This window comes from Lathyrus oleraceus, chromosome 3 (assembly GCF_024323335.1).
Source record: "Lathyrus oleraceus cultivar Zhongwan6 chromosome 3, CAAS_Psat_ZW6_1.0, whole genome shotgun sequence".
NCBI lineage: Eukaryota > Viridiplantae > Streptophyta > Magnoliopsida > Fabales > Fabaceae > Lathyrus > Lathyrus oleraceus.
In genome coordinates, this window is record NC_066581.1 from 28,600,315 (window position 1) to 28,672,403 (window position 72,089).

Genomic DNA, 72,089 nt, shown 5'->3' on the forward strand with positions numbered 1-72,089 from the left:
CTTGTTGCCCAGAATCAATTCTTCAGATACGTTGATACGACTTTTAGCTTTCTTTGGGATTACTGGGGAATTAATTTCCTCAGTGTTCTGAGTGGCAGTTGCTTCTTGAGCTTTATCAGATCCTGCAAGAGTGATTTCTAAATCTGCAAAATTTTCAACTAGCTTTGACTTTTCAGGGTCAAGCTTATCGTCAAATCTGACATGAATTGATTCTTCCACAATTTTGGTTTCTGTATTGTATACTCTGTAGCCTTTAGGGCGTTCTGAGTATCCTAACATAATACCTTTCTGTGCTTTGGAATCAAACTTGTTCAGATGTTCTTTAGTGTTTAAAACAAAGCAAGAGCATCCAAATGGATGAAAGTATGAAATGTTTGGTTTCCTTCCTTTACACAGTTCATAGGGAGTCTTTTCCAGAATAGGTCTTATGGAGATTCTATTCTGAATGTAACACGCTGTATTTACAGCTTCGGCCCAAAAGTGCTTTGCCACATTAGTTTCATTGATCATAGTTCTGGCCATCTCTTGGAGTGTCCTATTCTTCCTCTCTATAACTCCATTTTGTTGTGGAGTTCTAGGGCAGGAGAAATCATGGGATATTCCATTAGAGTCAAATAATTCCTCAAAGGATTTATTTTCGAATTCCCCACCATGATCACTTCTGACTCTGATAATCTTAGAGTCAAATTCTTTTTGCACTTTGGAGCAGAAACTAGTGAATACAGAGTGAGACTCACTCTTGTGTTTTAGGAATTTCACCCATGTCCAGCGACTGTAATCATCAACAATGACTAGTCCATACTTCTTTCCATTGACTGATGCTGTTTTCACAGGACCAAATAAGTCAATGTGGAGAAGTTCTAGAGGCTTAGAGGTAGAAACAAAGTTTTTCTTTTTGAAGGATGTTTTTGAAAATTTTCCTTTTTGACATGCTTCACACAGAGCATCTGAAGAAAACTTCAGTTTAGGTAGGCCTCTGACTAACTCAAGTTTATTTAGCTGAGAAAGTTTCCTCATGCTAATGTGGCCCAAGCGTCTATGCCATACCCATTGCTCTTCGTGAACATACATCAGAATTTAACATTTTGTTCTTTTAAATCAGAAAGATTAATTTTATAAATGTTGTTTTTCCTCTTGCCTGTGAATAGGACAGAACCATTGTTTTGATTTATGGCTTTACATGTTTTTTGATTAAAGATCACGTCATAACCGTTATCACTTAATTGACTTATGGATAACAAATTATGCATTAATCCTTCCACGTAAAGGACATCAGATATAGAGGGAAGAGTACCATTACCAATAGTTCCGGAGCCTCTGATCCTTCCTTTCTGATTTCCTCCGAAGCCTACAAATCCAGCATCTTTAAGTTCCAGGCTTTGGAACATAGACTTTCTTCCCGTCATGTGTCGCGAGAAACCAGAGTCCAGGTACCATGACTGGTGTTTGAACTTTGCTGCATAGGATATCTGCAACATAAACAATCTTATCTTTTGGTACCCAGAGTCTCTTGGGTCCTTTCTGATTAGTTTTCCCAGAGTTTCTTATAACTTTGGGTTTTCTAGCATTTTCAAATTTTTGTTCTTGTGTGTGTGTGTGTAGTGATATGAAAATGGAGGTTTAAGTTGGTCACTAGTAGAAGTTTTAATTCTGTAGGATCATACCCAATTCCCTTTTTATTGTTTTGACTGACTCCATAAATAATGGATGCCATAACACTCCTTCCTATCCCATTTTTCAGAAATTCTTGAAAGGCTTCTTCGTATTTATAAATTATCGTATTTGAAGTCTGTGGAGCTTGAGATAACGCTTCTTCCAGTTCTAAACGAATTTTATTTGCTGCATCTCTTTGTAATGTTAAAGATCTGATTTCATCTTCTCGTTTTAGAATTGTCATCTTAAGTTTGCCACATTCTTCAAAAGTTTCTTCAAGACAGCCTTTTATATCTTTAAATTTTCGTTTTAATTTCTGATATGAGCTAAGAGTTTCTGACAAACATGATTCTAGATCAGATCGAGAGAGTTCAGAAAATACCTCTTCAGATTCTTCATCTGAACTGTTCCTAGATGTGGTAGCCATGAATGCCACATTGGCCTGTTCATCAGAGTCAGATTCTGATGAGTTAGATTCGCTATCATCCCAGGTGCCCATTAATCCTTTCTTTGTCCTGAAGGTATTTTTCTTGAAACTTTCTTTTCTGGAACTGTCTTTCTTTAGCTTGGGGCATTCATTCCTGTAGTGACCTGTTTCTTTACATTCATAACAAGTAATGTCTTTGTTAGTTTTACCTTTTGAGATTGATTCTGATCGATCCCCTCCGGGTCTTGGTCTTCTGAAGTTATTGTTCCTCTTTTTCCAGAGTTGTTTAACTCTTATGGTCAGGAGAGACAATTCTTCTTCATCATCAGAATCTTCCTGTTCAGATTCATCTGCATCTTCTATTTCGGCCTGGAAGGCTTTGTTCTTGTCAGATTTGCGCCTTTCAGATCTGGACTTTAAAGCTACAGACTTGTTCTTCTTCTGAGGCTCATCTTCCTCTAGCTCTATCTCATGACTTCTGAGTGAGCTGACAAGTTCTTCCAGACTGATGTTGTTCAGATCCTTTGAAAGCTTTAGGGCAGTGACCATGGGTCTCCACTTCTTTGGCAAGCTTCTGACTATCTTTTTGACGTGGTCTGCAGTCGTGTATCCTTTGTCTAGAACTTTGAGACCTGCAATAAGAGTTTGAAATCTAGAGAACATTACCTCTATGGCTTCGTCATCCTCCATTTTGAAAGCTTCATACTTCTGGATGAGAGCCAGAGCCTTTGTTTCTTTGACCTGAGTGTTTCCTTCGTGAGTCATCCTCAGAGAGTCGAGTATGTCTTTAGTTATCTCTCTGTTTGTAATCTTTTCATACTCGTTGTAAGATATAGCATTGAGAAGTATGTTTCTGGCCTTGTGATGATTTTTGAAAACTCGCTTCTGATCATCTGACATCTTACTTCTGGGAACTTCAACTCCATCCTCTGTGACAGGAGGTTTGTATCCATCTGTGACAATGTCCCAGAGATCAGCATCATAGCCTAGAAAGAAGCTCTCAATTCTATCTTTCCAGTAGTCGAATTTTTCTCCATCAAAGACAGGAGGCTTAGCATTGTAACTGTCTCTTTCATTTGTGTGGGCCATGGTTTTTCTCGTTCTGGATCTCTCTACACTGTTAAGTGTTTGATTAGAAAATCAATAACAGAGCCGAAGCTCTGATACCAATTGAAGGTGAGAAAAACAAGAAGGGGGGGGGGGGGGGTTTGAATTGTTTTTGGAAAATAAGCGCTTTTTCAGAATAAGACCACACAAGGATTTTATACTGGTTCGCTTATAACACAAAGCTACTCCAGTCCACCCGGCCAAGGTGATTTCGCCTTCAAAAAGGACTTAATCCACTAATCTTGAAAGATTGTTTACAACCAACGTCTAAGAGAAAGATCTCTTAGTCCTCTCAAGTATACAGACTGCGCAGAGTCACTTGAGGAATAAAAAAAAACAATAGATGAAAAGACTTGTAATCTAGAGTGCTTCTAGGATAAAGCAAATATTACAACAGTAAGACCAAAAGAATGTTTCACGTTCTAAGCAAAAGCTTCGTGAAGGATTGAGAGAGAGTAGAAAACGTTTATGTGCGTTGGTGTGTCTCTCAATTCTCTTTGCTATCCTTTATATAGAGGTGAAAGGACCGTTGAAATTGATGGCAGATAATTAGACTTGAATAGGAATTAATGCCATAACTTCTGTTGTTTCTTGCCAAAACAACTTTGTGTCCCTGAATAACTTCTTTCCAATAATAGTTCCTTTCCATTTAGATTTGAAGTTGACGTTACTCTTTCTGAATTAGGAATTCCATTATCAAAGTCTACGTGACTCTGTTAATCTGAGATCTTGCTATGTGGATTCAGAGCTTCTGATGTTTTGATCTCTTAGGGTTCTGATGATGTCCTCAGATGACGCTGAGAGCTTCTGGAATTCTGATATACCGTTGTTCAGAGTCAGAACTTCTAGAGCGTACTTCTTGTTCAGATGCCTCTGGTGTTTTGCTGTTTTGCTAAGAGTTAGAACTTCTTGAGCGCGTTTCTGCTTCAGATGCTTCTGATCTTCTGGTCATTTGTATCTGATATGATTCTGTATCTGATGACGCAATCAGATTCCTTTCTTTTTATTTAGATTCCTGCACACTTAGAAACTTTTTGTTAGAGTGCCATTTTTGGTTTCGTCCTTTGTTATCATCAAAATCTTGGAATCTGTTGTAGAACAATTTTTTTTCTTACATCCTCTTGCTCCAGATGTGTTGTTGGGGTTGTTCCACTAGTAGAGCTTTTGGTGGGGTTGTTCCCCAAGCAGAGTGTTGTTGGAAACTTCAGTTTTCCTCTCTTACAGCATTCTTTCCCCAGCATGGGTGCTTTCCTTCGGAAGATTCGGTGGTTGATGGGTTGATATCCCGGTACTTTATCTCTTTCCTCAGCACAATCGCTAGCAGAGTGGTTGATTTGATATACTTCATTTTGATATACCTCCCCATCAGAGCGTTTAGCCCTTCAGCAGAGCAGTGTTTTTTTTCTCCTCAACAGTTGTTGGTTTCCTTGTTGGAAGGTGTAGCATGTGGTGGTTGATCCCCAGCTCTCCTCTTCATCCCCAGTGAATTCCTCAGTGGATTCCCCAGTAGAAGCCACCAGTAGATTTGTGGTTTGGAGGACTATATCTATATGATTTCCCCAGAGTCCCTGCCATGGTTGGTATTCTCGACGGAGTTGCTGTTGTGGCAGTTTCGGCTTGTTGAAATCGCCTTTGATCCCCAGTAGGGCCGGTTGGTGATTTATCATCCTTGGACGGGGTTGATTTCCTGATTGCTTCTGATCCCCAGTAGAGTGGCTTGTTGCAGAATCTACTCGGGTGATCTATTTTTTCCTTCAGTGGGTGTATCCCGATGGAGTGGCTACTTGTGTTCTCCCCAAGAAGAGTTGCTTGTGCAGTAAATTCTACATGGATGATCTGTTCTCCCTTTGTGGGTTATTCCCCAACGGAGTTATGTGGAGTTGCTTTCATAGCAGTTCTCGCTTGTGCGATGAACTTTTGTTTCTCAGTTGATACTGAAGATTCCCCTGCGGAAATCTTGGGATTTCTCCTTTTCCTCAACAAATTGGTCTTTGTGGCAGTTTCTTGCTTGTTGTGACTTTCTGTGCCCTGGTTGGGTTGGTTGTTGATCCATTACTCAGAGATTTGTGGTTTCCTGATATCTGTGATCTTTTTGCCTCCCCGCAGATCTTTGCTTTTTAGCATATGGATCTCCTGCAAATTAGCTTTCCAATTGGATTTTCCCCTGGAAGTATGGTACCGGACGTTTGATTCCTGAACTTGTTTGTGTTAGACATGTCTGTTTTGTCAGCATTCGTCAAACATAAATTACGCATATTCATGCATACTCATAAATATTCAGATATTCATGTTGCATTTTTGCAATATATCTTTTGTTTGTTGTTCCCTGCTAATGGGTGGTATAGATCTCTTTATAGATCTCCCCAAGCAGATGTCGGGTATTTAAATCTCTCCATATAGAGTCATCCCCATAAGCAGAAAGTGTTTGTCTTTCCTTCTGCAGTTCCCCACTGAGATATATCCTCGTGGATGACGGTTGTTTCCGTTTCCTCCCAACACATATATTGGGATGGATGTTCCTATTGAGTTATATCCTCATAGGATGAGTTTTGATTCAGTCTGTCTTTTCGGATCGACCCCGACTTGGTTATTTGTCAGTTGTTTCTTGTGCTTCCCTGTGGAATAAATGAATGAATTACCCAGTAACCGGCAGTAATTCTTTTTATCCCTAGCGGAGTTTGGGCCTGTACCCTTATACCGGTAGTTGTAAGTCCAATGTTTCTTGCCTTCTTGGCGGAATTTGTGGTTATATACCTTTTATTCCTCGGCAAGAGTCGATTTGGTTTTCTACCCAGTAGTCGGTAGTTGTAAATCCTATTCCCCTGCTCTCCAGCAGTTTGTGGTTTGTTACAAACCCTATTTTGTTTCCCGTGCGGTTTTGTGATTCTTCATTCCCCACGTGGAGTTTGTTGGTTTTCTACCCAGTATTCGGTGGATGTGAACCCTAATTCTTTTATCCTCATCAGAGTTGATGGCTACTACCCCGATTTCGGTAGTTGTAAGTCCTATCTCTTTTCCCCTAGCAGAGGTAACCTTTTGTGGTTCGTTCTGATTGATGATTGGATTATGTTGTTGTGGTTTTATTCCCCAACGGAGTCTGTGCTTTCTTGTGGATAATTGCCGGATGCTAGCAATTTTGTCCTCAACCAGAGTTTTGGTTTTCTACCCCGTATTCGGTAGTTGTAAACCCTAATTTCTCCCCTTTGCAGAGTTAACCTTGTTGTTCATCCTAACCGATGATGGTTACTCCTTGTGGTTATCTTCATTCAGTATTCGATGTTGATATTCCCTTCCTTGCTTGTCGATAATTGTCGGTTACTAGCAATTTTATCCCCAGCAGTCTTCTGGATCATTGTCGTATGCTCACAATGTTATCCCCTTTGAAGTCGCCAGCAAAGTGCCTGGATAATTGCTGTTTATGCAATTCATCCCCAGCGGGTCATCTTTCCTTTACCCTTTTGTTGGTAATGTTGTTGTTCCCTTTGATTGGTCATCATTATATACCTAGTTGTGGTACCCGATGCCTTCCTTTTCGGTCGATTTATCCTTTATTAACCCTTATACCGGTTGTGGATAATCTTCCTTTCGAGTATGTTATCCACGTTCTGACGGTAATAGATAATATATCTCATGCACTCTTCAGTCGAAGCCTGTTGTGTTTCCCCAGTCGAGTAAGATTCATTTTTCCTTTGCGGAATCGAATATTTGTTTCTTGGATAATTGCCGGATGCTTGCAAATTATCCCCTGTGAGTTGTCTTTCGTTTACCCTGTTGTTGTGGTATCGATCGTCTCTCCTTTTGGTTGGTCACCTATCATATACCCAGTAACCGGTATCTCTGGTGTCTCTTCCTTTTCGAGTGTATTATTCACGTTCTGACGGTAATGAATGATATATCTCATGTGCTCTTTGGTTGGAGTCTTTTGTTGATTTTCCCCAGTAGAGTAAGATTCGTATTCTTTGTAGAATCGAATACCCATCCGTTCGGATGATGAGTGTCTTGGCATATATACCAATTCACGTTTTCGGTAGGTCACCTATTATATACCCAGTAACCGGTATCCCTGGTGTTTCCTTCCATGCGAGTGTATTATCTACGTTCTGACGGTAATAGATAATATATCTCATGCGAGTATTCTATCCACGTTCTGACGGTAATGGATATTATATCTCATGCGCTCTTTGGGTTTGTGTCCCCAGTTGAGTAAGATTCGTTTTCCCGTTGTGGATTCGAATGTCCATCCTGTAAGTCGATTTGCTTTTTCAAGCCCTCCTTTCGAATGATGAATGTTTTGGGATATATACCAATTCACGCTTTGGTCGGTCACCTATTATATACCCAGTAACCGGTATCCCTGGTGTTCCTTCCTTTCTGCTCCCTATTATGACTTTGGTCCCCTGTGGAGTCAGATCTTCCTGAGTTGATGTACCTTTCTCAGATCTTTCTCAAATGTTTGGTTGATTGATATCTCTCACCCTTATACCGGTCTTAGATATTCATTCTTCCTGGGTTTGTTACCCTTATACCGGTAACACCTCATTTCTTTGTTGCTTCTCCAGGAGAGTCTCTTTGTTAGACATTATCCAGTGGAGTTTTCCTGTGGTGATTTTTACCCTGTTGCTGTATTGGTGTTTTTCCAATGTATGCATCTTTTCCCCAGTCCGCGTCCGGATTTTTATCCGAAGTATCCTTTGTGGATAGTTTGAGTCAGCTTGTGTCTTTCCAATGGATGTGTTTCCTTGGGAATTCGTTTGTCCCCAGTTTGAGTCCTTCACTCCCCACTAAGGTCTCCGGTCCAGCGTGTTTTGAATTTTGAGGTGGGAAGGCATTCATTGAGCAATGAATGGTGGCCATTCTTGAGAATTTGGGCACCATAATCATTCACAAGAGTTCATATGAGCTATGATATCATTTTGAATCAAAACCCCAAGTGGTAGAGGCTTGAATTTCATCAGAACATAGCCAAGTCATCTGAAGGCCTAAAAAAGTCAACTGCCCAGTCAACTGTTGAATTTTGAGGTGGGAAGTGAATAGAAATACTTAATTCATGTTCAAACAAGTCTCATTTGACATTTCAAACATCAACATTGAAGAAAATAAAGTCAGGTCAAAACTTTCCAAAAATAGAAAGTGACCTATAATTCAAAATTGCCAAAAATGGAAAGGTTTTAACTTAACTTCAACTTCAAATTACATCATCAAGAAAGCTTCAAATGAAATTTTGTTGAACATGAACGTTGTAGATATTTCTCTCCCATTTCCAAAAAGTCTAAGATCATCCATTTCTCATGTGTGGTTAAGAAGATATAATCAAAACATGGCAAGGTATACATTGAACTTCAAATGTGCATAACTTCTCAACCAAGGCTCCAAATCAAGTGGCTCTTTTTTGTACATTCTTCTCTTGACTTCTACTTACCAAATCATGCATTACATTTCATGAATTATGATCACATGAACATGTGCCAATTCACTTGATTTTTGGAGGGAATTTTCAAAGTTTAAAATTGGTGTTTTGTTTAAGCATTCAATCACTTCCTATAGCTCCAAAATGATGTTTTAAGTGGAATTGGATCACAAACCCGTGCACTGTTCACCATGCACACCATGCATAGGGTGAAATGGCCATTTTGCATTTGCACCTTGTTTTCACTAATCCAATTGCCATAAGCTTAAACATGATTAGTAACTTGATTAGGAGGGAGTATATAAGACAAACCCTAACAGATTTTCACTAACAACACTTCATTTTTCAGATCTAGAAATTTTACACACTTTTTTCTCTCAAACGTTTCTCTCCAATTCTTCAACAATTTGCATTTCCTTTGGTTGATTCATGCTTCTGGAGAGTTCTTGAGCAAGATTGAAGAAAGATCCATAGCAATTGGTGTTGTTTTATGGAATACTCGAAGCTTTGAAGCATCCATGGCAGATAAGGATTCTTGCAAGATCGTGTGCAATTGAGCTGCAATTCCTCTTCCAATCATCCACACAAGTATTCTAGAGGAGATATTGAGCACTGCAAGGCTTGAACAACACCAATTCCAGCACTGTTCTACAAGAGGTCATAAAATCAACTCTCATAATCTTGCTTTTCATTGACATGATGTTATAGATCTTGTGATGCTGAGTAGTTTAGGCTTTGAATCAATGAATTTCGTACAAAATTGAGTGAGAACTGATTAATTGAAGTTTGATGCATGATTCTTAATCTCTTCGATCCGTGCTTGTTGTTATGTTTTATGTTGAAATGATTATGGATTGTGAATGTATGTTGCATGATGAATCCAATGATATGCTCATTTTGTGTCTCTGGACATTTTGATTTTTTCTGGAAATTGGATTGATGAAGATCTTCATGTGTTCTTCATGGCTGCATATTACCTGCGAATTTTCCTTTGAAACGCATAGGCCTTGCTGCGAATTTACCTGCCAGTTCATCATAGTTTCCTGCGGATTTCCATTGGCCATGCATGCACGTGTGTTTAGGGTTTATGCCAAACGCTGTCGTTTTAAGCTAGCGCGCCATCCATTTCAAATATTGCCTGGCTTCGATTTTGGCTGGTCACATTATTTCAAAATGCTTCACATATTATTTGTTTTCCCTCCATATTCATGTACATGCTTCATATGCATTTTTTTAATTTTTCTTCATCTTCATAAAATCATATTAAATTGAATATTGCTCCAAAAATTATGTGGTTTTTTGTATGATGTCACATTTTCTGTCTATTATTTTTTTGTTATTTTTCCATAAATTGTGCACGGCTGGAAATTATTTTGTGCTAGGGTATTTGATCATGTATGCTTCTTGTACCTTGCCTTGCCATATCTTTTGTGAAATGTTGAGTTTTAATCAAATGGATCTGAAAATTTGCATGTTGAAACTAGACTCTTTGATTGACATTTTGGTGTTGATTTGGTATTTTTACCATTTGTGGTTTCTGTTTTATGATCATGTGAATATAGGTGTGACAATTTGTGTCACACCTTTGCTTGTTCATCTTATGTGATGTGTTTGCCTTGCCAATTGATCTCTAAATGCTCTGATTTTTTGCATGATACATATTATGGATGTTGTGAATGAGCATGAATTTTCTTGGAATTATTTGGTTGATTTCTGATTTAATTGAGATTTTTCATTCTGGTTGGTCACATTGGTGCTTTGAATTTGCTTTGAACTTCAATTGATCATGAAATACTTTTACTATATGATATTGATGTGAGACCTTTTGGATTGTTTCAAGATGTGTTTGAAGTTGATTCATGTTAATTTTCAGCTTCTGTTTTAAATTTTTTCTCCATCTTTGACCCTAGGCTTTGACCTAGTGGTTTGCCTCTCATGTTTGAGCTTTGATTTCAGGTTGAACATCCAAGTTATATGGTTCATGATGCTCCATCATTTGAGCATTTGATGTCTACCTTTTTCTACTAACATTGTGTGTTTTGTAGGATTGTTAACTCATTTGAGTTTGACTTGTGGCTTATGCCTTTGCTTATTGGGTTTGACTGTTGATATTGATATTGTTTGATTGTCTGAGTTGTGTACTGATTTCTTTGATGTTTCCACAGGTACATAAGTTGCTTAAGTTCATTTTGAACTTGCTTTTGCTTGGTTGCTTAACCACTTAGGTATAATTTCTCTTCTTCATGTAGTCTGGAAGACTTACTTTTACTTGGTAGGCACCTGTCTGAAGTCCTCCTTAAGAGGCAATGCTTGTGTTAGTTTATCTTTGTGCCAAGCAGGAAAAGTCCTTTGATAAGGCAATTGGTAGATAAAAGAGATGTGTAATCCATCTCCTGCTATTCAGTGTGTCATCCCTTTGATCACATTACATGTTGATGCATTGTGGATATTAACCCAAGATCTATAGAGTCATTCACTTGTGGAGAGAGTTCCAACTTTCTGAACTCCCACACCTTCTATTATTCAAAGCTCTCCCAGGCCAGAGATAAGAGCTATGAGGTACATCCCTCATCTCCATTTCATCTGCTTCACCCTAACTCTCAATGTTAGGGTTAAGAGTTTATATTACCCTATTCCAGTTGGCTTTAAAGCCTAACCTTGTTTGAGCCTAATTGATTGTATATAGTGTGTGCTAATTGACTTGTTTGATTGCTTGATTGATTCATCTATGCATATGTGCTTATGTGTGCCTTTGTGCATTTATCATCATTAATTGTACATCATTGCATGATCATTGTTCATATCTTTGTGACATCTTTGTTTGTCCATTGAGGAATCAATTGTAAGTCCATTTATTGGCCATTGTTTCCTATGATTTGGAAGGAGTTGGGACTAAGACCATCTATTGGCATCCTATTTCCTTAGAGTCGAGTGTAAGACCATTTATTGGCAACTTGTTTCCTTTTGCTTATTGCATTTGTTTTGCTTGTTGTATGTGAGGAGTCAATTGTAAGTCCATTTATTAGCAGTTGTTTCCTATGATCACTCTTTGGAGATTGGTATAAGTCCATTAATTGGCATCTGATATCCATGTTTTGTTTTAGGAGATTGGTATAAGTCCATTAATTGGCATCTGATATCCATATTTTGTTTTAAGAGATTGGTATAAGTCCATTAATTGGCATCTGATATCCATGTTTTATTTTTGGAGATTGGTATAAGTCCATTGATTGGCATCTGATATCCATGTTTTGTTTTTGGAGATTGGTATAAGTCCATAGATTGGCATCTAATATCCATGTTTGGTTTTGCTTTAGGAGATTGGTGTAAATCCATCAGTTGGTATCCGGTATCCACCTTTGTTTGTGAGATTGGTGTAAGACCATTGATTGGCATCCGTTATCCATTAACTTTGTTTATCTGCTCATTGCCTATTCCAAAGGAATCACTTGGATCATATACATATGATCTCAAGAGGTGAACATCTGAGAAGTTTTACATCCCCTCACCCTTCCATCCTTTTGTTTCTTAAACCTCCATTTTGCATGTTGATCAACTTGAAACTATTGTGCAAACATTTTCATCTCTTTTCAAATTAGAAACCTAGGCTTTAAGCCTTTGACTTTTCAAACTTCATTTTCTTGATACTTCTTTGAATTGAATTATAATCATACTTTGACCATCTTTTGTGAATAAACTCTAATTGGTTAACTTCACTCATTCAATTGTTTTGTGGCTTTGTCCATTCTTGATAAGTTTTCATACATTAGTCATAGGTTTGATTTATCCTAGTTGGTTGATGTTAACCTCACCTTTTGTCCTTAGTGATTGAATTGTAAGACTTCCTTGCTTATTATAGGGTTAACCCCTCACTAGCAAGTTGAAGCTTTTCTCACGTGGTGGACTTGTTGTTTGTACAAGGTTGAGTTTTCTCCCGTGGATAACAAAAGACCTTAGGGCTTTTGTTTTAAAATGAACACACTCATATTTTGGAAATCGTTTAGCCGAACTACGGCGTTTTGATCCTTACCTTCCATGGAAAGGTACGTAGGCAACGGGTTCATCCGTTCAAACACAAAAATAATAACTTGTATATTCTTTTCTCATCCCTCCATCCATGTTTGCACAATAAATATTTTCATAACAAATAACATTTCATTCAACAAGTGTGAGAAGGGCTCCCTAGGAGTACCTAGGACGCTTTGGGTGCCTAACACCTTCCCATTGCGTAATTTACCCCTTACCCCGATCTCTGATCTTTTCATTAGTTTTCTATGTGTAAAACTTCTTAGGCTTTTGTTCGCTTTTTAGCCATTCCTTTGGATAAATAAAAGTGCGGTGGCGACTCGATTCCTTGTATGCTTTGCTTATGGTTTAATCAATAGACCATAGAGCGACGAATACACCGCTACAGTCTTCAAAATGAAGGACACAGAGTTAGACCACAGGGCAAGGGACCGGAACAAAACCTGTTTATGCATATGATGCATGCAATGTTTGTGCATATGATTTGTTTTTTTCTTATTTCAAAGGAACTTTAGAGTTTTATTTGCAAATTTTGGAAATATTAAGCATTTTATCACATATGGAAATATCTCATCAAATAATATCCGGGAAAAGAAGTACAACGTTGTTAATCATGTACAAGAGAAAAGGAGAATAATCATCCTATGGATCCCTAGAAACAATCATCTAAAGCTCGGGACATCGGAAGATAAGATGCGCGAAGCCTCTTCACCTCCCTCTCGTAGGCTGCCTCCATATCGGCCTTCTCTTTGGCGAGTCGATCATACCTCCTCTTCCAGAACTTAGAAGATTGAGGAAGTAGAGAAGTCCATACATCATCAGGGTCATCAATAACCTGATGCTCAAGAAACTCAATCAACGCATCCTTATGCTTAATCTGCTGAAGCAACTCTTCACGTTCACGGATCCAGGCACGTGAACGGTCTTCGTCTCTCAACTCCTCTACTCCTTGATCAGGGAGGGTTGAAGGCCCAGCCATAATCATAAGTGTAGGTCTCGGATACTCGTAAGGCATGAGATACTCAGACGCCCTCTTCCTAACCCAAACAGTGTAAGGCTCCAAAGCGATGCAATTCTTAGGACCCAACTCTTTCCTTCCATTCTTATGAATCTTGCGCCAAGCGCGGACCATCCTAGCTTTCAAGCCTTAGGGATCTTTACCATCCTGAAAGAATACTCCCTCTAACAGAATGTTATTGGGTTTATCTTTTAAGGGGAACCCAAGCTGACGACGTGCCAAAACAGGATTGTAGTTAATCCCACCACATGTACCAAGAAGAGGTACATTGAAGAATTCTCCACAAGAGTCAATAATCCGCACACCATCATACACATGGTTATACCAAAAGATATCATCATTAGTGAGAGACATAAGCCTCGTGGACCACCGTAGACATTCCTTGTTCTCCTTGAAAGCGACCGTCTGAGGTAAGTGAGAAATAAACCACTTATACAATAGAGGCAAACAACACACAATGGCGCCACCACCCTTTTCAGTCCTCATATGCAAAGAGAAGTAGGTATCGCCCAACAGAGTCGGAACGGGATTAAGAGTAGAGAAAATCCTAATAGCGTTCACATCCACAAACTTGTCGATGTTGGGGAATAACATTAGCCCATAGATGAGAAGTACAAATATGGCTTCAAAGGCATCCTCACTCATGGCCTTCCCATATATAGTAGCTTGAGAAATGAGGAACTCAAAAGGGAGACCTTGAATTCCACCTTTGGTAGTCATATGAGCACCAACCAGAGATTCATCTATGTGTAACATGTCAGCTATCTCTTGAGAAGTGGGAACCCTTTCCAAGCCACTGAATGGCAACTAATCCAGGATAGGTATACCCACAAGATAGGCATACTCCTCAAGTGTAGGCAAAAGCTGAAAATTCAGAAACGTGAAGCAACGGTACAAAGGATCGTAAAACTGCACCAATACACTCATCAATCCTTCATCCACCTGAGTAGTCAAAAGAGGAAGAAGCTTCCCGAAACGAGCTTTGAAACCCAAGGGATCTAATACATAAGATGTCAAATTCCTTAACTCTTTCAAGTCTGGTTGTCTGAAACCATACTTCTTTGTATTCCTTCTTTGTCTTTCCATGTCTGAAAATTTTGCAAATAGACCTCTTAAGTTCCTTGAAAATTTTCTTATTATTTATGATATGAATGCAAATGGGTGCATGAATGCATGAATGCAACAATCACACTCAAGGATCAAGCAAAGCACACCAAACAAAGGTCATGGGATGGATCATGTTATCCTTAATATCAATCATCCATTTTGGTGGATTATGGTTTACACCTTATCAACACCCAAGATCCAATGATATTAAGGATACCTGAACGGATCAACCATGAATCAAGGGTTTTTTGTAAGTCACGAGCATAGAGTTTAGGTTAAGAACCACCCAAAGGGAGTGTACTAAGTTTTAAACCTGCCAAACATGTTCTACAAAAGGTTCCCATAGTCATAATCCCATCTTTCGGATATTATCGGAGAAACGACTACTCGTATTCCAAGAATATTCTCAAGAGAGACTCTTATGAGTGTAGTATCGTGTAACAATCATATCAAATCTTACACTTGAACGACTTTCACACTACATCCTAAGAATAGGCCAAGATGGGCTTGGTAAACTAAGGTCCTTGGCTTCTAAGGTCTATATTGGAAAGAGTAATGTCTAACCACAACTACTTGGGTGACATTATTGATCCCAACATGACCTCCACCAAGTGAATGGGCTTGCAAGTCAACTTGCTAAGGAATAACTCCACACAAGTCGACAAGACTATGCCATTCTCCTATCCTAAGTGCACTCGAGTTCGGGTATAGAACTCATCTCACAAAGATCACCAAGCATACAAGGAATTAATATTCAAACAATTCAATCATTACATACAATACAGTAATCCCAAATTGCACAAAAATATGTCACACAAAAAAAAATATACAATACAATACAACAAATATGAAAAGTAGGCAAAACCCACTAGGCAAATTATTTATCCCCAGCAAAGTCGCCACTTTTCTGTAGTGGGGTATTCGTTACCATTAGAGATATTGACTAACTCCAAGGTAAATCATACAAGTCGAGTCGCCACCGCACTTCTATTTATCCAAAGGAATGGTTAGAAAGCGAACAAAAACCTAAAAGTTTTATCGAATCAAAAACTAGTAAAAATGTCAGAGATCTGGGTAAGGGGGTTGGTTATGCAATGGGAAGGTGTTAGGCACCCAAAGCATCCTAGGTACTTCTAGGGAGCCCTTTTCATATTTGTTGCAAAGGTTGTTGTTTTTTGTGAAAAATTATTTGTGCAGACATGATTGAAGGGATGAGAAAAGAGTGTACAAATTTCTTTACATTTTGTGTTTGAATGGATGAACCCATTGCCTACGTACCATCTTAAAAAAGATTAGGATCAAAACCTCGTAGTTCGGGGTAGAAAAATTCAAAATAAGTGAGTGGATTGATTGATCCAAAAACCTTAAGGTCTTTTGTTATCAAAGGGAGAAAACTCAACCTAAAACCACAAATCCACCATGTGAGGATATCTTCAACATGCTAGTGAGGGGTTAACCCTATAATAAGCATGGAAGACTCATTGTCCATCACTAAGGATAAAGGTGAGTATTATATCTACCTCAAGGATAACTCAAACCTAATAGCTAATGGTTATAAAAAAAGGTTTGATTAAGAAGGTGGCCATTGAAACCACAAAAAGTATTTGAATGAGTTATATTTACCAATTAAAAGTATTTACAAAAATATGGTTAAAGTGGATTAAAAGGTTCAATTCAGAATCAGTGTTATAAAAAATAAGTTTTGAAAATCAAAAGCATAAGGCTTAGGTTTCTAATGTTGAAAACAAAAGTTATTGTTTGCACAAAAAGTTTTGGCTTGGGTTAGAAAGGGGAAAAAACGGAAGGGTTAAATTCCTAAACATACAAGAGATAAGGGAAAAGAAAATAAAACCACATTAGGAGTTCCCCTCTTGAGATCATATTGATGATCCAAGTAGCTCCCATCCTTTGGAATAAGCAGTCACAAACAAATATCTCAAGCCATTAAGCACAGGTAATCGAAATAAACCTCCAGGTGGTATGCCGCAAATAAAGTGGAACACCAGGCCATCTATGCAAGAGTAATGTGAGCCCTCAGAAAAAAAAACTCAACAAACAGGTTAGAGGAAAAAAATAGGGTAATCAAGGGTTGCCCCTGTCATACCCCAATTTTGTCCGGGCATATATATTTTTTTTTCATACAATCGATTTCATTTTTATTTTTGCATCATATGCATAGCATGACATACATTGCATCATGAATAACACCTAAAATATCAGTCAGAATGAATTTATTGAAAATACAGACCAATCAGTTGAATCATTTCTCAAGAACAGGCAAAATCAGCAATCACTGTTTCAGTTATATCTTGACCCGCCTGAGCCTTTTAACCGATACAAAATTATTTCAGAATTTGAGGAAAGACTGTATTTTTTTAATAAGTATATTTTGTCCTGACAATTTTAGTGTGACCGGCTTAATTTTCTGAACAAAATTATACTCGATTTCTATTTTTAATCGATCACTATTTTGTTGGTTTAATTAGTTAATTAAAGTAGTTGAAATTTGTTTAAGTCAAATATTAATTAATTTCCTTTTTATGATATTATTTCTTAAATAAGTAATAAATGTATAAAAAATATATATTTTTTTACATTGGATCCTCCAATCCACTCCCAACGGTCTGCCAGACGTCTCACTCACATCTCCACTCATTTAGCTCCACCTCACTCTCCTAAACAGAAAATCCACTCTGCAAAATCCTCACAGACTCTCTCATAGAATTCCTCACCTTGCTCTCATTCACTCATTCTCCACGCCTCTCCTCACAAACCCAACCTCCTTCACCTTCACAAACCCTCAACGACCCAAATCCTCCGTCAACATCAAACATCCACCTGTGAATACCACCACCGTCAACACTTCCTCCAACCAACCCTTTTCCTCTTCATCTTCCCCACCAACAACTCCATCTCTCTCACCATGCAAATCAGCCACCACAAAACCTAACAACCAACAACTTCACCATCACACAACCTAAAAGCGTCCATCCCTGTTCGTCGCCGTTACGACACAACAATCAACATTTCAAGTCAGTCGTTCACCCTCCGCCTCTTTCCGTGATACGACTCCGCCGATTCACACCATCCCTCGACCAAATCGACACCGGCGAGAGTCGCCGGTCACATCGTGCCCAACGAACCCCTTCCGTCCCGTCGCTTCACATCGTCGACGTCCAAAAAACTTAGATCTACACCATAACCTCCGAAGTATCGTTGACCTTCTATAATTTGTTGAAAAACTTGCAGGTCCAACACCAGCGACGATTACGACTTACCTCCGTTGATAGCTTCAAAAGGATTTTTTTGATTTTGGAAACGATTTCGAATTGCGGTGTTTCTTCATCTTCCGAAACAACCACAAAGACAGTTTTTATTCTATCACTTTCAGCACAACATCGAAACCGTTTTGCCGACGGTAAGGCTTGGAAATTAACGTAATTGCTGCATCTTTTGTTCGAACGTGTTTGTATGAAACTATTTGATTATCATGTGTTATGGTGTTGTATGTACTGTTTAGATTCCAAGTTAAACACATTACGGTTGAGGTCTATTTTCGACCACATTCTTTTACTAGAAAATCATTATTCACTTTTTAATATCATATGATTGTTGGCACACCTGGCCCGATTGGATTCTTATTCCAGTGGCTCATCAAATAGCTGTTGTTCATGAGTAAACCATGTTTTAAAAGGTTAACCAAGAGTTGATTTTTGCTGATAATCGATTTTGATATTGGATTCGTTCTCCATTCATTTGAATTAGATCAGTTAAGCCCATTTTATCACATGACCTCCCCCTTTGTTGTAGTATATATTGAATATCTGTTTGTGATTTTTAAGTGGTAGGGGCATTTATGGTTGGCTATTGACACTGAGCATGTATTAGTATGCCAATACTGCACTCATTTGACACATCTATGTAACATATAATATTCTGAATCTTGGTTCACCCGTATAGCCATCGTTGGGATTTGCCTTGTTACATTTTGTACGCAGTGTTATTTTTTATTTCATCCCTGATATGTAAAAAATTCGATTACATTAATGGATTCGACAAATATATGTCGTTATGCCACCAAGTTCTCAATAAACCAATTGAACGATTTCACCGCGTTTAGAACTCGCATACGGCATTCTAATTTCATGGTTGTTATGTACAAACCGGTTGGAGCACATCGATCCAATTTTCGTAATTTAACATTATCACATGTTTCCATTTTTTTTTATTGATCAATTAATTTAAATATTGTTTGATTAATTACCATTAACTAATTTTAATTAACATGATTATTTGGTTTAAATAATTAATTTTGATAATTATTTTTAATTAAGTTAATTAATCGATCTAATCAAATTTTAATTAATTAATTTGGTTAATTAAATATTTATTGATTTTATTCAATGTCAATTCATCAACAACACAAACCAATTTCAAAAAACACAAATCATACAATTCTCGATTTAAAGTCGAGCCCATTTTCAAAATAAACCCCTTGTAAGTCGATTGCTTTTAAAGCATCGCCATCAACCTCACATAGCTTACTCTTGGACTTTCTTACAATGAAACCTACTTGGTTATTGATTAATCGAGTAGATGAAATAATACACTAAATAAAATTCATTTCATTCATAAACACAAATTCAAATCATTTTTCCAAACCATTCAATTTCAAAAGGATTTTCTCTCTTAAACGTAAACTTGGGATGAAAAAGATATAGGGAGCGTACGCTTCACTATTTCTCAATTACTCGAATAATTGGCGTACGCCATATTGCGCGAGTTCTTGTCACCCGATTAAACTTCAACCATCATATTAAACCACAATATTTCAAATCATTTCTACAAATTCCAAATCCTTGTCATTCCATATTTCAGATGAAAAGAGGATAGAAGGCGTTCGCCTCACTATCTTTCGATAATTCGAATAATTGGCATACGCCATATTGCTCGGATTTTCGTCATCAAATTAAAACCTTAATCATAAAAATCATATCTTCTAAACCAACTACAATTCCTAAACCTTTTTAATTTCCGACAATATAAGGATAGGAGGCGTACGCCTCACTATCTTTCGATTATTCGAATAATTGGCGTACGCCACATTGCTCGAATCTTCGTCATCAATTTAAAACATAATTTCAATTCACTTTTTATATCAAACACCGTTTCACAAACAACTTAAACTTCAATAGAGAATGGGAGGCGTACGCCTCATCATTCCTTGATTATTTGAATAATTGGCGTACGCCACATTGCTCAAATCATCGACTTTCCCAACATACCAAATCCAAACCTACCAATTCAAATACAAACTATTCTCGCAAATCAAATACAAACACCTAAAACATATCTTTTATAGTTTAAACCTCGGATGATAAGAGATAGGAGGCGTTCGCCTCGCCATCTCTCGATTATTTAAATAATTGGCGTACGCCATATTGCACAAATTATCGACTTCCGATTAAAACACACTAAATAAACTTGGATAAGGGAATAGTAGGCGCACGCCTCATTATTCCTTGAATAAGCAAGTAGGAGGCGTACGCCTCATTACCGTGCGTATTCAATATCCACAAACAAACTTTCAAAATAATTTGAATGAAAAGGGAATAGAAGGCGTTCGCCTTATTATTCCTCGAAAGAATTGGACGATTGGTGTACACCACATTGCTCAATCTTTCTTCGTTCTCTAAAAAACATCTCAAAACAAATCAAACTAACTTCTCACCCCCGTGCGATCGAAACCAAACCAAAACACCCTAACCCATCAATTCAACTCGTCACCCCCGCGTGACCAAAACCCTTTCAAAAGAACACTGTCAATCCTTTCTAATGCGCACAACAAACCAGTGCTAGAGCCTCCACCGAGAGTAGACAACGCCAGCGTTTAGCCGTTAGAACGCCGACCTACACAGTCGTTCATCAAAACAAAACACACCAATTATTCGTAGTAGCCCGAACTACGAATGCTCTGATTTCCTTATTGCACCATAAGGATACGTAGGCAGGAGATTACTGTATCTTCGCGAGCACACTAATAAAAAACCTCCCATTTCTCCCTCCCGAGGTCTTCATCCATATCTATCGTCAATTCTAATCACTCGAAGCAAGCAGATAAACAGTCAATTAATAGTCAAATAGCAAAATCAGACTAAGAGGTTCCCGTTGAGTACAACGGACGTAAGGGGTGCTAATACCTTCCCCTTGCGTAATCGACTCCCGAACCCGAATATGGTTGCGACGACCATTATTCTTATTTCTAAAGGTTTTCTCGATATTTTCCTATTCCTTCATTGGAATGAATAAAGTTCGGTGGCGACTTTGTTTCGAACAACATTTTTCCGTGTCCTATCGCGAGGGATCGCATTTTTTCGAGGTGCGACAGACTGGCGACTCTGCTGGGGACCCTGCTCCAAGCAAGAGAGAGTCTAGCCTAACTTAGTCTGATTTTGCTAGGACTGTTGGAAGATGTTCTTTTCTTCCATGTTTATTTCTCTGTATTTTATTCTGGTTACTTGTGTTGTATGTAATGTATTTTGATACTATAGCATGGGACTCGATGTATGATGTGAGATAAGCTCCATACCCGAGCTTCGAGAAAAACTTAGAACCCGGAGTTGTGTAGTATTGAACCGAGGGGTGTACACCTCATTGGGACAATACGAAGACTCCATCTGGAGTAGATCTGTTTGGTGTTTCCATCATAATATGGCTAGCCCATCATAGTGGGGGAGGTTCTAAACACGATCCGTGACTCTAGGGACCTTGCCTTAAACCCAAGTTTTGTTTTCATGATTGGTGATTGTGTAGTATTGAACCGAAGGGTCTACACCCTGTTCGAACAATACGAGAATCCCACTTAGATTAGATCATTTCAGAACTCCCATCACGATGTGGCTAGCCCACCATTGTGAGGAAGTTTTGAACTTGATCCGTGAGTCTAAGTTCCTTCCTTGAAAACATAAATTTAGAACCTAGCTTTGGGAATTTCTAGTAACCTTAGAAACCCGAGATTCTTCCTTTTATTCTGATGTACTCGACATGTGGATAATTGTGAGTTTGTATTCCTCTGCGAAAAACATGGCGAAATTTCATGCATTGCATATCATTTTCCAGGAACCAAAAAACTCACACCATATTCTACCCTTTGTTCAGTAACGCTGACTACTCGACACCGGTACGAGACACGCCGCAATTACGAGATGACACTTGAACAGCTGGAAGCAAACCAGGTTTCGATGAGAACAGGGTGTAGACCCTTTCATGCAGGAAAAGATGGATCGCTTGCTCGAGACCATGTTACTCTTGGCCCAGAAGGAGAAAGATGTTGAGACTAGCGCCGAAGCTAGGAAAGTTGCTGCCCAATTTGGATCGCCATCACTTAGCATCCCTGGAGTGATTGACCTTTATGGTAACCCTAATCATCCTAGAGGAGGACAAATCCCTATTCCTGTTCCCATGGTCAACATGAACCCCCATGAGCATTCTGCTACGTCTGCTCGCCATGGATCCATGATGGGTGATGAAGATCCGTAAGACGCTTTCTTCATGCCACAGCCCGTCCAGCCTACTGTTGGAGGTCTCCCAGACCCAACTGTTGATAGACTCCATGCTTTGGAGGAAAAGTTTAAGTCCTTGGAGGTTCACACTACTCCCGGTTTAGATGTTGTTGCCATGTGCCTGGTGCCAGGCCTTGTGATTCCCCAAAAGTTCAAAGTCCCGAACTTTGACAAGTACAAAGGGATCAGCTTCCCAAGAACACACCTTAGAGCCTACTGTCGGAAAATGGCTGCCCACATCAGTAATGATCAACTCCTGATTCATTACTTCCAAGATAGCCTCGGTGGGGCATCCTTGGAGTGGTACATGCAACTGGAGAGGACTCAATGCAAGACATGACTCAATGCAACAACGAGTCATTCAAGGAATACGCCCAGCGTTGGAGAGAGCTAGCAGCTCGTGTCCAACCTCCTCTCCTTGATAAGGAGCTTATCGACATGTTTATGGGAACTCTGCATACCCAGTACATGGAAAAGATGGTAGGATCTAGCTTCCCAACTTTTGCTGAGGTCGTCTCCGTGGGAGAACGAATCGAGAGCCAGATCAAGAAGGGAAAGCTACCTTGTGCTGCTAATGCTTGAAGTGGGATGAAGAAACCATATCCTAATCTCCCAAAGAAGCCAGAAGGGCAGGCCAATGCCATAATGGGAGGGGGAGGATATAGGACACGTCCATATGTTCCTATGCCTTACGATCAGGTTGCCGCTGTCATCCCGACACCGTATCAGCCACCATATCAGCAACCACATCAACAACAATATCAACAGCCATATCAACAGTCGGCTTACCAGCAGCCGCATCAGAATCAACAGCAACGTGCTCCACAACCACGTCCACCTAACCAGCAGAGGGCAAGGAGGCCAGAAAGACATTTCGATTCGTTGCCAGTATCATATAGCAAGATCCTCCCCTACCTACTAAAGGATGGATCGGTTGTTTTGAAGGAGATAACACCTGCAACTCCACCATATCCTCCAGGCTACGACGCCAATGCTCACTGCGAGTATCACATGGGTGCTCCAAGGAACACAATAGAGAACTGTAAGGCTTTCAAGCACAAGGTCCAGGACCTGATTGTTAGTAAGGCACTTACATTCATGCCAGTGAGGCCAAACGTCGCAACAAATCCCATGCCAGCGCATGCAGAGTCGAGTGAAGCTCGAATGTAAAGTTCCTCACCATGCTGAACAAGCAAAGCAATCAAGAAATGAAGGTCTACTCCTTTGAATGAAGGCGATCATTATGCCAATTTTACCATTTTGCATTCTTGTAATTTGTTCTTGTTTGTCTAAGTACTGTATGCTTTAAACATTGTCATTTTTATTTGGTCTTATTAATGGGATGATTATGCATGCTTTGAATCAATCTTTCATATTGACTCATATTATCACGTTTGCAAATCACAAACACATACTTTTTCAACTCACTTTCTTCATCACACTATTGTTAGTAAATGTTGGAAGGAGGATGACGAAAACAAAATACTCATAATTGCTGATTGAATGCTTTCGGATAAAATCTTGCTGATGATGTACGGGCATTGTTTCAAATCCCCAAACACTGGAGAGATCAGGAATTAATCCCTAGTCAACCACTTCGAGCCTAGAAGTAGGAGTTTCTTTCAGATCTAAAAAACCCTTACGCTTAACCTAGGGCAGGGTAGTGTTCAGTTAGTCTGACTACACATACGAATTACAAGATGAAATATCCCATACAAGGATCAACCATATGACATTCTTCACACACATCCTGAAGTGTCGAAGGAACCATGCAAATCCAAACTTTATGTTTGTTGACCAATGACTTGGCAGTCACAATTTCCAAAAAAAAAAGTCAAAGGAAGAGCCCGCTAAGTCCAACACCCTGAAAGGAGACTTAGGCAAAAACAGGGGCAATCCCGATGGATTAAAGCTTCAAACAAAGCGGTCCATGCAAAATTAGGGATCAAGGCAAAAATCGAAAGAGACAATGAAAGTCTCCAACAAAACAAAACAAGATTCAGTGACCACCATACCAAAATCAAAGGGTCACCGACATCCAAAAAACGAAATAAGGTGGCTGCCATTCCAAGAGACCTTGAATCACCATCTTTATCCTTACACCTGCAAAAGACGAACGTGTGTGAATTAGCTGAACATAGGATTGGAGATCATCATGAAGAAGAGGTGGGTTAAAATAAACTTTGAGCCTTATATCCTTTTGTTTCAAATAACCATGAACTAAGCCACGTTACAACCTTCAGAAGACCTAATTGAAGTAATTTTTGTTCTGAAAGCATACTATAGCAAGGTTGAGTAAACTGACTCCTAAAGATTTGCTAATATTCTTTTCTCACTATATCACTCACACGCTAGCTAAATCAAGCACCGCGTTTGGACTCATGATCCACTCGCCACACACTACCACGACACTCCAAATGAATGATTGTTTTTCAAAACTTGCATAACTGTTGCATTAAAATCACCATTTCGTGGATAACAATTCTTAATTCTCAGTCAGTACTTTACATCAAAGAAATTCCAACAAGGGGCAATTCAAGAGGCACTTGATCGTTGGTGCTGACACGAATCAAGATCATCCTGTGAATCTGGGGCAGAACATTTTTTGATTATGTTGACCTAAGAAGTAGTCAGTATAAGACAAATCTCCAAGCATCGGTTGATCAGGGAGGAAAAACACTTCAGTACTTAACCCCTCTAGGGCAAGTCCCGCAAAGGCTAATCAGGGGCAGACCATGGCCAAATTTGGACATCGAAAAACAAACTCAGACCATGTCATGGGATAATCACTTCTAAAGGTTTCCTTTCAAGGAGAATTCCTTTGAACACCCTACAATCAGGGGAAAGACAAGTTGCCAGAGGGAAAATTTCCTTCATATCTTCAAGTTAGTCAAGCAGATTGCATTAGACACTGGTAACTGCTTGAAATCACAACCAAAACGTTGAAAATTCATACCAGTACAACATCATACCTTGACAAGAATCCTTAGGGCACGTCAAAAGCACAATTATCATGCGTTGATCACGTCGCTATGCTCAGTTACAGGTTGGCCAGACATTTCAGAAGAAGAAATTGAGATCTTCTCAAAGACAAATACACAACATATCAGCAAGAAGTCAAACTTGGGGCACCAAGAGTATCCACATCTATTGCGTGTTAATCACATCATCAACTACCGAGTGTCGGGAAGTCAGATCCTTTCACCCATCAATAACCCAATCCACAGCGACAATTACAAAAAACCCAAAGTCCACCTGCTGGCACCCACACAAAAACAAATACAACCAACACTGGTTTCCAGAAAACACATCGCCTATGAAAGGGAGGCCAATCCCAAAACAAACCAAGCATCATTTGCATTCAAACATGCATCACCTCATACATAACGCATACATACCATTCATGTACATAACACGAATCAAAATCCAAGGTTTAGTCGTAGACATCCAGGCCAACCCTCAATTGAGTCATTGTCACTTTCTCTAAGTGAGTTCCTACCCTATTATCGGGCGTTCCCCATTGAGTTACATCCTTCCACCTTTTGTTGATAAGATGTTATCCTCAGCTTAATCAAACAAGGTTTCTCCAAACACTTACCTTGTTTCACATTGAGCATTCCTTAATGAGTTGTTTCCCGTAACCTTTTGTTGATGGAAATTACATCCCCAGAGAATACCGGTTCTGCAACCTTTGGTTGTTGATACCCCAAGTAAGTCTTACCCAGCAATGTTCCAACACTACCCAGCAAATCAGGTTTACTGAACTTTGACAGTAGCCTTATTTTTCCAATATTTTTCTCACTATCATCCTTTTGGTGAAAGTCCATCGAGGAATAATATTGATCATCGTCCTGTTTACAATAACCGTTATCCTTTTGGTAATGATAAATCCTTGACATTTGTGATCTTACTGTCATCCTGTTGGTGTCGAAGATCCTTGAAGTTTTTGTCCAACCTTCATCCTTTTGGTGAATGGCGACCTCTGCAATTATTACAGCCTACCGTCATCCTTTTGGTGTTGGCGATCCTTATGGTGATAAGGATCCTTGTCATTTTGGTTCAATCATCATCCTTTTGGTGATGACGTCCAGTTCAATCTAATATCATCCTTTTGGTGATAGAGATTATAAAGTTTGGTTTAAGCTATCATCCTTTTGGTGATAGTGACATTTGGAAAAGTCCAATCCCACTGTCATCCTTTTGGTGTCAGCAATATTTGAAGTTATTATAACTTGTTATCATCCTTTTGGTGGTAACAAGTTTCAAAGTCATGATCTCACCTTCATCCTTTTGGTGATGGTGTTTGCTGATTCATTATCATCCTTTTGGTGATAACGAGTCTTGTTGTTTGTAGTACCTTCATCCTTTTGGTGATGGTGACTATTGACTTATTATCATCCTTTTGGTGATAACAAGTTTTGTTGATTGGTCTTACCTTCATCCTTTTGGTGACGGTGACCATTTGAGTTATGGGCTCATTATCATCCTTTTGGTGATAACGAGTTTTGTTTTGATCTTACCCTCATCCTTTTGGTGATGGCGATCAGTGAGTCTGTTTCAGCTTATTATCATCCTTTTAGTGATAACAAGTTTTGAAGTTCTGTCCTTATTATCATCCTTTTGGTGATAACAAGTTCAGTTTGTTTGATCTTACTGTCATCCTTTTGGTGTCAGTGATATTTAAGGTTATTGACTTATTATCATCCTTTTGGTGGTAACAAGTTTTGTCTTGATCCTACCTTCATCCTTTTAGTGATGGTGATCAATTGCGTTGTGTGCTTATTATCATCCTTTTTGTGGTACTAAGTTTTGTCGTTTGACATTACCTTCATCCTTTTGGTGATGGTGATTGTCGACTTATTATCATCCTTTTGGTGATAATAAAGTTTGTATTGGTCTTACCTTCATCCTTTTGGTGATGGTGATCAATTGTGTTGTGTGCTTATTATCATCCTTTTGGTGGTAACAAGTTTTGTCGTTTGACTTCACCTTCATCCTTTTGGTGATGGTGATTGTTGACTTATTATCATCCTTTTGGTGATAACAAGTTTTGTCTTGATCTTACCTTCATCCTTTTGGTGATGGCGATCAATTGTGTTGTGTGCTTATTATCATCCTTTTGGTGGTAACAAGTTTTGTCGTTTGACAATACCTTCATCCTTTTGTTGATGGTGATTGTTGACTTATTATCATCCTTTTGGTGATAACAAGTTTGTGTCTTGATCCTACCTTCATCCTTTTGGTGATGGTGATCAATTGCGTGTGTGCTTATTATCATCCTTTTGGTGGTAACAAGTTTTGTCGTTTGACAATACCTTCATCCTTTTGGTGATGGTGATTGTTGACTTATTATCATCCTTTTGGTGATAACAAGTTTGTCTTGATCTTTCCTTCATCCTTTTGGTGATGGTGATCAATTGTGTTGTGTGACTTATTATCGTCCTTTTGGCGATAACAAGTTGTGTCTTTTAATTATACCTTCATCCTTTTGGTGATGGTGATTGCTGACTTATTGTCATCCTTTTGGTGATAACAAGTTTTTGTCTTGATCTTACCTTCATCCTTTTGGTGATGGTGATCAATTGTGTTGTCGACTTATTATCGTCCTTTTGGCGATAATAAGTTTTGTCTTTTAATTATACCTTCATCCTTTTGGTGATGGTGATTGTTGACTTATTGTCATCCTTTTGGTGATAATAAGGTTTTGTTTTGATCTTATTACCATCTTTTTGGTGATGGGGATCCTTTGAGTTGTGTGACTTATTATCATCTTTTTGGTGGTAACAAGTTTTGTTTTTAATTATACCTTCATCCTTTTGGTGATGGTAATCGTTTTGACTTATTATCATCCTTTTGGTGGTAACAGGTTTTATCTTGTATTATACCTTCATCCTTTTGGTGAGGGTGATCATTGAAGTTATTTGACTTATTATCATCCTTTTGGTGATAACAAGCATTGTTGTTGGATCTTACCTTCATCCTTTTGGTGACGGTGATCTTTGAAGTTGATGAGTCAACTATCATCCTTTTGGTGATAGCCTTGATACTATAATGGGAAACTTTACCAGAATAACCATCACCCTTTTGGTGACGGACATCATCCTTTTGGTGATGAAAATCTTTGGATTGTGTCTACCTTTCATCCTTTTGGTGATAGCAAGTCCTACTGTCATCCTTTTGGTGCCAGAAAACTTGTACAGTTTTGTCTTTACATCAGAAACGACCTTTACAAGATTTGAATGTTGACTCGAGGGTTGGCATTGGTCGGACATTCTACCCCTATTACCTTGGTGCTGTTAGAATCCATTGCATTTTCTTTCTGTATCCATTCCATTGCATTTCAAAGGACAAATTTGGGTCTTTTAGTATTTAATTACCTTCCACCACGAATGTATGAAGACTGTCGTCATTCTTACTTTCTAGTTCAAGATAATTAAATAGGGGCAGCTGTAATATCCTAATTTTGTCCGGGCATATATTTTTTTTTCATACAATCGATTTCATTTTTATTTTTGCATCATATGCATAGCATGACATACATTGCATCATGAATAACACCTAAAATATCAGTCAGAATGAATTTATTGAAAATACAGACCAATCAGTTGAATCATTTCTCAAGAACAGGAAAAATCAGCAATGACTGTTTCAGTTATATCTTGACCCGCCTGAGCCTTTTAACCGATACAAAATTATTTCAGAATTTGAGGAAAGACTGTATTTTTTTTTAATAAGTATATTTTGTCCTGACAATTTTAGTGTGACCGGATTAATTTTCTGAACAAAATTATACTCGATTTCTATTTTTAATCGATCACTATTTCGTTGGTTTAATTAGTTAATTAAAGTAGTTGAAATTTATTTAAGTCAAATATTAATTAATTTCCTTTTTATGATATTATTTCTTAAATAAGTAATAAATGTATAAAAAATATATTTTTTTTACATTGAATCCTCCAATCCACTCCCAACGGTCTGCCACACGTCTCACTCACATCTCCACTCATTTAGCTCCACCTCACTCTCCTAAACAGAAAATCCACTCTGCAAATTCCTCACAAACTCTCTCAAAGAATTCCTCACATTGCTCTCATTCACTCATTCTCCACGCCTTTCCTCACAAACCCAACCTCCTTCACCTTCACAAACCCTCAACGACCCAAATCCTCCGTCAACATCAAACATCCACCTGTGAATACCACCACCATCAACACTTCCTCCAACCAACCCTTTTCCTCTTCATCTTCCCCACCAACAACTCCATCTCTCTCACCATGCAAATCAGCCACCACAAAACCTAACAACCAACAACTTCACCATCACACAACCTAAAAGCGTCCATCCCTGTTCGTCGCCGTCACGACACAACAATCAACATTTCAAGTCAGCCGTCACCCTCCGCCTCTTTCCGCGATACGACTCCTCCGATTCACACCATCCCTCGACCAAATCGACACCGGCGAGAGTCGCCGGTCACATCGCGCCCAACGAACCCCCTTCGTCCCGTCGCTTCACATCGTCGGCGTCCAAAAAACTTAGATCTACACCATAACCTCCGAAGTATCGCTGACCTTCTATAATTTGCTGAAAAACTTGCAGGTCCAACACCGGCGACGATTACGACTTGCCTCCGTTGATAGCTTCAAAAGGATTTTTGTGATTCCGGAAACGATTTCGAATTGTGGTGTTTCTTCATCTTCCGAAACGACCACAAAGACAGTTTCTATTCTATCACTTTCAGCACAACATCGAAACCGTTTTGCCGACGGTAAGGCTTGGAAATTAACGTAATTGCTGCATCTTTTGTTTGAACCTGTTTGTATGAAACTATTTGATTATCATGTGTTATGGTGTTGTATGTACTATTTAGATTCCAAGTTAAACACATTACGGTTGAGGTCTATTTTCGACCACATTCTTTTACCAGAAAATCATTATTCACTTTTTAATATCATATGATTGTTGGCACACCTGGCCCGATTGGATTCTTATTCCAGTGGCTCATCAAATAGTTGTTGTTCATGAGTAAACCACGTTTTAAAAGGTTAACCAAGAGTTGATTTTTGTTGATAATAATTACTAATTATTGAGCAATTATTCATTTACCATGGGGAAACAGGAAAAGAGTCTCAAGAGACCGATCTAGGATCAAACTAGATAGGCACACCAAATCAAGACTTGTCCCGGTGATGATATAACTCAATGGGGAAAACCATCCCAATATATGTGTTGGGAAGGAACAAAACAATCAACATCCACGAGGATATAACCCGGTGGGGAATATGGAAGACAGGATAGACGCTTTCTGCTTATGGAGCTGACTCTATATGGAGAGATCAGACACACACGTCTGCTTGGGGAAGTATATCACCAAATAGCAGAAGACAGCAAACAACGATATATGGCAAAGAATGCAACATGAATATCTGAATGTTATAATTATGCATGAATATGCATGGTTTATGTATGATGTATGCTGACAGACAAACATATCTAACACAACCAGGTCCAGGAATTAACCACCCGGTACTACATCTCAAGAGAGAAAGCCAAGTTCACCGGAGAGTATCCAATCTGCTGGGGATCAGAGATACCAGGAAGCAAAGAACTCTATAAGGGATGAATCATCAATCATTCCAACCGGGGATGAGAGTTATCACAGACAAGGTCCACCACACTAAAAACTCTGCTGGGGAATCTATCCGAGGAGATAAAGGATTTATCGGGATCAACCACCAAATACCGTTCTTGCCCAAAGAGATCCAAGCTGCTGAGGGAGAAAGATTGCTACTCTGCTGAGGGGAAGAGAGGTGACTCTCAACAAGCAATCCATTTGGTAGGATAAACCACAAAAGGTTCCGGAGGGAGGAGATACAGTCATGCCAGGAATATGGACAAAAATCTTACCCTGTTGGGGATCGTACCACCCTTGAGAGAGCACTGAGGATCTCCTAAGTATCCTTTCGTCATTGTGAATGTTCACTTTGTTTAAAAACAAATTATAAAAAATTTGATCGTTTAAAACAATGATATTTTCTTAATCAAAACATGCAAAACATTTGTTGAATAGAAACAGATAAGAGTGCCAATAATTGGATAAAAGGCTCAAATTTATTTGATAGAATGGTAGTCTGCGAATGGCAAGACTCCATAGATCTTTATAAATTTGAAATCGGTGATATATATTGGAAAAGGGCTACATTGAACATAATGACCATTTCTCCACCAGTTCTGAATCCGATGTATTTGAAGCTTTGGTTGATAATGAGCAAGGATCTCTGACGGACGACATTTGTAGAAAAAGGTCTTGTCAGGATGCAGTTACTTGCCAAATCCCTAATTTTTGCCTAGATTGCCCCAGGATGAGGTACTCAATCTAGCGAGATACATATATCATTATTATATATTTTTTGTGTCTCTAACTTTTGCCTGGACCGCCCTTTCGGGTTTCCAATCCACCGAGACGCTCATTTTTGCCTAAGCCGCCCTTTCGGGTTTTCAACTTAGCGAGCTATTCAATTTTTTTATTTTTTTAGGCGAAGTATTTCTTGATTGCATCTGAATTCACAGGACGAGTGAAATCATCCCCATCCATAGTTGTAAGTATCAAAGCACCGCCTGAAAAGGCTCTCTTAACAACATATGGACCTTCATAGTTTGGAGTCCACTTGCCCCTGGAATCGGGCGTGAAAGACAAGACTTTCTTGAGCACAAGGTCACCTTCTTGGAACACACGAGGCTTGACCTTCTTATCAAAAGCTTTCTTCATTCTCTGCTGATATAACTGACCGTGGCACATGGCAGTCAATCTCTTCTCTTCAATCAAGTTTAGCTGGTCATAACGACTCTGAACCCATTCAGCATCAGTCAACTTGGCTTCCATCAAGACCCTCATTGACGGGATCTCCACCTTTAAAGGGAGTACAACCTCCATCTTGACTTAGTGATCATACTGTCAACATACCTCGATCTCCCTGTGCATCATATCATGTAACAAGGTAGTCATAACTCTTTGATACGTGGCTCCGACGTTCTTCAAACCGAAGGGCATCACTCGATAACAGAATGTTCCCCAAGGTGTGATGAATGTTGTCTTCTCCATATCCTCGGGTGCCATTTTAATCTGATTATATCCGGAAAATCCGTCCATAAATGAGAAGACTTTGAATTTAGCTGTATTATCTACCAACATATCAATATGTGGTAGAGGGAAAACATCTTTCAGACTAGCTTTATTCAAGTCTCTATAGTCCACACACATCCGGACTTTTCCATCTTTCTTAGGCACGGGTACAATATTGGCCACCCATTGAGGATATGTAGAAGTCACCAGAAACCCCGCATCAATTTGCTTCTGAACTTCTTCTTTGATCTTCACTTCCATATCAAGATGAGTTCTTCTGAGCTTTTGCTTTACAGGCATGCACTCAGGCTTTAGAGGTAGGAAATGTTGCGCAATATCAGTATCTAGACCAGGCATGTCTTCATATGACCAGGCAAAGACGTCAACATATTCTCGTAGCAACTTAATCAACCCCTTCTTAACATATTCTTCCAGAAGTTCCCCAATCTTTACCTCTCGCACACAATCTTCAGACCCCAAGTTGACTGTTTCCAGATTCTCAAGATGCGGCTGAATAATCTTCTCTTCATGCTCAAGTATCCGGGTGATCTCATCAGGAATCTCTTCAACATCATCTTCCTCTGCCTCAAATACAGGGAATTAAAAATTTGGAGATGGTGTTGGGTCATTATGTTCTATGGGTTTAGAAATTAACCTGCATAATGATTTTTGGATATGAAAAGCTTTAGAATTCAAACAAGGTAAATCATTATGCATATGAAAAGGATCGATTTTATTCTAATTTTTAGGGTTTTATGTGATCACCAATTTCATGCAAAAAGCGAAAAGGGAAAATAATTGGAAAACAAACATTTAACATGAATTTATTGAATGCAAATATCATTGTATTTATGTTGCCAACAATGTTATCACTCCTCCTTTTGGCATGGGAGAAGGGTTTTTAGACAAAGTGATCATTACGTTGACTTATGGACAACTGTTGGAATATCCACAGCGACCCAATTATTGCAGACCCCTCCAGGGATGATGAAATTTCTAGAATCCTCTGTATCTTCTTCTAAAATGGCAGCAGCCTCCTCATCTAGACCAGTGTGGATGAAACCTCCACTCTTGAATAACCCTTGCTTGTTGAAGGTACCAGAAGAGAAACCTATGCCAGCCCGGGACTCGTTGTCTTCTAACTCAATCATTTTTCCTAAGCCAGTGGTTTCACCACGCTCAATTGCCAACTTTGCATCTTTGTAGGAAGCAAATGAAGAAGCTCTTTTATCAATAGGCTCAGCAATAGATAAAGCTTGGAAAGGAGTTCCAATTTCAACCTCAGCATCTATATAAGAGAAGGAAGACAAATGGCTAACCAGGAGAGCCCTTTCTCCCCCTACCACCACCAGCTTCTTGTTCTTCACAAATTTCAGTTTCTGGTGTAGGGTGGACGTCATTGTGCCTGCCTCGTGAATCCATGGTATGCCTAATAGACAACTATACGATGGGTGAATGTCCATAACCTGGAAGGTAATCTGAAAATCACTTGGTCCGATCTTGATTGGGAGATCAACTTCCCCAATCACAATTTTGCGAGACCCACCGAAAGCTTTCACAACTACTCCACTCTGCCTCATGGGAGATCCTTGATATGATAGCTTTGAGAGAGTGGACTTTGGCAATACGTTCAATGATGACCCAGTGTCCACCAGTACATTGGACATGGCGTCGTCTCTACAATTCATAGATATGTGTAAAGCCAAGTTGTGGTCTTTTCCCTCCTCAGGGAGATCAGAGTCACAAAAGCTCAGGTTGTTACAAGCAGTAATATTTGCAACAATGCTATCGAATTGCTCCAAAGTGACATCGTGATCCACATATGCCACATCCAACACCTTCTGCAGAGCCTCTCGGTGTGGTTCTGAATTTAAGAGTAAGGATAACACATATATTTTGGATGGCGTTTGTAGAAGTTGGTCTACAACATTGTACTCACTTTTCTTGATGAGTCTCAGCATCTCGTCACAGTCTTCTTTCACATTGCCACTCGGGCCAACAGAAGTAGGAGTTTTCAGTACGAAGGAGGGCTTAACAGCAAGTGTCGGACTCGGAGAATTCACAGCGTTCCCAATCGGGCGTTCAACAAAATCATCATTAATTTGAGGCTTCAGCAGATTTGAAAACACACGGCCACTACGGGTCAAACCGCTAACATCGACAATATTCACAACAGAAGAAGAGGGCAAGGACACCTCTTTCCCATTCTCTACTGCTACGGTGTTGTAGCGATAGGGAACTGCTTTTTCAGAAGAGTAAGGCATAGGACCAACAGGCTTAATGATCAGAGCGGGAGAAGCCTTCTGCTTGCAACCATTGTACTTGATGATAACAGGCTCGGGTGACTCCTTCTTCCAGCATTTCCTGAACATCCTTGCGCACCTGGAAACAACCCAATCGGTTAACAGAGCAGACTTAGCATCCATCATGGTCATGCTCATAATGACTGTACTCACATAGCAAACGATGCATCTAGACCAGAGATTGTCGAATATGACTGACATACTTGACTTTGTATTTGCCAGGGCACCCCTGGACCATATTAACAGATTTCCCATGCTCGGGCAATGGGTTCTTCTTCACATTATGACCTACGTCCTCAAAACACAGAATTCCACACCTCATAAGGTCCTGAACCTTGGTCTTCAAAGGATAACAATTCTCCACGTCGTGGCCGGGAGCACCAGAATAGTAAACACAATGTAACTCGGGCTTATACCACCATTGGGGGTTAGCAGGTATAGTCGGTGGGTCTCTCGGAGTAATCAACTTCCTCTCTATCAAAGAGGGATATAACTCTGCGTACGTCATACGAATAGGATCGAAGGTGACCCTTTTCCTCTCGTAACTTGTATTGGTCTGATTACTGTTTCGAGGTTGGTAGGCCTGCTGTTGCGGACGGAGCTGTTGTTGCTGATATTGTTGATTGTCTCTGAAAACAGGTGCTATATGAGCCACCTGGTGTTGGTTACTGGCGGAACGCTCGGTCTTCCTCATCACAGAGGGTCTTCTTGGTCTCTCATGGGAGGTCACAGCATGTGCCTCTCCATCTTTCTTCTTTGCAAACGCCCCATAACGTTTGGCAGAAGAGCCTTCTTCTCTGGTTAACCGTCCTTCACAGGCCCCTTCTTCTAGACGCGTCCCCATATTTATCATCTCGGTGAAGTCAGAAGGAGCGCTAGCAATCATCCGCTCATAATAAAAAGAACTTAAAGTCTTCAAAAAGATCTTAGTCATCTCTTTCTCTTCTAGCGGAGGCACGATCTGTGTTGCCACCTCTCGCCACCTCTGGGCATACTCCTTAAATGTTTCTTTATCCTTTTGGGACATGGCTCTCAATTGATCACTATCGGGGGCCATATCCACGTTGTACTTGTACTGCTTGACGAAGGCCTCGCCAAGATCATTGAAGGATCGGATGTTCGCGCTGTTTAAACCCATGTACCAACGCAAAGCGGCACCGGACAGACTGTCCTGAAAGTAGTGGATGAGTAGTTGGTCATTATCGGTTTGAGTTGACATCTTCCTGGCATACATGACCAGGTGGCTGAGAGGACAAGTATTTCCTTTGTACTTTTCAAAGTCAGGGACCTTGAATTTCACAGGGATCTTCACATTTAAACCAAGCAGAGTTCGGCAGCAGACTTGCCGAAAAGATCCTTCCCGCTGAGAGTTTTCAATTCCTTGCGAAGCTCAAGAAACTGATCGTTCATAGCATCCATCTCTCATAAACATCTGGACCCTCAGACGGCTCAGAATGATAGATGGTGTCGTCTACCCTGGGCAAAGTATGCACGACAGGAGGAGGAACAACAAGGACCGGGCTAGATGTCGGCATAGAAGCAAAGGCTGGAACAAGACCCTCAGGCATGAAATTGGGAGGCATCCCCCACGGGAACCCGGTTGGCATGGCTGTTAGAACAAAGTGCGTACTGGCAGCGGGCACAGTTGAGGAGACAATCTCGGAGATAACCGTCCTCTGGGGAGGAGTTGAAGGTGTCGGAGAAGATTGGCTTTGGGCAGCCTTGAATGACTCCATTAGGGCAGTCAATCTGGACACTTCCTCTTTCAGTTCAAGGTTCTCTTGTTCTAGTTGATCCATCAGTCTTGAAATGTTGGCTCTAGTGTAGTACCGGTGAGTCAGCTTGTCTTCAAAATGAAGGACACAGAGTTAGACCACAGGGCAAGGGATCGGAATAAGACCTGTTTATGCATATGATGCATGCAATATTTGTGCATATGATTTGTTTTTTTCTTATTTCAAAGGAACTTTAGAGTTTTATTTGCAAATTTTGGACATATTAAGCATTTTATCACATATGGAAATATCTCATCAAATAATATCAGGGAAAAGAAGTACAACGTTGTTAATCATGTACAAGAGAAAAGGAGAATAATCATCCTATGGATCCCTAGAAACAATCATCTAAAGCTCGGGACACCGGAAGATAAGATGCGCGAAGCCTCTTCACCTCCTTCTCGTAGGCTGCCTCCATATCGGCCTTCTCTTTGGTGAGTCGATCATACCTCCTCTTCCAGAACTTAGAAGACTGAGGAAGTAGAGAAGTCCATACATCATCAGGGTCATCAATAACCTGATGCTCAAGAAACTCAATCAACGCATCCTTATCCTTAATCTGCTGAAGCAACTCTTCACGTTCACGGATCTAGGCACGTGAACGGTCTTCGTCTCTCAATTCCTCTACTCCTTGATCAGGGAGGGTTGAAGGCCCAGCCATAATCATAGGTGTAGGTCTCGGATACTCATAAGGCATGAGATACTCAGACGCCCTCTTCCTAACCCAAACAGTGTAAGGCTCCAAAGCGATGCAATTCTTAGGACCCAACTCTTTCCTTCCATTTTTATGAATCTTGCGCCAAGCACGGACCATCCTAGCTTCCAAGCTGACGACGTGCCAAAACAGGATTGTAGTTAATCCCACCACATGTACCAAGAAGAGGTACATTGGAGAATTCGCCACAAGAGTCAATAATCCGCACACCATCATACACATGGTTATACCAAAAGATATCATCATTAGTGAGATACATAAGCCTCGTGGACCACCGTAGACATTCCTTGTTCTCCTTGAAAGCGACCGTCTGAGGTAAGTGAGAAATAAACCACTTATACAACAGAGGCAAACAACACACAATGGCGCCACCACCCTTTGCATTCCTCATATGCAAAGAGAAGTAGGTATCGCCCAACAGAGTCAGAACGGGATTAAGAGTAGAGAAAATCCTAATAGCGTTCACATCCACAAACTTGTCGATGTTGGGGAATAACACTAGCCCATAGATGAGAAGTACAAATATGGCTTCAAAGGCATCCTCACTCATGGCCTTCCCATATATAGTAGCTTGAGCAATGAGGAACTCAGAAGGGAGACCTTGAATTCCACCTTTGGTAGTCATATGAGCACCAACCAGAGATTCATCTATGTGTAACATGTCAGCTATCTCTTGAGAAGTTGGAACTCTTTCCAAGCCACTGAACGGCAACTGATCCAGGATAGGTATACCCACAAGATAGGCATACTCCTCAAGTGTAGGCAAAAGCTGAAAATCCGGAAACGTGAAGCAACGGTACAAAGGATCGTAAACTTGCACCAATACACTCATCAATCCTTCATCCACCTGAGTAGTCAGAAGAGGAAGAAGCTTCCCGAAACGAGCCTTGAAACCCAAGGGATCTAATACATAAGATGTCAAATTCCTTAACTCTTTCAAGTCTGGTTGTCTGAAACTGTACTTCTTTGTATTCCTTCTTTGTCTTTCCATGTCTGAAAATTTTGCAAATAGACCTCTTAAGTTCCTTGAAAATTTTCTTATTATTTATGATATGAATGCAAATGGGTGCATGAATGCATGAATGCAACAATCACACTCAAGGATCAAGCAAAGCACACCAAACAAAGGTCATGGGATGGATCATGTTATCCTTAATATCAATCATCCATTTTGGTGGATTATGGTTTACACCTGTAACACCCCAATATTTGCCCTCCTCATTCACGCATTCATTTAGCATTTCATATTGCATTTCATCATGTCAATCAGAATTAGATCCCAAGAAACTTTATTTAAAAATAAAAAAAAGAGAACGAAAAGAAAAAACGAAAAAGAAAATAAATAAATAAATAAAAAAAAATAATAATAAAAAAATAAATAAAATAAAATAGAAAAAACTTGGACTTGGACCTCTCTCATTTGAGCCCACAAAGCCATGAAAATGAGGTTATAAAAGAGGGAGATCAGACAGAAAAAGGAAGGGAAGCAAAAATACTCTGAGGTTTCCTTGAAACAAAATCCTGGACAAAACCTGGAGAGAAACCAGACAGAGAACTCAGAGCAACCCCCAGGCAGCTCTGAAAAATTCAATCTGACTCACACACTTTCATCTCACGCAAACCCTAACATTGCCTTGCAAACCCAGCCGTGCCATTTGATTTCAACCGATCTCTCCAATCAGGTTTGCCCTTATTCCCATTACTTTTATGCTCTTAATTTGGATCATCTGAATGTATGAGGTATGATGGATGAATTTCATTAGGTTTTTCATCCATGGGTTTAATATGTATATGAATGTATAAACAATGCCTTGAATGTTTAACCGTTTAATTTTTGAGTGTATGCCACAGGGTTTGAGGTTTCTGAAACCATACTGTTATCCATGAAAAAAATGCTTATCGTGTTTCACTAACCCTTTTGTTGAGTTTTTGTGAGGACTCACAGACTCTTGCAGAGATGGTTTGCATGGTTTTCCCACTTTATTTGTGGGATACCCCTTGGAGGTTCATTCCGATTACTTGTACTGACTCACCTTTCTTTGATGGCATTAGCTTGGGAGATCCCTGGGTTTCTTACTCCTTTAATTGTTGTTACTTCGGATCTTTATCCGTGTGGTACTTTTACCTCTTTTCCGCATTTTATCGCTTTCTTAGCTGGAACATCTCGATAGGAGGCATTTGTTTTCTTTTGTTTATTTACTTCTGAGCCCCTTGTTGGCACGTTTACTTTATACATGTTTGTTTTGTATGTGTTCGTATCCCCACAGGTAGCGCGGTTCCTTCATCAAGGACTGCCTTTTTGCATGAGCATCCCAAACCCTAACCCTTCATTGATTTTTCTTCTCCTAAACACACGTTTACTCCTTCTACTACATGTGAGTAAGTGTCCAAAGGTCGAGCATCCGGTAGATTGCGTAGTGACGTCGTTCGTCCAAAACCCAATCCATAACCCCGTAGTTAGCCGAACTACGGCTTGCTCTGATTCTCATTCCAGATGAGATACGTAGGCATAAGACGCGATGTCTTAGTGAGCACACATCCCCCCAACCCATAGGTCAGCCGAGCTACGAAGACTCTGATTCTCATATTCAGATGAGATACGTATGCAGTGGATGCGACATCCGCGCGTGTCATTTTCATTTAACCCCCTTTTTTTAGTAAATAATACATTAGATAAACCCACACCCTTTAGACAAGAACTACAAAAGTGGATCCCGTAGAGTACTACGGATGCGTAGGGGTGCTAATACCTTCCCTTCGCATAACCGACTCCCGAACCCAAGATTTGGTTGCGAGACCCCGTCTTGTCCTTTCCTTTTTCAGGTTTACTTCGAGCGTTTCCTTTCCCTCCTTTGGGATGAATAACGCACGGTGGCGACTCTTCTGTCATTTTCTTCCGCCGGTTGTTTTTTCGCGCACCGTATTTTTCAGGTTGCGACAGCTAGCGACTCTGCTGGGGATTGAAAGAAGTTGACCTCTTGCTGGTCCATCTTCCCTAAGCGAGTCCCTCCTAGCTTGTGTGATTTCTTGTTTATTGGGTGTTCATGCTTTTGTACCTTTATTTGCTCACCTGCTTGCATGCATCTGTTGTATCTGTTGGATCTGTTTGTTTGTTTGTTGGGATGGGGTGTTCTATGAGAGATAAGCCCATTACCCAGGCTTGAGTGTACACACAGGCTTTAGAATGGATAATCATGAGGCTTGCGTGGCGTGTTGCTACGTTAAGTCATTTGTGAAGAACCACACCCAGACGAGGTTTCTTTTGGATATATTATGTCTTACGGGTGTTCCGTAACGGCAGGATGTTCCTCTAGAAATCGTCGACTCTGGTGACCATTTCCCGAGAACTCAGTCGAGGCCTCTCCTTCGAGACGTGATTATGTTAGCTCTGGTGGGCGCATTCTCGCTGCTCAATCCGAGGATCCCGAGACTGGGAACTTGCTATTAGGATGTCCTGTTGAGGGGAGTCAATGGAGGTCTTTTGTCCCCTAATAATACCAAACCTTCAGTGGTAAATGTATTATTCGCGACTGAAGGGCTGAAGCTGACGAACTTCTGTTCTTAGAACCTACCAGTGAGGGGCGGGCTAAATTCAGGAAACCTTAACCTCCAACCAACCCGGTTTTCTGGAGTAGAGTTTTGGTCTTGTATTATATTCCTCAGTGAATTTCTCTCCAGGCAGTGCAACCTGACAGATGTTCAAGCGGATCCATCAATTCTGATTGACATGCCTTTGCATTGCATAACATCATCTGCATATTTGCATCCAACATCTCATGCTTATTCATTTGCAGGGTATTCCCTTTCAAAACGGGGGTGCCTTAAAACTGAACAAGCAGTGCATCGCATACCATGCATATTAACCCTTGTCTGTTTTGCAGATGTCACCGCAGTGTCTAATGTTTGTTCCCTGTATCAGGCAGTTATTGGTCCCAAGCGAGTCCACATGTACCCGACAAAGGAAAATCGTCTGCAGCTAGCGATGGACCAAGTACAGAAAGAGCTGGCTGATATGCGTGAAAGGATGGATCAGTTCATAACATTGATGACTGGTATGGCAGAAGGCCAGGAAAAGCTGAGGGAATTGGTTGAGCAACCGAGACCCGATCTGGAGGTGGAGATACCAAATGCTGAGGGAAACCCTGGTAACCCTGGGAATGCTGATAACCCTGTGAACACTGGTAACGCGGGTAACGCAAATGCTGATGGAAACCCGGGTAATGTTGGCAACACAGGGAATGTTGGAAATGGTATTGGCGGAAGGTACAATGTGAATCAAGGAATTCGGATTAACGGGTGCCCCGTTACTGAAGATTATCAGTATGATCAATTTTCTTTGCACGACGAGGCCCTCGAGACCACTCGCCGTATGGATGAGCTTGCTGAGAAGCTCAAATCTTTAGAGTCTCAAAATTCCTTAGGCTTTGATGTCACAAATCTTGGTTTGGTTCAGGGAGTAAGGATTCCTCACAAGTTCAAACCCCCTACTTTTGAGAAATACAACAGGACTTCTTGCCCACGCACTCATCTCCAATCTTATCTGGGAAGGTTGGGAGCTCACACGGAAGATGAAAAGCTGTGGATGTACTATTTTGAAGACAGTCTAACTGGAGCTTCTCGTGAATGGTATTCTCATTTGTCTCGTACTACCATCAAGAGCTAGAAAGACTTGGCAGAGGCTTTTGTCAAGCAATATCAATACAACTTGGACATGGCTCCAAATCGGACCTTGTTGCAAGGTATGTCTCAGACTGCCAAGGAAACCTTTAGAGAGTATGCTCAACGTTGGAGACAGATTGCTGCGTCCGTCCAACCCCCTATGTCTGAAAGGGAGATGGCGGACATGTTCATGAACACTCTTCAAGGCAATTATATTGAGAGATTGGCTGCTTGCCCGTCAATCAGCTTTGCAGAGATAGTAATTGCTGAAGAAAGAATCGAGAGTCTGTTGAAGATGGGCCGAATTCAAGACAATAGTGTTTCCAACTCATCAGGTCCCAAGAGACCGTTTGCTGGTAACGGTCAGCGAAGAAAAGAAGGCGAGGCAAGCGTTGTGTATGCCGGCAGAGGCAGGGGTAGAGGACGCCCTAATTATTATCAAGATCAAGTGGCCGCAGTCACTATTCCAACACCTGTTTCTCAACCGCAATATCATCCGTAACAACAACCCAGGTACAACAATCAACAACAAGGAGGTAATCCGGGTCAGCAGAGACACTATCAACAACGTCCAAGGCAGACGGACCGGGTCATCGAGCCAATCCCAATGCCTTATTCAGTATTACTTCCCAAGCTGATTGACATGAATCTGGTTACGTTGAGAACTCTGGCCCCACCAATCGATCCCAATAATTTTCCTAGAGGTTATGATGTCAACGCCAGATGTGCTTTTCACTCCAACGCACCTGGCCATACTACAGATAATTGCAAGGCTCTCCAGTTAAAGGTACAAGATTTGAGAGATGCCCAGGCTATCAATTTTGGTCTGGTGCCTAATCTTACCCAGAACCCGATGCCGGCTCACGGCGGGCAGAGGATTAATGCTGTTGATAGTGGGGAAACTTTGAATTTGGTTTCTGATGTGACTAAGGTGAAGACTTCGCTATCGGTGGTTAAAGACCGACTTCTGAAAGGACAGATTTTCCCGGGCTGTGGGGAAGAATGCAGAAATTGTCAAGCTGCCGAAAACGGATGTGACAGTTTGAGAAGGCGTATTCAGCAACTGATAGATGAAGGTTGTCTTCAGTTCGATCAGGCTCGTCCAGTGAAGAATGATGTATCGACGGTGACGTTTTATTTCACTCCTGAAGAAATATATGTTCCCGAGAGACTCGCTCCGACAACAATATATTTCCCAGAAAGTACAGAACCAGCAGCGGTGAACATCGAAAGTTCAGCACCAGTTGCAATTTACTCTGACAGCCCTCAACCGACTTTGGTTGGTCCGATCACCATCACAATACCAGGACCCGTTCCGTATGAGAAAGACAGTGCTATCCCGTGGCACTATGGGGCTGATATCTACTGCCAGGGGCAGAGAGTTAACGAAGAAGACATTGACATTGGTAGCTCCGCTGTAGACAATGTTGGAGGGGTTGGTGGCTTCACTCGCAATGGACGCCTATTTGCACCATCAATATTACGCGCGAATACTGAAGCCGAGGCAACTGCCAAGGCTAAAGGGAAACAGATGGCCGCCGAAGAGGTTACTACTGAGGAAGATCCTCCTAAGACCGCATTCGAGAAGGAAGTGGATGAGTTTATGAGGATTATCAAGAAAAGTGACTACAAGGTAGTCGACCAGCTAAATCAGACTCCCTCAAAGATCTCCATTCTCTCACTATTGTTGTGCTCTGAGGCGCACAGAGCAGCCTTGTTGAAAGTACTGAATATGGCCTATGTTCCATCGGAGATAACTGTTAACCAGCTGGAGTCGGTAGTTTCCAATGTAAACGCTAGCCGGGGGCTAGGTTTCACCGATAATGACCTGACATCTGAGGGCAGGAATCACAATAAAGCCTTTCATATCACAATGGAGTGCAAAGGGGTGATGCTTTCCCATGTTTTGGTTGATACAGGCTCTTCTCTGAATGTTCTTCCAAAGAAAGCCTTAATGAAGTTGGATTACGATGACACCATCCTGAGGCCAAGTAACTTAGTTGTGAGGGCTTTTGATGGCTATAAGAGAGCTGCCTTTGGCGAAGTTGAGTTTCCAGTTAAGATTGGACCGTAGGTGTTCAAGAGCACCTTTTATGTGATGGATATCCAGCCTGCCTACAGCTGTCTGCTAGGTCGGCCTTGGATTCATGTTGTCGGTGTTGTTACTTCTACCCTCCACCAGAAGCTCAAATATGAACTAGAAGGTCAGGTCGTCACTGTCTGTGGTGAAGAGGATATTTTTGTTAGCCACCTGTCTACATTTAAGTATGTAGAGATGGACGGCGAGATGCACGAGATGCTGTGTCAGGGCTTCGAAGCCATAAACATCAATGAGGTCGCGCCCGAAGCTGTCTTTTCACCTGAGTTTGAGAAGGTCGGGACTTCTATCTCTTCATACAAGCAAGCTGTCGAAGTGGTTAAAGCTGGTAATGCCCAAGGCTGGGGCAAATTTGTGGAGCCAGTCATCAAAGAAGACAAGTTTGGATTGGGGTATGCTCCGGGATCTCAGAAGAATGAAACCGGTACTCTCTCCATCGGGGGTTTGGTTTCTCCCCACATCGTCAATGTTGCAGATGAAGACAAGGCTGACAGCGACTGTGACTTAGATAGCTGGATTCGCCCGTGTGTCCCGGGAGAAAAGCTCGACAATTGGTCGTCTGAAAAAACCGTCTGGGTTACTCTACTGAAAGAGTGATTTTATTGTTTTCCTTTATTACATGCATAATAAAGTCTTACACTTTGCCCAAGGTGTAACGGCTCATTTGTAGAGCCATCCATTTAGTTACATTTTGCAATTATTTTTATCATCAATAAAGGACGGCTTTTGCAAACAATTTTGTGTTCTCTTTCTTTCAGTTTTTTTTTTACTTTTACAAAAAAAAAATGGCAATGTTTCTTTTTTCGTTTTTTCTTTCTTTCCAAAAAAAAATCTCTCATTCTAAGGTAGAGCATGATCCTCCATCATGCAGAGCGGACCACCCGGATCTCACTACTAATGACACTGCTATGGCCAAGTATGACTTCGACAATCCTATCTATTAAGCCGAAGAAGGGGTTGAGGAAGATTGTGAATTGCCTGAAGGGTTAGCCAGATTGTTGAAACAGGAGGACCGAGCTATTACACCTTATCAGGAGGTGATTGAGACCGTCAACATCGGTACCGCAGACGACAAGAAAGAGATCAAGATCGGGGCAAGTCTACAGGCCGAAAGGAAAGACCGTTGATCAGGTACTTGACTGTGTTAGAAAGGTCAATGGGTTGTGTGCTCGGTCAGCATGACGAGTTAGGTCGAAAAGAGCATGCAATATACTACCTTAGCAAAAAGTTTACCAACTGTGAACAAAGATACTCACTACTCGAGAAAACTTTCCGCGCTTTGGCATGGGCTGCTCGCCGACTAAGACAGTATATATTGACTCACACGACTCTATTGATATCAAAAACGGATCCAGTCAAGTATATTTTTGAAAAGCCAGCACTTACCGGAAAGGTTACTAGGTGACAAATGATACTGACAGAGTATGACATCCAATACACTTCACAAAAAGCCATCAAGGGAAGTGTCTTGTCAGACTATCTTGCAGAGCAACCGATTGATGATTACCAACCCATGAGGTTTGACTTTCCTGATTAGGATGTCATGTTTCTCAAATCGAAAGATTGAGAGGAACCACTCCCGGAGGAGGGGCCTGACCCTGAATCCAAATGGGTTATGATGTTTGATGGGGAAGTCCATGTCAATGGTCGCGGAGTTGGTGTAGTGTTGATCACACCGGAAGGGGGTTCATATGCCATTTGGTGCCAGAATAACTTTTCCCTGCACCAACAATGAAGCCGAATACGAAGCTTGTATCCTAAGACTTGAGGAAGCCGTCAATATACAGATTAAAACCCTGGATGTATACGGGGATTCAGCTTTGGTCATCAATCAAACCAACGGGAAATGGTATACACCTCAGCCTCATCTGACTCCTTACAGAGACTACACGAGAAGATTGTTGACTTTCTTTTGAAGAAAACCAATTTGCTGATGCTTTGTTTACCTTGTCTTCGATGATTAAGGTGCTATGCTAGAACTACGTACCCAGAATTGACGTATCTCGGTCAGAGACGAATGAAGAAAGCATTTGGTTAGAAAGTGCGCCCTCGGGGGTATCAAGTCGGTGAATTGGTACTCAAAAGATTTCTTCCTCCCAACACAGATCACAGGGGCAAATGGACACCGAACTATGAGGGTCCGTACGTGGTTAAAAGGATTTTCTATGGCGGAGCTTTGATGCTAACAACCATGGATGACGAAGGATTCCCGTCCCCTATTAACTCAGACGTAGTTAAAAAAAAATACTTCGCATAAAATAGACCCGCTGGACGATAAAAAGAATAGTCCAGGAAAAAAAAGGGCATCCCGACGAACCAAAAAAAAAAGAATAAAGAGGTTCGGGCAAAAATTAGGGATATAAAAAAAGAGTACACCCGGTGAGTCGAAAACCCAAAAGGGTGGCTCAGGCAAAAATGGGTATCCCGGTGGATTGAAAACCCGAAAAGGGGGCGATCCAGGCAAAAGTTAGGGAATAAGCGAATGACTGTGATCTGAGTTCGTCAGTGTTATATCATCGTTTCATTCAATCTGACAATCTTCGAAGGTTAAAGATCGACTAATCATCCACTTCAGAAAGCAAGATGAGCAGAGCGTCTTGAGGACATACGAGCCATAGCAGAGTCGAAACTCGGTGGGACCCCGTATCCCCATTGCCATTAGGATAGTTCTCTTTTTATAGCGATCACCTCTTTTCAGGGATCAGCTTCCTGATACCCTCGCCTATTCCTGGCACAAATTTTCTCCCTAGTAAGAGTCGAATAATTCAGTTAAAGAGCCTCTTTATTTTTCATTTATCAGTTTGTTTTCAAAAATGTCCGAATTTTTTATAAAACATATTGCATATGAACATAATGGTGGCTTTTGCAGATGATTTACACAGGAAAACATTTAAAATTGCTTTGAATGTGCTTAATCCCGGACGGTGAATTCAAATCGAGTAATTCCCCCGAGGCATACGTGTATTTTTTGTTGCAGGTCACAGGAACCGGATGCCAAGTCATGAATCCTAATCCCCAAGCGGTTGACAAAGTCTCTCCTCAACAGAGCATGTTCCCCAGCAGAGTTGACAGTATCCAGACTATATATCCCCAGCGGAGTTGACAGTGTCAGACTGTATCTTCCTAGCAACAGCGGAGTGGTTGCATAACCAACAGATGAGAGGGTGGTGTTCCCAGTGTTCATCTCATTCCCCAGCAGATTATTTTTAACATATTTGTTAATCCCCAGCTTGAGGGCGATTAGCAAGTTCATATCCCCAGCAAAGGTCGTTTCCTACGACATTTCCCCAGGAAGTGTTTTCCCCACAGACTCTCCTCACAGAGCCTCGCCGAACACAGTTTCCATAGTTGATACTCCCCCCGCAAGGTCAACTTTTCAAGCAGCCAATTTATTTTTGGTGGCTCATTGATCCCGGTAGACGGATCATTCCCCACAGAGCGTTCAAGGATTGATACAGCGATTTGTTCCCTACCGGAGTTTGCTTCCCCAAGCAGATTTCTTTTTACACCATGCATAACATTTGCATTTGCATGCATATCATATCAAGCATACACATAAGCTGATAAACAGGTTCTTCCAAGCAGACTGAAGAATTACTTTACAACCAAGGTCATGAGATCCAGCCAGAGGATCAAGCGTGAGTGATCCAGCCTGAGGGTCGTTTTGAAGATTCATCCTGAGAATCGTTTTCCAGTGATCCAGCCTGATGGTCATTTCGAAGATTCAGCCTGAGAATCGTTTTCCAATGATCCGGCCTGAGGTTCATTTTGAAGATTCAGCCTAAGAATCGGGTTCCAGTGATCCAGCCTGAGGGTCATTTCGAAGATTCAGCCTGAGAACCGTGTTCCAGTGATCCAGCCTGAGGGTCATTTCGAAGATTCAGCCTGAGAATCGTGTTCCAGTAAGTCAACCTAAGGCTCAATTTGAAGATTCCCTATTGAAGTCGCCTACAAGCTTTATTTCCCCAGCAAGCCCAAGTCTAATTGAGGAGTCGTTACAACATGTTCTAGCCCGAAGAATATGTAGGAAGCCCAAAAGTGGAATATTCTCGAAGCTGCATATCTAATATGAAGGTTGGGTGTAGATTTCAAAAGAGGGTCAACCAGCGCATGCCTCAGATGCGGGATCCTAATGATGGGAATTTATCATCAAAACAATCCAGATCTAGCCAGAAGATCGAAGTAGATTCAGCCAGAGAATCGAAACAAAGAAGATCTAGCCAGAAGATCGAAAATCGCAACAATTCAGATCTAGCCAGAAGATCGAAGTAGATTCAGCCAGAGAATCAAAGGAAATAGATTCAGCCAGAGAATCGAAACGAAGGAGATCTAGCCAGAAGATCGAAGAAGATCTAGCCAGAAGATCAAAATCGTATCCAGCCCGAGGATCAAAATTAATATCCAACCAGAGGACTAAATTGAGTATAGGTTCAGCCAGAGGATCGAAACTCCAGATTAAGCCAGAAGACTGATTCAGATCAAGCCAGAGGATCGGAAGAAAAATAAACAGCGTGGTGTATTTCCGCGTTTTTGTGGTGTTCTCGGAGCGGAAATTTTCGGTCTGTCTTTGGTATTCAATCACAGCTCACCCCGTTTGTCTGATAAGCTGTTCGCTTTCATCCTACTGGGTTAGCTGATGATTGAATAGGGGCAGTTGTAACACCCCAAAATTTTCCCTCCTCATTCACGCATTCATTTAGCATTTCATCATGTCAATCAGAATTAGATCCAAGAAACTTTATTTAAAAAAAAAAAAAGCAAAACGAAAATAAATAGATAAATAAATAAATAAATAAAAATAATAAAATATATATATATATATATATAAAATAGCAAAAACTTGGACTTGGAGCTCTCTCATTTGAGCCCACAAAGCCATGAAAATCAGGTTATAAAAGAGGGAGATCAGATAGAAAAAGGAAGGGAAGCAAAAATACTCTGAGGTTTCCTTGAAACAAAACCCTGGACAAAACCTGGAGAGAAACTTGACAGAGAACTCAGAGCAACCCCCAGGCAGCTCTGAAAAATTCAATCTGACTCACACACTTTCATCTCACGCAAACCCTAACATTGCCTTGCAAACCCAGCCGTGCCATTTGATTTCAACCGATCTCACCAATCAAGTTTGCCCTTATTCCCATTACCTTTATGCTCTTAATTTGGATCATCTGAATGTATGAGGTATGATGGATGAATTTCATTAGGTTTTTCATCCATGGGTTTAATATGTATATGAATGTATAAACAATGCCTTGAATGTTTAACCGTTTAATTTTTGAGTGTATGCCACAGGGTTTGAGGTTTCTAAAACCATACTGTTATCCATGAAAAAAATGCTTATCGTGTTTCACTAACCCTTTTGTTGAGTTTTTTGTGAGGACTCACAGACTCTTGCAGAGATGGTTTGCATGGTTTTCCCACTTTATTTGTGGGATACCCCTTGGAGGTTCATTCTGATTACCTGTACTGACTCACCTTTCTTTGATGGCATTAGCTTGGGAGATCCCTGGGTTTCTTACTCCTTTAATTGCTGTTACTTCAGATCTTTATCCGTGTGGTACTTTTACCTCTTTTCCGCATTATATCGCTTTCTTAGCTGGAAGACCTCGATAGGAGGCATTTGTTTTCTTTTGTTTATTTACTTCTGAGCCCCTTGTTGGCACGTTTACTTTATACATGTTTGTTTTGTATGTGTTCGTATCCCCACAGGTAGCACAGCTTCCATCAAGACCCTCATTGACGGGATCTCCACCTTTAAAGGGAGTACAACCTCCATCTTGACTTAATGATCATACCGTCAACATACCTCGATCTCCCTGTGCATCATATCATGTAACAAGGTAGTCATAACTCGTTGATACGTGGCTTCGACGTTCTTCAACCCGAAGGGCATCACTCGATAACAGAATGTTCCCCAAGGTGTGATGAATGTTGTCTTCTCCATATCCTCGGGTGCCATTTTAATCTGATTATATCCGGAAAATCCGTCCATAAATGAGAAGACTTTGAATTTAGGTGTATTATCTACCAACATATCAATATGTGGTAGAGGGAAGTCATCTTTCGGACTAACTTTATTCAAGTCTCTATAGTCCACACACATCCGGACTTTTCCATCTTTCTTAGGCACGGGCACAATATTGGCCACCCATTGAGGATATGTAGAAGTCACCAGAAACCCCGCATCAATTTGCTTCTGAACTTCTTCTTTGATCTTCACTGCCATATCAGGATGAGTTCTTCTGAGCTTTTGCTTTACAGGCATGCGCTCAGGCTTTAGAGGTAGGAAATGTTGCGCAATATCAGTATCTAGACCAGGCATGTCTTCATATGACCAGGCAAAGACGTCAACATATTCTCGTAGCAACTTAATCAACCCCTTCTAAACAGATTCTTCCAGAAGTTCCCCAATCTTTACCTCTCGCACACAATCTTCAGACCCCAAGTTGACTGTTTCCAGATTCTCAAGATGCGGCTGAATAATCTTCTCTTCATGCTCAAGTAGCCGGGTGATCTCATCAGGAATCTCTTCAACATCATCTTCCTCTGCCTCAAATACAGGGAATTCAAAATTGGGAGATGGTGTTGGGTCATTATGTTCAATGGGTTTAGAAATTAACCTGCATAATGATTTTTGGATATGAAAAGCTTTAGAATTCAAACAAGGCAAATCATTATGCATATGAAAAGGATCGATTTTATTCTAATTTTTAGGGTTTTATGTGATCACCAATTTCATGCAAAAAGCGAAAAGGGAAAATAATTGGAAAACAAACATTTAACATGAATTTATTGAATGAAAATATCATTGTATTTATGTTGCCAACAATGTTATCACTCCTCCTTTTGGCATGAGAGAAGGGTTTTTAAACAAAGTGATCATTACGTTGACTTATGGACAACTGTTGGAATATCCACAGCGACCCAATTATTGCAGACCCCTCCAGGGATGATGAAATTTCTAGAATCCTCTGTATCTTCTTCTAAAACGGCAGCAGCCTCCTCATCTAGACCGGTGTGGATGAAACCTCCACTCTTGAATAACCCTTGCTTGTTGAAGGTACCAGAATAGAAACCTATGCCAGCCCGAGACTCGTTGTCTTCTAACTCAATCATTTTTCCTAAGCCAGTGGTTGCACCACGCTCAATGGCCAACTTTGCATCTTTGTAGGAAGCAAATGAAGGAGCTCTTTTCTCAATAGGCTCAGCAATAGATAAAGCTTGGAAAGGAGTTCCAATTTCAACCTCAGCATCTATATAAGAGAAGGAAGACAAATGGCTAACCAGGAGAGCCCTTTCTCCCCCTACCACCACCAGCTTCTTGTTCTTCACAAATTTCAGTTTCTGGTGTAGGGTGGACGTCACTGTGCCTGCCTCGTGAATCCATGGTATGCCTAATAGACAACTATACGATGGGTGAATGTCCATAACCTGGAAGGTAATCTGAAAATCACTTGGTCCAATCTTGATTGGGAGATCAACTTCCCCAATCACAATTTTGCGAGACCCATCGAAAGCTTTCATAACTACTCCACTCTGCCTCATGGGAGATCCTTGATATGATAGCTTTGAGAGAGTGGACTTTGGTAATAGGTTCAATGATGACCCAGTGTCCACCAGTACATTGGACATGGCGTCGTCTCTACAATTCATAGATATGTGTAAATCCAAGTTGTGGTCTCTTCCCTCCTCAGGGAGATCAGAGTCACAAAAGCTCAGGTTGTTACAAGCAGTAATATTTGCAACAATGCTATCGAATTGCTCCAAAGTGACATCGTGATCCACATATGCTGTTAGACGGTGTGGCTAGTGATCGAGAGGGGGGGTGAATAGATCACCTCTTCAAAATTTAACGGATTTAACATTTTATCAGAGTTTTTAAAGTTGGCGGAAAAAATCAGTCCCGAATCGACTTCCGTCTATTCTGAACCGCTACTAGAAGACCGGACACACGAGTCTTAATGCTGGATTTGAATAAGAATGACAGAAACAATCCACACCAGAATTTTAGATAATTGAATGCACTTATCATCAAAGTCTATTTCCAATGAATAAAACTTAGCTAACAATTTTGTCAAACAGTTGGTGTGTATGTGATCAATGGTGAACAGTAGTAGTGTTTGATTGAAATTGTTTTCTTGCCACTGCTGTCTTGCAACAGGAACAATCACCACACACACTAACTGAAATTGCGAAAACTGTTTTAAACGTAAAAAGAAGTAAGGTAAGAATACGATACGCAGAGATTTGGTAAGGAAGTTCCCCACGTCGTCCTCGCGTGTGGGTACGTCTCCCTCTCAATTTCAAATGAAATTGAGAACTTTGATTATCAATTATTGCCGAATCCGTTGATACAAGGTTATGATACAAAGACAGAATTCTAAATTCCAAGAACTTCTTCTTGTATGAACCTTCACTTGATCTGAGCACGATCAAGAATTTCCTGCACGAAATTGCAAACAATTCACCGGTTCCACGACCTGCTTGCGAAATCCCCCGATCTCCAAACGCAACGCTGCGGCTGAATTTGTTCTGCAAACGTGACTCCCAAACCCTCAAGAACACTCCAGTTCTTGAAGGATAAACCAGTAGGGTTTTCCTAGAAACCCCCTTCAATCTTCAACTCAGCTAGATCCTTGATCGTTCCGCTGAAAACCACAGCTAGATCCTTGATCGTACCACTGACCGTTATCTCGATAATCCTTTAATCCAAAGAACAAGAATTATTATGTGTTGATGTTCTTGAAGAAAAGTGATTGAGAAGATGAAGAAGATGAAGTCTCTTTCAGGTTTCTATGTGCTCTCTAACAATTGCTCCAACACTGCTTTTGATCTTGTGTTCAATTGTTTTCCCTCTCAGAATTCCTGCACTTTCACTGCTGTCATAACATCTTATATATGCAGCAACAACAGAACTGTTAGTGAGCAAAACAGCTTTATGTATTGATACATGAGAGTATGCATCGATGCATACTGTAAGATAAGTGAATTTTTGGTGAAATGGATTAATCATGTATCGATGCATAATTCGTATGTATTGATGCATGTGATTTTTCCACTAGTATGTATCGATGCCTAATGCGTATGCATTGATATACAGGCTGTTTCAATTGGTCATGTATCGATGCAGGGATCGTATGGATCGATGCATAAAGCCTTTTGCCTTTCATGTATTGATGCATGACTCGTATGCATCGATGCATACTGAACAAGAAAGGTTTTGTGATTTATCACATGCTGTATGTATCGATGCAGAGGCTTATGTATTGATGCATACTGACACAAAGTGCATTTTAATTGTTATTTTAAGATAAGTATTAATGTAGGTCTATATGTACAGTTATGCAACAATAGAGTGGGATGAAAACACAATAAAAACACAAATGTATCATGTAATGTAATGCACAACCAACATTTGGATGATGATCACACAATTTGCTATCATTAAAAATTAATTCCAAGTAAAGAATTCTCTCACATATGCCACATCCAACACCTTCTGCAGAGCCTCTCGGTGTGGTTCTGAATTTAAGAGTAAGGATAACACAGATATTTTGGATGGCGTTTGTAGAAGTTGGTCTACAACATTGTACTCACTTTTCTTGATGAGTCTCGGCATCTCGTCACAGTCTTCTTTCACATTGCCACTCGGGCCAATGGAAGTTGGAGTTTTCAGTACGAAGGAGGGCTTAACAGCAAGTGCCGGATTCGGAGAATTCACAGTGTTCCCAATCGGGCGTTCAACAAAATCATCATTAATTTGAGGCTTCAGCAGATTTGAAAACACACGACCACTACGGGTCAAACCGCTAACATCGGCAATATTCACAACAGAAGAAGAGAGCAAGGACACCTCTTTCCCATTCTCTACTGCTACGGTGTTGTAGCGATAGGGAACTGCTTTTTCAGAAGAGTAAGGCATAGGACCAGCATGCTTAATGATCAGAGCGGGAGAAGCCTTCTGCTTGCTACCATTGTACTTGATGATAACAGGCTCGGGTATCCGGAACACTGGGAAAATCACGTTGACCTCAGGCTCATTTTCATCAACATTCCTGTTTTGAAGGATCTCAATGACTCCTTCTTCTAGCATTTCCTGAACATCCTTGCGCACCTGGCAACAACCCAATCGGTTAACAGGGCAGACTTGGCATCCATCATGGTCATGCTCATAATGACTGTACTCACATAGCAAACGATGCATATGGACCAGAGATTGTCAAATATGACTGACATACTTGACTTTGTATTTGCCAGGGCACCCCTGGACCATGTTAACAGATTTCCCATGCTCGGGAAATGGGTTCTTCTTCACATTAGGACCTACGTCCTCAAAACACAGAATTCCACACCTCATAAGGTCCTGAACCTTGGTCTTCAAAGGGTAACAATTCTCCACGTCGTGGCCGGGAGCACCAGAATGGTAAACACAATGTAAATCGGGCTTATACCACCATTGGGGGTTAGCAGGTATAGTCGGTGGGTCTCTCGGAGTAATCAGCTTCCTCTCTATCAAAGAGGGATATAACTCTGCGTACGTCATAGGAATAGGATCGAAGGTGACCCTTTTCCTCTCATAACTTGTATTGGTCTGATTACTGTTTCGAGGCTGGTAGGCCTGCTGTTGCGGACGGAGCTGTTGTTGCTGATATTTTTGATTGTCTCTGAAAACAGGTGCTATATGAGCCACCTGGTGTTGGTTACTGGAGGAACGCTCGGTCTTCCTCATCACAGAGGGTCTTCTTGGTCTCTCATGGGAGGTCACAGCATGTGCCTCTCCATCTTTCTTCTTTGCAAACGCCCCATAACGTTTGGCAGAAGAGCCTTCTTCTCTGGTTAACCGTCCTTCACGGACCCCTTCTTCTAGACGCGTCCCCATATTTATCATCTCGGTGAAGTCAGAAGGAGCGCTAGCAATCATCCGCTCATAATAAAAAGAACTTAAAGTCTTCAAAAAGATCTTAGTCATCTCTTTCTCTTCTAGTGGAGGCACGATCTGTGCTGCCACCTCTCGCCACCTCTGGGCATACTCCTTAAATGTTTCTTTATCCTTTTGGGACATGGCTCTCAATTGATCTCTATCGGGGGCCATATCCACGTTGTACTTGTACTGCTTGACGAAAGCCTCGCCAAGATCATTGAAGGATCGGATGTTCGCGCTGTTTAAACCCATGTACCAACGCAAAGCGGCACCGGACAGACTGTCCTAAAAGTAGTGGATGAGTAGTTGGTCATTATCGGTTTGAGTTGACATCTTCCTGGCATACATGACTAGGTGGCTGAGAGGACAAGTATTTCTTTTGTACTTTTCAAAGTCAGGGACCTTGAATTTCACAGGGATCTTCACATTTGAACCAAGCAGAGTTCGACAGCAGACTTGCCGAAAAGATCCTTCCCTCTGAGAGTTTTCAATTCCTTGCGAAGCTCAAGAAACTGATCGTTTTTAACATCCATCTCTCATAAACATCTGGAACCTCAGACGGCTCAGAATGATAGATGGTGTCGTCTACCCTGGGCAAAGTATGCACGACAGGAGGAGGAACAACAAGGACCGGGCTAGATGTCGGCATTGAAGCAAAGGCTAGAACAAGACCCTCAGGCATGAAATTGGGAGGCATCCCCCACGGGAACCCGGTTGGCATGGCTGTCGGAACAAAGTGCATACTGGCAGCGGGCACAGTTGAGGAGACAATCTCGGAGATAACCGTCCTCTGGGGAGGAGTTGAAGGTGTCGGAGAAGATTGGCTCTGGGCAGCCATGAATGACTCCATTAGGGCAGTCAATCTGGCCACTTCCTCTTTCAGTTCACGGTTCTCTTATTCTAGTTGATCCATCAGTCTTGAAATGTTGGCTCTAGTGTAGTACCGGTGGATCAGCTTGTCTTCAAAATGAAGGACACAGAGTTAGACCACAGGGCAAGGGACCGGAATAAAACCTGTTTATGCATATGATGCATGCAATCTTTGTGCATATGATTTGTTTTTTTCTTATTTCAAAGGAACTTTAGAGTTTTATTTGCAAATTTTGGAAATATTAAGCATTTTATCACATATGGAAATATCTCATCAAATAATATCAGGGAAAAGAAGTACAACATTGTTAATCATGTACAAGAGAAAAGGAGAATAATCATCCTATGGATCCCTAGAAACAATCATCTAAAGCTCGGGACACCGGAAGATAAGATGCGCGAAGCCTCTTCACCTCCTTCTCGTAGGCTGCCTCCATATCGGCCTTCTCTTTGGCGAGTCGATCATACCTCCTCTTCCAGAACTTAGAAGACTGAGGAAGTAGAGAAGTCCATACATCATCAGGGTCATCAATAACTTGAGGCTCAAGAAACTCAATCAACGCATCCTTATCCTTAATCTGCTGAAGCAACTCTTCACGTTCACGGATCCAGGCACGTGAACGGTCTTCGTCTCTCAACTCCTCTACTCCTTGATCAGGGAGGGTTGAAGGCCCAGCCATAATCATAGGTGTAGGTCTCGGATACTCGTAAGGCATGAGATACTCAGACGCCCTCTTCCTAACCCAAACAGTGTAAGGCTCCAAAGCGATGCAATTCTTAGGACCCAACTCTTTCCTTCCATTATTATGAATCTTGCGCCAAGCGCGGACCATCCTAGCTTTCAAGCCTTGGGGATCTTTACCATCCTGAAAGAATACACTCTCTAACAGAATGTTATTGGGTTTATCTTTTAAGGGGAACCCAAGCTGACGACGTGCCAAAACAGGATTGTAGTTAATCCCACCACATACCAAGAAGAGGTACATTGGAGAATTCTCCACAAGAGTCAATAATCCGCGCACCATCATGCACATGGTTATACCAAAAGATATCATCATTAGTGAGAGACATAAGCCTCGTGGACCACCGTAGACATTCCTTGTTCTCCTTGAAAGCGACCGTCTGAGGTAAGTGAGAAATAAACCACTTATACAACAGAGGCAAACAACACACAATGGCGCCACCACCCTTTGCATTCCTCATATGCAAAGAGAAGTAGGTATCGCCCAACAGAGTCGGAACGGGATTAAGAGTAGAAAAAATCCAAATAGCGTTCACATCCACAAACTTGTCGATGTGGGGGAATAACACTAGCCCATAGATGAGAAGTACAAATATGGCTTCAAAGGCATCCTCACTCATGGCCTTCCCATATATAGTAGCTTGAGCAATGAGGAACTCAGAAGGGAGACCTTGAATTCCACCTTTGGTAGTCATATGAGCACCAACCAGAGATTCATCTATGTGTAACATGTCAGCTATCTCTTGAGAAGTGGGAACTCTTTCCAAGCCACTGAACGGCAACTGATCCAGGATAGGTATACCCACAAGATACGCATACTCCTCAAGTGTAGGAAAAAGCTTAAAATCCGGAAACGTGAAGCAACGGTACAAAGGATCGTAAACTTGCACCAATACACTCATCAATCCTTCATCCACCTGAGTAGTCAGAAGAGGAAGAAGCTTCCCGAAACGAGCCTTGAAACCCAAGGGATCTAATACATAAGATGTCAAATTCCTTAACTCTTTCAAGTCTGGTTGTCTGAAACTGTACTTCTTTGTATTCCTTCTTTGTCTTTCCATGTCTGAAAAATTTGCAAATAGACCTCTTAAGTTCCTTGAAAATTTTCTTATTATTTATGATATGAATGCAAATGGGTGCATGAATGCATGAATGCAACAATCACACTCAAGGATCAAGCAAAGCACACCAAACAAAGGTCATGAGATGGATCATGTTATCCTTAATATCGATCATCCATTTTGGTGGATTATGGTTTACACCTGTAACACCCCAAAATTTGCCCTCCTCATTCACGCATTCATTTAGCATTTCATATTGCATTTCATCATGTCAATCAGAATTAGATCCAAGAAACTTTATTTAAAAAAAAAAAACGAAAATAAATAAATAAATAAATAAAAATAATAAAAAATAAATAAATAAAATATAAAGAAAAAAACTTGGACTTGGACCTCTCTCTTTTGAGCCCACAAAGCCATGAAAATCAGATTATAAAAGAGGGAGATCAGACAGAAAAAGGAAGGGAAGCAAAAATACTCTAAGGTTTCCTTAAAACAAAACCCTGGACAAAACCTGGAGAGAAACTTGACAGAGAACTCAGAGCAACCCCCAGGCAGCTCTGAAAAATTCAATCTGACTCACACACTTTCATCTCACGCAAACCCTAACATTGCCTTGCAAACCCAGCCGTGCCATTTGATTTCAACCGATCTCTCCAATCAGGTTTGCCCTTATTCCCATTACCTTTATGCTCTTAATTTGGATCATCTGAATGTATGAGGTATGATGGATGAATTTCATTAGGTTTTTCATCCATGGGTTTAATATGTATATGAATGTATAAAAAATGCCTTGAATGTTTAACCGTTTAATTTTTGAGTGTATGCCACAGGGTTTGAGGTTTCTGAAATCATATTGTTATCCATGAAAAAAATGCTTATCGTGTTTTCACTAACCCTTTTGTTGAGTTTTTGTGAGGACTCACAGACTCTTGCAGAGATGGTTTGCATGGTTTTCCCACTTTATTTGTGGGATACCCCTTGGAGGTTCATTCGATTACCTGTACTGACTCACCTTTCTTTGATGGCATTAGCTTGGGAGATCCCTGGGTTTCTTACTCCTTTAATTGCTGTAACTTCGGATCTTTATCCGTGTGGTACTTTTACCTCTTTTCCGCATTTTATCGCTTTCTTAGCTGGAAGACCTCGATAGGAGGCATTTGTTTTCTTTTGTTTATTTACTTCTGAGCCCCTTGTTGACACGTTTACTTTATACATGTTTGTTTTGTATGTGTTCGTATCCCCACAGGTAGCGCGGTTCCTTCGTCAAGGACTGCCTCTTTGCATGAGCATCCCAAACCCTAACCCTTCATTGATTTTTCTTCTCCTAAACACACGTTTACTCCTTCTACTACAGGTGAGTAAGTCTCCAAAGGTCGAGCATCCGGTAGATTACGTAGTGACGTCGTTCGTCCAAAACCCAATCCATAACCCCGTAGTTAGCCAAACTACGGCTTGCTCTGATTCTCATTCCAGATGAGATACGTAGGAATAAGACAGGATGTCTTAGCGAGCACACATCCCCCAACCCATAGGTCAGCCGAGCTACGAAGACTCTGATTCTCATATTCAGATGAGATACGTATGCAGTGGATGCGACATCCGCGCGAGTCATTTTCATTTAACCCCTTTTTGTTAGTAAATAATACATTAGATAAACCCACACCTTTTAGGCAAGAACTACAAAAGTGGATCCCGTAGAGTACTATGGATGCGTAGGGGTGCTAATACCTTCCCTTCGCATAACCGACTCCCGAACCCAAGATTTGGTTGCGAGACCCCATCTTGTCCTTTCCTTTTTCAGGTTTACTTCGAGCGTTTCCTTTCCCTCCTTTGGGATGAATAACGCACGGTGGCGACTCTTCTGTCATTTTCTTTCGCCGGTTGTTTTTTCGCGCACTGTATTTTTCAGGTTGCGACAACACCTTATCAACACCCAAGATCCATTGATATTAAGGATACCTGATCGGATCAACCATGAATCAAGGGTTTGTTGTAAGTCACGAGCATGGAGTTTAGGTTAAGAACCACCCAAAGGGAGTGTACTAAGGTTTAAACCTGCCAAACATGTTCTACAAAAGGTTCCCATAGTCATAATCCCATATTTCAGATATTATCGGAGAAACGACTACTCGTATTCCAAGAATATTCTCAAGAGAGACTCTTATGAGTGTAGTATCGCGTAACAATCGTATCAAATCTTACACTTGAACGAATTTCGCACTACATCCTAAGAATAGGCAAAGATGGGCTTGGTAAACTAAGGTCCTTGGCTTCTAAGGTCTATATTGGAAAGAGTAATGTCTAACCACAACTACTTGGGTGACATTATTGATCCCAACATGACCTCCACCAAGTGAATGGGCTTGCAAGTCAACTTGCTAAGGAATAACTCCACACAAGTCGACAAGACTATGCCATTCTCCTATCCTAAGTGCACTCGAGTTCGGGTATAGAACTCATCTCACAAAGATCACCAAGCATACAAGGAATTAATATCCAAACAATTCAATCACTACATACAATACAGTAATCCCAAATTGCACAAAAATATGTCACAAAAAAAAATACAATACAATACAACAAATATGAAAAGTAGGCAAAACCCACTAGGCAAATTATTTATCCCCAGCAGAGTCACCACTTTTCTGTAGCGGGGTATTCGTTACCATAAGAGATATTGACTAACTCCAAGGTAAATCATACAAGTCGAGTCGCCACCGCACTTCTATTTATCCAAAGGAATGGTGAGAAAGCGAACAAAAACCTAAAAGTTTTATCGAATCAAAAACTAGTAAAAATGTCAGAGATCTGGGTAAGGGGGTTGGTTATGCAATGGGAAGGTGTTAGGCACCCAAAGCATCCTAGGTACTCCTAGGGAGCCCTTTTCATATTTGTTGCAAAGGTTGTTGTTTTTTGTGAAAAGTTATTTGTGCAAACATGATTGAAGGGATGAGAAAAGAATGTACAAATTTCTTTACATTTTGTGTTTGAATGGATGAACCCATTACCTACGTACCATCTTAAAAAAGATTAGGATCAAAACCTCGTAGTTCGGGGTAGAAAAATTCAAAATAAGTGAGTGGATTGATTGATCCAAAAACCTTAAGGTCTTTTGTTATCAAAGGGAGAAAACTCAACCTAAAACCACAAATCCACCATGTGAGGATAGCTTCAACATGCTAGTGAGGGGTTAACCCTATAAGAAGCATGGAAGACTCATTGTCCATCACTAAGGATAAAGGTGAGTATTATATCTACCTCAAGGATAACTCAAACCTAATAGCTAATGGTTATAAAAAAAGGTTTGATTAAGAAGGTGGCCATTGAAACCACAAAAAGTATTTGAATGGCTTATATTTACCTATTAAAAGTATTTACAAAAATATGGTTAAAGTGGATTAAAAGGTTCAATTCAGAATAAGTGTTATAAAAAATAAGTTTTGAAAATCAAAAGCATAAGGCTTAGGTTTCTAATGTTGAAAACTAAAGTTATTGTTTGCACAAAAAGTTTTGGCTTGGGTTAGAATAGGGAAAAAAACGGAAAGGTTAAATTCCTAAACATACAAGAGATAAGGGAAAAGAAAATAAAACCACATTAGGAGTTCCCCTCTTGAGATCATATTGATGATCCAAGTAGCTCCCATCCTTTGGAATAAGCAGTCACAAACAAATATCTCAAGCCATTAAGCACAGGTAATCGGAATAAACCTCCAGGTGGTATCCCGCAAATAAAATAGAACACCAGGCCATCTCTGCAAGAGTCATGTGAGCCCTCACAAAAAAAAAACTCAACAAACAGGTTAGAGGAAAAAAAATAGGGTAATCAAGGGTTGCCCCCAAATCAAAATGTAACCACATGAATCATGCCCTTTCAATTCACAAAAAGCTCACAAAAAGCAACCAAGGGTAGGAGGCCTAAACCTCTTGTCAAACACATGCATCAAAAGGGTATCCAATTCACCCATAATACCTCAGATATTTAGAAAATTCAAATTGAAGGCATAAAGATGATGGATATAGGCCAAACCTGATTGGAGAGCTTGATTGAAATTGAGTTGCACCTGTGAGGTTTACATAACAATCCTTAGGGTTTATGTGAGGTAGAGGTGATTCTGTGCAGTTGAGTTCCCTTCAGGGTTTGGAGGCTGCTCTGAACTCTGTTAGCTCTTCTCTCACTTTCTTTTTCCTGACAGGAAAATAGGAATGGAATCTCCTTTTGTTTCACTGAAACTCTGAATTTATAACCTGGTTTTTGTGGACCTGTGGGCTCAAATGAGAGAGGCCCAAGTCCAAAAAAAAATTTGTTATATTTTATTTATTTATTTATTTGTTTATTTATTTATTTATTTATTTATTTATTTATTTATTTATTTATATTTTTATTTTCGTTTTTCTTTTGTTTCTTTTTTCTTTCGTTTTTTCGTTTTTTTTTTTTATTAATTTTTTTTTAGTAAACAAAAGTAAGAGAAACAATGATGTATAATTCAAGCATGCTTGGTGATCTCAAACCTAATCACAAGGAGTCCCACCCAAAGCCAAAGGGAACCAAGATGCTTATGATCCTTGAGGCTATGCAAATGCAATGTTATGATGCCATGAGGATCTTAGGGTCAAAATTGGGGTCTTACAATAAGGTTAGAATGTAAGGATCGTAATTGAACCGATAATCTGTACAATTGTTCGTAGAAACACTTAAGGGCTATTTTAACTTTCAAATTAAGTTTTCCCGCACTTCAACTCCGTTGGGTAAGATCGAAAGCCGTCCAACGTCTATTTAAACTTAATTGTTTTTAACTATTTCAAAAACAGCGAAAGCGCTTTGTTTAGTTCATTATGAGTTTTTAACTTAAGAAGAAAATAGATTTTAAAACTATTTTCGGACGCGTTTATAAGTTTAGAGTCTGGTTCGTGAGAACCTCTTTTGGTTAAGAAATCCAGGTTATAATACTTTTCAACTTAGTCAAGATACTATATTTCTTAAAAATAGGTTTACTACTCTAACGCAATGCGCGCCTTTTTATAAGTGGCAATAAGAGGGTTTGATTAGGGAGTACAACTCGGTTCTGAATACGCGAAAGCGACAGTTCCGTTAAATTAGTTCTTTTCAAAGTAGAAAACATTGCCGATAAGTAGTTCTATTAGCAAGTACTTGGATTATTAATTGATTACGTGAATTACATTCGACCCTGTCTTTATTAATTAAACTTTATTCAACACTTTACTTTCCATTGCACACTCTAAAAACACCTATTTTGATTGCCTTTGATAAACACCATAACAATAGATAACGATAGATTGACACTTGGTCTCTGTGGATTCGACAATCTTTTATATTACTCTGACGCGTTCGTATACTTGCGAAAACACCGCATCAATGGCATCTTGTGAACACTATTTGTTTTACCAAAATTGCTGCCAACACTCAGAATCAACACATAGCATGAGCATGGTAAGCATGGTATGAGCATGAAATGAGCAAAACCATAATCATGGAAGGAAGAATGTGATGTTTCAATGCTTCAATGCTTTAGCTTGAGAAATGAAAACAGCCTTCAATGCTTGCCTTGCTTGCCTTGCTTGCCTTGCTCGAAAGTAACAGCCTCCACCACTTCAGATTAGGGTTTAGAAGCTTTTATATGTTGGCTCAAGGTGTCCTTAATGGGCTTAAATCCAATCTGATTTGGTTATGTGCATTTGGAGCAAAAGTGGCAATGTGAGGTGGTATTAGGAAATGGCTCATTTTGGCAAAGTTTAAGTGAGTAGAAACAAAGGTACATGGCCAAATGAGGTAAAGAGTGTGTTGGTTGGTTTGTAAAGCATGGCATGGTTTTGGAAATAGGTTCAAGAGGGTGACTTTATGACTTTGTATCTTGATGAGAACATGACCAAATGGCAAGGCAATGCAAACAGTAGGAAGAGTTCATGGAGCTTAACACTTTTCATGTTGGGCACAAGTTGAAATGATGAGTGGAAAGAGGTGAAAATGGCCATAAAGTTCAGGTTTCATCATGCCAACAGGTTCGGCCATTTTCGCCTAAATTCTGCCTATAAATTCAGTTCATGATGCCAACTTTAGATGAGTGCATCTCCCAAACCAATGATCCAAATGGGATGATTCCAAAAGGATGTGAAAGAGCACATGGCAAGGTATAATTGTTATGAAGAAAGTATTTTCAAAAGATGCCTTGAAGTGCAAGAAATCTGGCCCATAAGTTTTGACAAATTTTGAAGATTTTGGACTTAGAAAATTTTCTAAGTGTCCTAAAATAATGTCTCACTTTGACCAAGCATAACTTTCTCAATTTTAATCCAAATGGAGCAAGCTTTATATCTCTAGAAAGCTTGGAACAAGAGGAAAAACTTTCATGTTAGAGAAAGTTTCAAATGGAGCTTTCATCTTGATGGAAAATGGTCTTAAAGTGGGTGCAACAACCATGAAAACTTGCCTTAAATGGAAAGTCAACCATTTCCAAATTTAGTAACTTTTCCAACTCCTGATTAAATGATGAATCCATGATCCAACCTTGATCAAGTTTCACATGTAAGATCCCTTAGGCATGAATTTTGAGATTCCACTCTTAAAATGTCAGGAGTTGACTTTTCTGGCCCCATAGTTGACTTTTCCCAAACTGTCTGATTCCTGATTCCATTGATCAATTGAAGCATCTCTGGCTCAAATGAAGAGCTGATTTTTTGTATGTAGACCCTTGTGGACATATGGAGGGCCATGGAAAAGAGTTTCACCCAAAGAATCAGAAATAAACTGATTTTATACCAAACCCTAGTTTTAGGGCAAAATGATCAAGAACTGATTGCACTGATTGCCAATGGATCTTTCTGAGATAATTGTGAATCTTCCTAGGCCAAGATGCCTCTCTAATCATGACATGAAAAGTCCATGATGGGTAAGTTGAACTACTTCCTTGGGTTGCACATCAAACAAACAAAGGATGGGATATTCATCAATCAATCTAAATACTGCAAATAACTTCTCAAAATATTTGGAATGGATGCTTGCAAAGATATAGTCACTCCAATGGGATCAGGGACATATCTTGATCAGGATGAATCTGGAACTCCAATTGATATAACTAAGTTTCGAGGTATGATCGGTTCCATGTTATATCTAACGGCTAGTCAACCTGATATTATGTTTAGTGTTTGTTTATATGCTCGATTTCAAGCATCTCCAAAGGAATCTCATCTCTCTGCTGTAAAGAGAATAATGAAGTATCTCAAAGGAACATCCAATGTCGGTTTCTGGTACCCCAAAGGTGGTATATGTAGTCTTGTTGGTTTTTCTGATGCAGATTATGCATGATGCAAAACAGACAGAAAAAACACGAGTGGAACATGTCACATTTTTGGAAATGCTCTAGTTTCATGGTCATGTAAAAAGAAAGCGAGTGTGGCTCTCAGCACTGCTGAAGCAGAATATACCATCGTCGGTAGCTGTTGTTCTCAAATTCTTTGGTTAAAACAACAACTTCACGACTATGGTATAAACCTTGGAAGCATTTCTCTCAAATGCGACAACACAAGTGCAATCAATATTTCAAAGAATCCGATAATGCATTCAAGAACCAAGCATATAGACATACGTCATCACTTCCTAAGGGATCACGTTCTCAAAGGCAACATCGAAATATCCTTCATTGATACCCAAAATCAACTCGCAGATATCTTCACTAAACCATTGGCAAGAGATGCATTCTATAAAATCAGAATGGATCTTGGTATTTTAAGCGAAAGTAACATTTAATTGAATCAAGATCCTCAAATGGTTCACAAACAAGGTACAAGCACTCTTTCTCACATAAATTTATTAGTTATTAGTTAATTCTTGTTTAATTTTTATTTTAAAGTGTGTTAGTTGATGTGTAAATTTTAATTTTTTATCAAAAAAAATTGTGTCAATCGATTGTTTTTCCTTCATCAATCGATTGGTTCCTATTTGGTTTTTCAAATTTTGGTTTACAGTAGCTTCTTTCAATCGATTACACATATGCACTAATCGATTGGTCCCAAAATGTTTTTTATTTTTTTAAAATCGTAACTTCTGTCAATCGATATGCTCCCTAGCATCAATCGATTGGTCCTTCCTATTTTTCCAAATTTTTTGCTATACCAATCGATTGGTCCATGTGTGTCAATCGATTGGTCCATGAATTTTTTCATTTTATTTTTTTAGCATGCGCATGGTATCCATCATTCACTTTCTACATCTCGACTGATGCACTCCACCCTTATGTCACTTATTTGTTTTTTTTTTGTCCTTTACTACTTTTTCTCCTATTCTTTCTCCTTTTTCTTTGGTTAATACCACAAGTTTTCCTCTTTCCAAGCAAATGCATCTTTACTAGGTCTTGTTACTAGGTCTTTATATCACTTTAATTTTTTATTCATTGCCTTTTACTCCTTGGTCCAATCACCTTGACTCATCAATCTCCATCATAACTACTCTTTATCACCTTGGAAATAAAACCACTCTTCACTACAAGAAAATTTCCAGCATTGTTAATCGATTCTTTTCAAGACTCTTTGCTTCCTCCATCATTTCCTTGTGTTCTCTTAGCAACTTCCATGGCTTCTCAACTTCAGTCAAAAGGAAAAGGCAAGGCTTCAAGCTCTAGAGGCCCACTAGATCTTTCAAGGTTATTCACCACCAAGAGTCAGCAAGAGAGGTATGAGAAGTATTTCTTTCAAAAGAAAATTGTGAAACCTAAGTATGGATCCTTTATCTCCTTTCCGGATGATATTTTTAGTTTTCCCGCTGTTTTTGAAAATTTGGGCTTGAGTGACCTCATCTGTGAGCCTAATGATTTTTACCCCGAGTTGGTCAAAGTTTTCTATTCCAACATGGTGTCGAAGAAAGGAAAACTAACCTCTATGGTGAAGGGAGTTCCAATCTCCATGACGGCCACAAAATTAAGTTCTATTCTCGGTATTCCTACTGGTGGTCATAAGTTTGTTGGAACAAAGGCACCATGGGAAGATTATAGTAAGCATGCCTTTTACTATGGTTTAAGTCGTTTGTTTGAGCATCAATTCTACAACAAAAAGGAGAAGAGTTTAGGAGGAGATCTCCCAGAACGTGTGTACTGGTCACCAGTTAAGTTCACTCTTGATGATAGAATGTTGCATTATTTTTTAGTTTATGTTATTGTGCCTAGATTCTTAAATCATTGCACTATAACTGGTCCAAAAATAATGCTTCTGTATGCTATTAAAAATAATTTTCGTGTAGATTGGGGGTATACCATTCTTACTCACATGATTTCCCACAATGAACATGCTGATGGTTTGTCGTATGCACACTTTTTGACAAATATTTTTCATGACTTCAACATCAACGTGGAAAATGAACTATGTTTCTCAATGGACAAGCCTTCCTACTACATTAGTATCAAGTAGATCAATCGGAAGATGGGATTTATATTCAACTACCGGACCCATGAAATCAAATATCTTGACAATGATGATGAAGAAAACCAGCCTGAAGTACACAATGATGTCGAGATTAACCTCCTTCAACCACCCTCCTTCTGAAGCTCAACCTGTTCAACCCTCTAACCAGGTGATTATGGAATATATTCAAGGGTTCTGAACAGATGTTATGACCTAGGTTGGCCATTTATATTCAAGGATGGATCATTGGGAACTTTCACAAGGTGGTCTTCAAGATGGTGGTTCTAATGATGGAAATGATCAGTGATTGGATCTCTAGCGTTTTTTGCTGTTGTTGTTGTTGTTGTATTGTTATTCGTACTTGTTTATGATTCTCACGTACTTATTTATATTTGTGTTATTTGTTGTAATGTTTGAACTTATCTATGTTAGATGAATGTTTATTTTTATATCCTCCTAGTGCTATTATACTCTTTTCCCTTCTTTTTGATAATGCCAAAGGGGGAGAAGATTGTATGCCTGTTTGTATGCTTGTGTTGTTTTCTGCAAGAAATCTCAAAGCATCTCATGTTCAAGATAGGGGGAGTTTCCAAAGCCTTACTTTCAAGAGATAAGGGGAGTTTTGAGTTCAAGCTTAAAGATCGGTCGTCATCATCAAAAAGAGGGAGAATGTGAAGACAAGCTTCCTACATGATTTTGATGAAGACAATATTTCAAGCTCTCCATATCAAAAGTAGGAAAAAAAGATCCTATCAAAACTATGCTCAAGACTTTCATGGATCAAGTTAAGGTATATGAAATTCTTGACAATACACTCTTAGTGCTCAAAAGTTTTTATCGTGCATTGTGTGCTCATTATAAAACTTTTTCTATCATGAATTTTGTTTTAAATAAAGTTTAAAAACATTGCATATTCAAAAGCATTTTAACTTAGAAAATTTTCAATTTTTTGTCTGGACCAATCGATTGGTCCTGTATGTCAACCGATTGATCAAACTTTCTATTTTAATATTTTTCGCTTCAAATGCTGAGCCAATTGATTGATGCCTTGAAGCAATTGATTGATCCTAGTGTATTTTTCAGTTTTTGGCCTATGTCAATCAATTGGTCATATGAGTCAATCCATTGATGCTGGGAAATTTTTGAAAAATCTGAATTTTATTTTTTCACTCATTACACCATTTCATCATAACCCTTCAGGGCAAAGCTTTACATCTTTTCATCAACATTTCTCATAATTCTTTTTAACCATTGCCATGTTATGTTGAAAGGATGCATTCATACTATAAATACTCTTTAAATTTTCATTTCACATTCACCTCTTTCAATCAAACTACAAAATCTCCCTGCATTCATCTTCATCTAAATTTTCATATACATATACTTTTGAAATATATTTTCATATCATTTTCTTTAAAAGTATTCTTGAGCACTTACAGAGTATTTTGTCTTAAACCTTCATATTGTGAAAGAGAATAAGATTCTAATCAATTGATTAAATCTTTTCCACTACAAATGTTCATATTCATTCAAAATTACTTTGTAAAATCCTAAGTGCCAAGGATTGTTTGGTATTAGGTGTGTTGCTTATCATCCAGGATTGTTGAAGATAAATGTCAAGAAAAGGAATGATTGTTTTCTTTTCTTGTGATATAATTTTTCAAGAGGATTGTTCTTGAGAACTTTGTTAGAAACTTGTTTAGGAGATCTAACTATAATAAAATCTCTTACACATTGTAAGGGGACTAGAGTACTCTCAGGTTGTGAGGGGAACCAGTATAATTCCTAGTGTTCTTTACTTTCCGCACTTTACTACTTTTATCATCTATTCAATCCAGAAAAGAAAAGAACCATTATCCACCAAATCAGAATAAATTTTCTAAAGTCCTAATTCACCCCCCCCCCCCTCCACCATCTTAGGCTCATTCCTAACTTACAACCCATGCAACCATGCAAAGGAGAATTTCAAAATTTTCCAAATTTGAAAGTGTGTAAAAATCAATCTCATGGCCTATAAATAAGACCCCCATTGCTCAGAATTAGGGACCTCATGCCCAAGCTTTGAACCTGCAACCTCAAACCCTCACCATTGAAGGATAAACTTGAAGATTTTCTTTGAAAACCGAGTTTCAATTCTCCATCTGTTTTGAGATTGAAACTCCAAGAGTCCATACCTTTCCTTGATCTATTTCACTTCCATAAAGCATATGAAGCAAGGCCAAGCATAATTGAAAGCAAGATCGTGCCAATCTGAAGCTCCATTGAAGGTGATTTTTCAGAATTTTCATCTCTTCGATTCTCCCTTAATTCTTCACCATTCTTGTTGATTTTTGGTTGTCTGAAGTCCTATCAATATAGGAAAGAAGATTGAGTTGCTTTGAGGTTAAATCGAAGCAACTCAGTTCATGATCCTCAAAATTCAAATCCCTGTATCTTTTTATATACTTGGAATTGGATAAAATTGAGGTCAGATTCATGCTCCTAAGCATTTTTCCTTCAAATTAGTGTATTCACTTTTCATTTTTCATAAGGTTTGAGTTGGACCAGTCCGGTGGTCCTCACTGGAGAAGATGACCGGAGCTAGGGCTCCGATGGTGCGCTGGATCAATCCAGGCCATCTGATCCATTTGAATTGTTTTAATCTCATATGTTGCTTCTGATTACCATGTGTGTACACCCGTTGACTTGGGAACATGATGGAGTCCGAGTTTTGGCAACCTGACATGCCACCATAATTAATGAGGGAGATCAGATGGCTCTTTTTTTTTTTAATTTCTAATTATTTCATTTAATCCCTTATTTTTGTAATTAATTCATATAAATTTTAATCCAAAAAATATGGGACTTTCACCAAAGAAATTCAAATATTTTCCTCTTTCATTTTATGAATTAAAATTATTTTTTGGATTAATTTTGATATTTTTCATGATTTAATTATTTTTGTGCATATTTTTAATTGTTTAAAAATACTTCCTACTTTTCAAAAATTATGAAATTTTTTGTCCAATGTTCTTTGACCTTGTTTGACCTATGATAAATCTCTTGGCCATTTATTTGGTGCTTTGAAGAGGTTTTAGGTTTTTGATCAAACATAATTTAATTTAAATGCATTTTAATTTGATTTTTAATTAATTAATTGTGTAGAATTCGTATTGAGTCATTTTTATTGACTTATGAAGTTTGACTATGTGTTTAGGCCTTGGTCAAGGTTGATTTGACTTTTGTTGGATTAAAATCATTGGATTTAGAGGATTGATGAAATGTACATTTCATCTCCCAAAATGAATGAATAATTTTAATTTGATCAAATTCCTCCCATGACCAATTTGTGTTTGTCTCATCTCCCCTCCCTCTTCATCTTCTATCCCATTCTATCCCATCCCTTTCATTGACCAATGAAGTCTCAATATCCTAAGGCTAATTTGTTCATCAATAACTTTATGTTAGATGAACCAATACAAGTATGGATGAGATTAGGTCCATCCTTTGATCATTTTCTTTTTTTGTGTGGTATGTTTTAGGAGTATGGTTTATTATTCCATATCTCTAACATGCATTAACACCAAAATTTCTATTGCGCAGCCTCAAATAGTTGTGACTTCTACATAAGTCCAATTACGATTGCTTAACATAGCGCTAAATTGTGACCCAAAAGCATATCATTCTAGTAAGTGAGATTGTAAGTCTCTCCCCTTTCATGGTATTATGTGGAAACTTGGACTTTTTCCTTCCTTTGGAAGAAGTCTTGGTTCAAGGATCCGTGTTTGTGAATAGAGGGTTGAGTGTTCTCCAAAAAATGACAAAATCAATTGAAAAGCAAAACTTCACTAACATCTAATCAACTAACATTTGACTAACTTTTATTATTATTGCTTTTAATTTCAAGTAATTTACTTTATGCAACTTAAATTCAAGTCATTTACCATTTCATTTGCCATTTTACATATCATTTAACTTGTTTATGTTTATGCCATTTTCACTTTGCTCACTTGAGCCATATATTGGGATTGTATATATTTGTTTATGTGTCTTGTTTGTGTTTATGGTCTTAGGACCTTAAAATGCCTAATAAACAACAAAAAACCCTAAAAAGTGTTTGTGTGGACTGTTGGATTTGATCTAAGCTTTGGACTTAGAATTAGGCAACATTCCCTATGCAAAAGGACTTGGTAAATGCCAACATTTCTGAAACCAAGTTATTGTGATTTGAGCTTTCATCCTATACAAGTATTGGGATCCACTTGAGTTCATCTGCTACATGGTATTGATGCAAATGTTACTTTGAACCTGTGTCTAATGCCTTATTATGAGCCATTCAAGGAGTATGTCATCTGATACATGGGAAGATTAAGAAGAAGACTATGAAGGTGCTAGCTTGAATGTGGCTATCTTTATTTGATGCTTTACTCTTCATTTTTCTACTTGCTTATTGATATTGCTTGATTTAAAGTCCAAAGGAAAAATGGGTTTCTATATTACATTCTTGTCTATTGGATTGCATCCCATTGGTCGGATCTTTTCAACTCTTAACTTTTAAATTTTTGCTTAGGATTAGTCTCTTCATCTTCTCCCATTTCTTAAATTCCAAATCTCTCCCCCTTTTCAAAATCTTCTTTGCTTGTGATTTCTAAACTTAGACCTTATTGCAAATTAGAAATGTTGGTCTTATGCCATTGCATTTTTACACTCTTTTCTTAATAAAACTTGTAAATGAACTTAACCATATTGACTTAAAATTTCAAACGACAAAAAGAACTAACACTCATGCAAACTCTTTTAGGCCCTTTGTGCCTTTTTGAAATTTAATTTTTTGTTAAAAGCAATTCACTCACTTTGAAATTGATACCACGAACTACGAGGTTTTTATCCCTCATTTTGATGTTGGTACGTAGGCACAAGTCTGAAGGTCTTGTCAAACATAAAAATATAATTAATGAATTCTTTTCTCATCCCCGCACTCTATTTATTGCAAACATCATTTTATACCAAAAATACATACACACATAAAAAAGGGTTCCCTAGGAGTACCTAGGACACTTTGGGTGCTAACACCTTCCCTCTATGTAACCAACCCCCTTACGTGTAATCTCTGGCATTTTATTAG

At 39.8% G+C, this 72,089-nt stretch overlaps 1 long non-coding RNA gene across 1 annotated transcript; it reads left to right on the forward strand.

Moving 5' to 3' along the window:
• The first annotated feature begins 17,924 nt into the window (after positions 1-17,924).
• On the forward strand, positions 17,925-30,253 carry LOC127128890 (uncharacterized). The gene is made up of 2 exons (XR_007806073.1): positions 17,925-17,994; positions 29,907-30,253. It is a non-coding gene; the product is annotated as an uncharacterized LOC127128890 (long non-coding RNA).
• Positions 30,254-72,089: the final 41,836 nt, after the last annotated feature.